Raw genomic sequence first — 72,089 nt, 5'->3', positions numbered from 1 at the left:
GTGAGGCACAAATCAATCGACTACAGCAGATTAATGAATTGGACGAAATAAGGCTCTCTGCATTACAGAATACAGCACTTATTCAACAGCAGCGAGCTAAATGTCATGATGCACTTATCAAGAACAAAGTCTTTCATGAAGGGGACTGGGCTCTGTTATATGACTCTTGGTTTCAGGATTTCCTGGGGAAACTGCAGACTCGATGGCTGGGGCCATATGAAATCCAGAAAGTACATGATAATGGGACCCTTACTCTCATTACAATCGATGGTTCTGGATATGCATTCAAGGTAAATGGACATCGAGTTCATCTCTATCACAGGCCACTCACTCGGGAATCCTTCTGTGATCAGCTACGTCAAGATACTGACATGAAAATTTTAGGAGAGGAAGTAAAATCTTCCTCACCTACAATTCAGTAAGGAACTCATTCTTTTGACTTGTACATAAGTTCTTGTATATACGTTTTTTAATATTTCTTTGATCTCTCTTTCTTAAGATTGCTCTTTACAGTCAGTGTGTTTTTGCTGTTCCTTTTTTTTCAAACGGAACAACATTTTTGAGTTTTTGCTGTTCCTTTTCCAGAAGGAACAGCAGTGGTTTGTTTTTGTGTCTTTGTTGTTCCTTTTTTCCAAAAAGAACAGCAGGTGTGAATTTTTGCTGTTCCTTTTCAGAAGGAACAACATTTTTGGATTTTTTCTGTTCCTTTTCAAAAGGAACAGCAGTTGCGAAGTCTTGTCGTTCCTTTTTCAAAAGGAACAACAGTTGCTTGTTTTCGTGTTTTTGGCATTGTTGTGTTTTTGCTGTTCCTTTTTCAAAAGGAACAGCACTTCGTGTTTTTGCTGTTCCTTTTTCAAAAGGAACAACACTTCGTGTTTTTGCTGTTCCTTTTTCAAAAGGAACAGCAGTTCGTGTTTTTGTTGTTCCTTTTTCAAAAGGAACAGCAGTTCGTGTTTTTGCTGTTCCTTTTTCAAAAGGAACAGCAGTTCGTGTTTTCGCTGTTCCTTTTCAAAAGGAACAACATTTTGGGTTTGTTGTTTTGAGTTTTTCTGTTCCTTTTTAAAGGAACAACGTTTTGAGTTTTGCTGTTCCTTTTTAAAGGAACAACGTTTTGAGTTTTGCTGTTCCTTTTCAAAGGAACAGCAGTGGTGAGTTTTTGCTGTTCCTTTTCAAAAAGGGACAGCATTTGCGAGTTTTTGCTGTTCCTTTCCAAAAGGAACAGCAGTTGACAATTTTTTTAGACAGCACTCATGATCTTAGGAGAACGGTATCCCAACTATTTGCTTGCATGGATCCTTCTCTTTCAAAAGGAACACCATAGTCATATCTTTGTCTCAGTGATGATTCATAATTGAGGATGCTTTTTCACCCATTGTCTCTCCAGTCTTTAAGATACAGCTATACACTTATGCAATGAACATCAATTACAACATGCCGAAGTCAGGATATCATAAAATCGCTATCTTTATAGAGCCTAGTATTGATAAGAGGACAAGAGGGGGGACATACTTACTTCTCATCCCCGTTGTCATTGACTTATTCCCATTGCCCTGGTTGGTTATCTTTATCATGGCGATTTCCTTAAAAAAAAAAATTGATTATTACATAAGAATAAGAACAGAGGATTTATATTTTCCTGTTGGGAGGATAAGAATTCTTCTGCCATTCCCACTCTTAAGGAGTGCTGAACCACCCTTATGTGTAAATATATAAGAAAAAGTACTGAAAAAAACAAAAGGAAAAAAAGAAAAAGAAAAATGATGACGAATGTGATTTATTGTCAAATGCAGGATAGGGGGTCTCATCAAGAGCCAGCCTACCATGATCATCAGGTTGGAAGCGAAGTGGCATTCCCAGCATGGCCACCATACTAGGGATATGGTCCAAAGGTACACTAACTAAGCATACCTTGGAACAGGGGGTCTCATCATGAGCCGGCCTGCCCACGTTTCGCGCCTTCCTGGTGAATGGCATTATGGCTACCTGGTTACCAAGCCAGCATAATGACCTGTATTTTGACTAGATATTTTTATACACATACAGGATCATGGTTCCGGGGGCGAAATAAACAACTCTGCCAAGGTTATGGACACCTGTTGGCAGCAGAGCTCTGTTAATGGTATCGAAGTCATAAATGGTTACACCAACAGGGATAATATTAATACCTATTTATTTCTTCTATTCTATGAATAATTCATATTTTATTCCCCGATTAACATATCGCATGAATACTCATTACTACCAATCATGGCAAAGGAACTGACAATGACCCCTCGGGACTTCGTACGAGTGATAGACGTCCCATCCCCCGGCCTCGCATCATATTATGAAAGCTCTTATGTAAAACGTGATCCACCTTTTTGCCTCGATTTCGGTATTTAGTTGTCTATCCAAAACATGGCGTAATTTTATATGTTGTTCTTTATGACTGGTAACACGATGGCTGCTGCTCCTCTATTTGACGGCTGGGGCAGCCTATCACATCGTGGGGGGGGAAGGTGATCTCATTACTCCATGGGGTACGTGTCACCACACCATTCGGGGTAGATAGTGTACGAAGGAATGGCATGGTTTAACGGTATGATAGTTCTATTTTACGCAAAGCTGCCATCCGCAATCCATTTTTGCTGCATGCTCTATTTTTTCGCGACGATCACCTTCTCTGCATCCCAAAACAGCTCAGACAGTTGCTGTTCCATTAAAAATTCTTAGTAGAACCATGGGAGGTAAGGCAGTCTGAAGCGAGCCCCAGGAATTGACAGCCTCTGCTGCTCCTCGGGAGATCCTGGAAAATGCTGGATGGCTGAATTATTTCAACCGCCTACAAGAACCAAACGAGACAGTGGCGTTGGAATTTCTGCAAAACCTGCAGGAAGACTACTCCACAGTAAGAGAAAGATGGATACTGGTCACTGACGATGTAATTGCGGAAGTTTTAGGCCTACCAGCCACCGGAGCTGTATGGACACTGAAGAAAGAAAGACTGCAGAAGATTATAGATATTTTTCAGGATGAAGGCCAAAGCTTGACAGTGAAAGGGAAGGGAGTTCTGCCAGCTACGTTAGGAGAACCCTGGACCGAACTAGCAAAGGTAGTATAGAGCTACATTACTTGCGAAGGAAGGAAGGACGTGGTAAGACCTCGCCATCTTAAACTCTTAGCTGTTTTAAAAGAAAAATGTTCTGTAAATATGCCTGCACTTTTAAATTCGCTATTGCATGATGTAGCCCGAAGCCTGAAAATGGCCCAGCACGTAGACGCAGTTGTTAGCCACCATGGAATTATTCAATTGATAGTGAGCCATAGTCTCACTCAACAGCAGAGCAGCTGGGAGGAGCTCATTGCAGTGATTGAGGGGGGATTGGTTGCACCACCCCCAAAAACTAAAACTTCCTCCAGCACGCCAGAAAAATCAGAGAAATGCAGAGAAGTGGCAGCTGGAAAACGTGTCGCTCCGAAACGACAGAATTCTTCAGATACACCGGAGCGACCAGAAAAACACAGAGAAGTGATAGCAGAAAAACTTGTTGCCTGTACACCTGAACAGCCAGAAAAACCAAGGAAATCAATTCGGCTAGCTCGAATACGAGGGAGGCTGGAAAAGATTCGGAACACCAGCCAACCAATTGAGATTACAAACGAACCTCTAGAACCCGAAGAAATACCTTCTGATGAAAATGCTGGACAATCTGGGGACGAGGCTGAACAAGCTGGAGAAGGAGGAAAGGAAGGAGAAATGCACTCTGAAGCTGAACACTCCAAGGCAGTCACTAAACAAGACAATCGGGAGGAGGAAGTAATACAGCCAGAAAGCAGCCCGCTACGAGACCCTATGGGCGAAGAAGAATTGGCCGCAATTCTGGCCAGTTTGGGGGAATATGGCCAACCCTCTAGCCTAGCAGGTCCTCCCGATGGACCGCCAAAGGAAGAGATACCCGAGAATTCACATGCAGAGAACCAAGGAGAAGAAAATCCACCCGTTCATGAGGAAGAAATAAGGGATACCAGCCGGGAACAATCTGTTCCTGAAGCACCAGAAGAAATGCTGGACATAGGGGCAGATTTAAGGGTCAGGCCCAAACCCTCTGTCGAGACAAGGGAAATCAGGAAATTGAAGACTAAACATGAGAGGCTATTGAGTACTATAGCCCGACTCCGACATAAAATTCGCATTCTGAAAGCTAGTCTGAGGATACAAAGGACCACACAGAAGAGGAAGAGGACCGCTACAGCAGAATCCCGTCGAACAAGAAGTCGAGGGACCTACACTCGCACTGTTGGTCGAAACCCGATTAGAAGACCTGCAGCTGTTCCAAATGACGCTGAGGAACAAACTGTTGTTCCAATGGCCACTGAGGGACAAACTGCTATTCCAATTGCTACTGAAGAACAGACTGCCATTCCATTAGCAGAGGAGCCACAACAACCTTTTGTTCATGTCAAGAAAGAAAAGGAGAATAAGGAGATCCAAACAGAGGCACCGCCCTCAGGGGTGATCCGGGTTCTGAATTCTAAGCAGCATAACAAAAAGGTTCAGGTAAAACTCCCGGCCTCTACGGCCTTATGGAAAAAGGATCCAAAAACAAGAACCTTGCATCAAATGATGAAGGAAGCTCAACAGGAAACTGAAAGATTGAAGGAACAAACAGTCCCCCGGGAGAGATATGAAGAGTTGCAGCAGCAACTTCGGAATATTAGTCAGTCCGAGAGCCAAGCCTTCGAAGGCTGGCAAAAAGAGCAAGAAAAGGTTGCAAAGGTAACTCTTCGATTAGATATTGTTGTTAGGCAGATGGACACTGTGTGTTCCTTGTATAATGACATTCTAGCCTGTAGGGCCCCTGCTAAAAACTATGCTTTATTTTTGCTTGAACGATATTTACGATTAAAGATAAAAGTTGTCAGGGCAGGTGCCCCTATACAAATCAATACCCTTAATGATTTCATAGATTGTTGCAAGCATTATGGAATTAACGTCCAAAGATTATTATGTGAATTTTACTTGCATAACCTCGTGCTAGACCAGGAAACTGATTTAAATCCTGGCCCTTTCGTTGGGGACATACAATTGCAAGCCTTTGTTTCCTTCGGGGTTAATCAGCTAAAATGGCTCAGGGCTTATACCACTTTCCAGAGACAGGAAAATAGCCTAGACTTGTGGGTGAGAGCCGAGCCTAGAGACCAGTACGGTTATGGAGAGCACATAGGAACCTTATGAGAACCCTGGGTGTTATGGAGACATTAGGACCCATGCATGAGGATTTAATCAGACAAAATTTGGAATATTTTCTGACTATTAAAGACCTTGCTACCGATGCTGTAAAATTTCGATATCAGATTTCGAACCCAAACATCCAGCTCAGGGAACCATTCAGATATAAAAATTTTGAGCTGGCAGCCAGCCGTTTGAACCTTTATGGTGAGCGTATTTTGCAAGCAGGGCCATCCTGGTTAGGGTATCGATTTCGTAGTCCAATCATTTGGCACCCTGCACCCGGATACCAGGCCTTGTATGAAATGCCTGAAGATCAAACAAATTAGTTTTTTGATGATCTGGTTGCTCATCACGGTTGTAGGTCTCCACACGAGATTCCCTCTCCGGCCTACTCTCTTACTGCTTTGCATATACTCTATAATGTTTTCATGAGGGCATGAAACAGGGTAAGCAGGGGGGTGTGTGGAGCTCTGGAAAGGTATGTTTTTGACAAACAGTTTAGTGACTTTTCGGTAGCAATTGTAACCCTTTCTGCATAATGAACTTAAAGAGATAAAGCATTTTTAGTAGAATATGTGAGAATTAGTATGAAAACGTAATCACTGATAATTGTTATCTTTTCATGCAGAAAAGGGTGGAAACGAAGGATTACTGTTTAAGAGGAAAAGACAAAGGAAGAGTAACTGATGTCCCTTTGGGAGGGAACCGGATGCGAACGAGATCAAGCGGATCGAAGCAGAATGACCCGGGAAAGAAAGAAGAATTATCGATTCGGCGAAGCAGGGAAAGGAAAATCAAGGAGTAATGGTTTGGCGAATCCCTCAGGATCTTTGATCCTAAGGGATCGCTGTCTTGCTTATTTTTGCTACCTAAAAACCTCCGCCATTTCTCTTATAAAAAGGGGCAGCAGTGTTAAGCTCGAGAGACCTTTTTTCATATATGTAAATTTAAGTCTCAGTTTGAACTTTGATCATCGAGTCTCGTTAAGACTTGTTTTTGCTGTACTTTTGTTGATGCATTAATACTAAAGACCTGGTGCTTTATTTCATCTCTGCGTCTGGAGTAATCTAAGGCAGTGTATCCTTGGAAGCTAAGGGCCCGGCTCCGAAGGACACTTGCTTTTGTATCATTATAATTTGGTTTCTGTGTGGATGGTTTATATAGTTTGGTAATCTGACGTGTTTATCATATGCTGTTCCATGCTCTGTTACAACTAATTCATGAATGGTTTTATTCGGGAGATTTATGTAAGTAACTCTGTATCGTGTAAATGAATCTCTTCAGAGTTGATTGCATGTTCACTATTTAAGCCAACTGTTTCTGTTACAGAGCTTTCATATTAAATATTGCTATTGGATTCATTTGAACTCTTATTCGTGGGAACCCGAAAGTAATATTATTCTATCCGGAAGCAGAGTCATATTCTCTGGAAACATCAGATTGCTATAATAAGTGTGTTGTGTATATATGATAAATGTTGTTCCATAATTCATTTGTGAATATCGCCTCATAAAGTAAGGTTCATTGGAATTTCTTTTGACGATTGTTATTTGATTGCGGAATGAGAGTTCAGTTCTAACTCGCGAGATCTAGTTTATTGAGTTGTTGTTCCATTTATTGCCGTTCCATTTACTGCTGTTCCATTTTCCGTTTGCTGTTCCATTTTACTTTCTTCTGTTCCATTTCCTTGCATTTACTGTTTTGGTGTGAGAGGAGGTCTAAAGCTGTAGTGAGTCAGCAAGTCACTGCTTAGCTCCCAGATCTTTGGTCCATACTCTATTTTCCTTCCATCAGTTTCTAGAGGGATGGGTTATTGCTTCCGCACCCTTGACTGATAAATTGCCTGGTGTGATTCCTTTCTTTTAAAAGCAAATTAGTTATAGTTTAGCATCCATTTACTCTTGTATTTTCTAGACACTGTACTACGAAGCATTACTCTGACGAATAGCCTCGGATTGAGCTACTCTTTGCAATAACAAATCGTTCCCGGATTGACTTATTAATGTAGCATAACTAGAGGTGAAAGAGACCCTTGTTACAGCTCTACAACCGATAACATCAATAAGATAGTGATGTTGGTGGAGCAAGTTTCAGCTCCTTCCTCATCAGGTCACTGAAAAAGAAAAAATAGAATAAGGATTTAGCTGAAAACCTCCATGAGGCACCTAAGTCCCATATTTGGGTTGAAAACCTCCATGAGGTGGCCCAAGGATGAGAAAAATGGAAAGAAAAAGAAGATCCCTGGGTGAAGAACTTCCTTCAGGTGCCTAGGGCAGATACCTAGGGTGAAAACCTCTCCGAGGTAGCCTAGGTGTTTTTCAAAAAATATAATAATAAAAGAAAAAGAAAAAAGCATAATTGTTGTTTGCAGGAGGATGAGAAATACAATAAAGGATTAAGGAGAAGATCCAAAGGGGGTCCTGGCTCACATATGTTCATCTCCCCCACTCCTTACCATGCATCTCTCCATAAATTCCATTGTTTTTTTTCACTTCACTACTTCAATTCAGGAGAATATTATGTTTTATGCAACATCACCTTATCCATTACCATCATCCCTACCTTCACACACACTCCTACTCCATCTGTACAATATACAACAAAAGAGGCAGAAAGATGACCATACAGTAGCAGTAGCAGTATCTGATCTACAGTAAAGAAACCATGAGCACATAGCAGAGGAGAAATAAAAATGACTGACAACAACACCTCTAATCTTTGACACTTGCACTGTGGCATTAACGGCACAGGTAAGTATCCTACTCACTCACTCATCTGCATCATTTGATCAAAAGTTGTAAAGGTTAAGAGGTAGTTTGTTTGTGAGTAAAAAGGTGGCCAGTTTCCTCCAAAAAGTCTATGCCCTCCAAAACCTCAGGATCCCTATAACATGGATAGTCATCAATGACTTACCAACAGAGGATGACTTCAAAACCTTCATCTATGATGTTAGTCCTTCTATCAGTAAGGAGGATACAAAACAAGAAAAATAAGATACAGTGCTAGATGGGGAGGAGATGGATACAAAAGAAACTAATACAGAGGGACATGATGAAGGAGAACACAAAGAAACATGATGTTGAAACATAAGAGAAAGAAGGAATTGAAACAAAAAAAAAGAAAGAGTAGAAAGGAACAAAAGAGCTAAGTGGCCTCAAGGATATAGAAGCAAGTGAACAATCAAACCCCATGGCCCTAATCAGCATCTAATTGCAACTAATCCTCAACTAACACTTAAATATCTTGTTGTCCAAGGGCAAGAGAGTACACACTATGAGGATCTGTTTAGGCTACTAAAGAAATGATAATATACATGCCTTCCAAAACAAATAACACACTGCCACATAGCTTGAAGATCAAAGAATATCTACGGGGAGAAGGAGAAAGGAAAGAAGACTACTATAAACAAGAAGAAAATACCACAATAGAAGCATGAGATGTCAAAGAGGACCAGAGCTACTAATTTTCTTAGAGGATGAGAAACACTTTCAATGGGGGGGTGATGATTAGTCTCATCAATGAGTAATCATAAGGGCCTTAATTGGCCTTAATTCACCTCCTAGCTTAGTCAAATCAACTATTCTCACAAACTATTGCATACTTTTGATTATATTTTTCTTATGATATGAGTTAGAGTTGGATATTTTTCTTTGTGGTTTAATGTGCATGTAATGCATGAATAAAAGATAAAAGCAAAGGTAATGTAGGAATAAAGGATCAAAGAAAAGGAAATGAAATGATAAAAGGTAAAAGAAAGGAACCATGGTAAAAGACCTTGGTAAAAACCCGGATGAGACAAGGGAGAGGAATTATAGGAGGTAAATCCTCCCCATTTACTACCCATCCATTCGAATATCCCTCCATCAGCTAAAATTACACACAACCAAATGAAGTACTAAAAGACAACCAAGAAAGTGGAAGTACAAGTAGCCTCCCTACTAGAAGGAAACCGAGCTAGTGAAAGTGAAAGGACAATTTACCATTAAGTTGGGAGTTGTACCACCCTAATTTTGAGGGAATTCATTGAGATTTCAGATGTATAAATAGAGAGGCTTACGACCATAGTTTTTTTTAGGCAGTTAACCAAAATTCAGTCAGCCAGTTAGCAAGTATTCATATCTTTTGACTTGTAACAGTTTGATGTAATACAATGTTCTTTGGTAATGAAGATGAGTTTTTATTTGAGCCAGCACTGACTTAACTCAGAGGGTTGAAGCTCTTGGGTTAGGGCCTGAACCTAGCAACCAAAGCTCCTCTTTCTTGTATTGTATGTTAGCATAGCTTCCTGCTTTCTGTTCATTTGCTTAATCAAATGCATTCTCATTACAATAGAAGTATAGATTCATGATTTTTGTTCATTCACTTCAGCAGTTCATTTCCGTTACAGCACTATCATAGATGCATGGTTTGATTATTCATTTGGTTAAATAGATGCATTTTCATTATATTGGTTCAGCATAGACTTTTGGTTTCCTACTCATTGACTTAAGTAGTTTCTTGTTTCTTGTTCATTTGCTTGAATAGTTGTAGTCCATTAGAGCAAGGTAGAACAGAGTAGTTGTGTTTCAGTTTGTTCCAGTTATGCTTTTATTTAATGAGTAGGTTAGCAAAGAAAAGATCGATCAGGATGCTGACAGTTGTCTCGGCCTCACCTCCTCCCTCTGGGGCCATGATGTGAGGAGGAAACCCTACAGCAACCCCAAAAACACAGGTTTTGGTTTTCATAGGGTTTGTCATTTGATGCAATCATGTGGTTCATCATATCATTCCTTGGTTCGATTCATGATCATTCACTCATTTCCTGGTCATCTGTCCCTTCACCCTCTGCCTAAGGCCTCACTGATGTTGTCATTCGCCTTTGGCCCGAAATGCTTGTGCAGGAGCTGATAATTCATGTTTAAACAGTTTTACCGGTAAAACGCCTTTCACTAGCCAAATTGTCCAATCACTGCTCAAATCCACTCTTCGCATTTGACTTTTTTGCCCTTTAAATCCCCACCATCGATCTTCCTTGTCAGCTCCGACGGTTATCACAACCGCTCACCAACCTGCTCGGTCAGATCTCCACTGTAGATCTGCTTTACTAGATTTGATAGCCTTCACACCATATTGCGTGGATTTCTATCCAATCATTATCCGCTTGAGGGCACGTGAGATGTGTGGTTTCCCCGTGTTATGTGTCAGATGGGGAGGCTAATCGCATGAATTTTCAAAATACAACTTATGGTTTTGAGGGTATGTGAGATATATCTTACCGCCCTCCAAACTCGCTCGTCGTTTCCACATGTTTCTTTTCACACTCCAATCTCCATCATTGTTCTGTCTCTTGATTGTCGCTTCACCCGATTGCCAACTGGCTTGGCTGATCTCCATCGTTCGTCTGTCAATCACCTCCGTGATATAATCCCAACCATTCATCCTATTAGTCCCCCATGTCTGCCCATTTGACTACGTACCCTCCTACTGTCTGATCTCAACCATTCATTTACCCTTCACCCACCTGATCCAATGATCTGTATACATTGTTGTTCATTACGTCCTCTTTTCACCATTTTTACCTCTGACCATTTCTTCCGCTTATACACAGACTCAACCTCGTTCCATTTCTGACCCCCTTAGTCTAGTTTTGCTGCTTTACCCCTGAAACTTAGATAGTTATCATTAGATTAGTGTTGCTTAGCAATTCTGCTTAGTCTAGTTGTTTTCGTGATTAATTAGGATATGGTGATTTAGGTTTGCATGTTGTTTTCTTCATTTCTACAGTAGACTAGCTCTCCCCTAGACTAGGTTTGCTCTCCTTCCATCAAAATCAAGCTCCTTATGACCTTATAGATGTCTGTCTTGGAACCCCTGGGGTCTCTTGCTAGATGAGAAGTGACAATAGGAAATACCTTCACTTCTACTTGTGTATATAACACAGTCACCTCTAAGTGTGCACGAACCCCGGGTTGATAAGTAAAGTTGGTGACCCTGGGAGTTGCAACATTTTTTATGTAATACCCGAGCTCATCATACATGACATTCATTGATGACTTTTCTTGGAAGACATGAATATATCTCTTGAAATCAAAAATAGGTATTCAACAAGTTTTAGGAATTCAATGATGAACTGGAAAACTTCACAAGTAAAAATATCAAGATATTGAAATCTGATAATGGAGGAGAATACAAATCAAAGGAGCTTATTTATTTCTGCAAGAAGGTTGGGAATAAGAGGGAGCTAATTTCTCCCTATAATACACAACATAATGGTGATGAGCCTCATTATTGCAACAAGAGTGCTTCAATTCCCAAGGCTACTAACTTTAATTATCAACTCGGGGTTCGTATAAACTTAAGAGTTATCGGCACTATATGTGTAGCATACATTGTGTCCTTCCTTTGCTATCATGATGTAATGAAGTGCATGTACTGAAATCAAACACTAAACTAATTGCACAAAATGAACTGGAATGAGAACCCTAACCTATTGTAAGAAATAAAGTACAAGGAAAGAAAAATATTCTAATTGCATAAAGATCATGAACTAAATGTAAAATAAACCTAACTTAACCCTATCTATAATATGTGATGTTTTAACTAATCTAAGAAGGAAACCTAATCTAGAGAGTACTAACTACTGCGTGCATGTGTAAACATAAAAGAACTCATTTTTTAATATTTTTTCTTTATAAATGCAAATTCTAATCTTTCATTGACCTTTGATAGGGGAGACATGTGTGGAGGAAAAGGGTTAAAATCGTCTTGACGGCATGGAGGTCAAGTAGAGGCCTAATCCCAACTTCAATGATGATTTTCTCAATTCATGCTCAAAACAAGCCGCTACAAGTTATCCTACAGGATGTCCTAGTCTTCCTACAGGATCCCCTAGTTCTCCTACAGGATCCCCTGATTTACTACAAGATGTTACAGATTTACTATACGAAATTATAATTCATCGAATGGTGAAGAAAATCAAATCCAAATTGGATGGCACAATTTTTTTTATTAACTAGGATGTCTTAGGTCCCTATTGCAAGTGGAATCACTCAAAAAGACTTGTGTTAACCCATCCTAAAAAATAACAGAAAATTACTAGTCGAAAATCTAAAAATTCGAGAACTAGGTTGCTAGTAAATCTATAAAATGCCTAACCTAATCAAGTGGAAATTAAATGGAGTCATTTTTGTTATGAAATAGAATGTTTTTTTGATTTAATGCAAGTGGAACCAACTCAATTGAAGCTAGTTATCATGCTATAAAAAATAGCAGAAATTTATTTTTCTTTGCCACAAAGCAATTCCAGAAATATAGATTTGGGAATAAGAAAGCTAGTCCAAGTAGCTCAATGATTACTATGAACTTCCAAATATTTTCCACTGATGAAATGATGCTTTTGATCCTGAAAAAGAACTCACATTAACTATTTAACTCAATCCTACAACAAGAAATCATTAATACTAAGGCAGAAGTAGAAACAAATAAAACAAAAGAGATGCATGTGAATAAGAAGTGAAAACAAGGAAAGAAAATGATACAAAAGGGCTCTAAGGCTCCTGGGATGGCCAAGCCCAATGAAAATCAGAGACCTATGGAGGGGAACAAGATTTATAAGCTGAACATGACACCAATCTTCATTATTTTCATCAATACAATTACATCCCTACAAGAAAATACAACGGAGCTGCAGAAATATGAGTTCTCTCCACAAGAACACAAATTGAAAAACTCCCCCTAGAGGAAAATTCAACTTGGTACTTATAAAAAATGATTAGGAATCATTCACCATGAAAGGAGGAAGCTTTCCACACTAAAATTCCTTAATTAGTGGATCTGGTTCCCAATACTAGGAATCTGCATTAAATGGTAGGGAATACATTCATAGGTTTTCTCAATCATTGGAGTTCCACAATCTGTGCTATAATTCCATAATATCTTATTTATTTATTATTTAATAGTGATCCTGCTGTAGTAGGGAGCAAGTCCCTAAATTATCTCCTCCTCCAAATATTCATAATCTGGCCAATATTCTCATAATATTCCATAAAAATAAATAATATTAGGCATAAATATGCAATTATTCATAAACCTTCCTAATGAATATATTAAAGTTAAAAATACATTATATAATGCAAAAAGAGAGGTTTAATATGATGAAGGATGGTTAGATGAGCCTTAATTTATGCTTAATTTAGAGGCATGGACCTTAATTTATCTCTAATATAGAGGCCCATCAAAAGGCGCAGCATAAAAAAAGAACAGATCCATTGAAGAATATGTCATTTCCATGATGCATGATTTGGAATTTTCATTGTTCTTATTGGGGAAAAATCATAGAAAATTATATACATTCAATATAGACGTCCTTATAGATTTTTGGGAGGTATGACTCCTGAAGAAGCGTTTTCCAAAAGGAAGCCAGATGTAGGCTACATGAGAATATTTAGTTGTCATGTATATATTCATGTTCTTAAGAAGAAGGAAAATAAGGTTGAGCCTTCAGGAAAGAAAGGAATATTTGTTGGATACAATGAATCTTCAAAAGCCTATAGAATATACATTCTATAGAAATGTCAAATTGAGGTCAGTCGAGATGTCACCTTTGACGAGAAAGTGGAATTGAAATTTTAAGGAAGTCTTTATAGATTCCTTGGAAGAAGTAAAATAGGAAGCCACAAGGGAGGACACTCAATTTGTACAAAATGTATTAGAAGCCTAGAAGAGCCTCAATACCTAGCAAAGCTAGTTATAGTTCTAGAGATCAAGAAGACACCTGCATGGCTTAGATCCACATTGGAAGGACATGTAGCTCCTGATGGAACATATAGAGAAGTGAAGAAACTTAAGAGGTTCCCTAGCTATGTAGCTCTCATGACAAGACTCATTGATGAAGAACCTTCCACATATGAAGAAGTAGTTGTGGAAGGGAGAAATGAATGAAGAGTATCAATCAATCATGAAGAATGATGTTTGGAAAAGCATGCCAAGGCCTAAAGGGAAGTTAGTGGTGACTTCTAAGTGGATATACAAGTTAAATCATGTTGTAGATGGTAGTATTGAAAAATACAAGGCATGGTTCATGGCCAGGAGATTCTCCCAGAAAGAGGGATAAGACTATGGTGAGATGTTTTCTCTAGTCACCAAATACACCTCCATTAGATCCATAATTTTACTTATTTCTTCCATGGGATGGGAACTACACCGAATGGATGTGAAGACTACTTTCCTCAATAAATTAAGTGAGGAAGAGGTGTACATAGAGCAACCCCAACGATTTGAGTTACGTGGAAAGGAGTCTCATGTTTGCATATTGATGAAGGGATTGTATGGACTCAAGTAAGCTCCAAGAGCTTGGTATTCTCATATCAACAATTATCTGATAAGACTAGGATTTACCAAAAGTGAAGTTGATCTAAACCTTAACCTTAAGGTTGTGAATAATGCACCTGCGATCTTATTATTGTATGTTTATGACTTGTTTTTGATAGGTACCGAGCCTCGTATCATTCAGTGTAAGAAGTATTTTGCTTCTGAGTTCGATATGGATCTTGGGTTGATGCACTATTACTATGGATTAGAAGTATGACAGAAACCTGGTGAAGTCTTCCTCGATCAAGGAAAGTATGTAATAGAGATTCTTCATAGTTTTTGGTATGATGGATTGCAAATCCATGGTGACTCCTATGGTGATTAACTTGAAGAAGTTAAGAGGCTTTTATTCCATATTAGTACATTCATCTATGTATTAGTAGTTGATTGGTATGTTAATGTATTTAGTTAACACTAGTCCAGAAATTTTCTTTGTTGCGAACACCTTGAGCTAGTTTCAGGTAGAACCCAGGCACAAGTATTAGAATGCAACAAAGCACATCTTTAGATATTTGTGTGGTGCAATGAACTATGGATCGAAGTATGTTGCAAAAAAGGATGTACAACTGTAGGGATATATGGATGCTAATTGGGAAAGAAGTGATCAAGAAGGGAAAATTACCTTGAGATTATGTTTCATTTTGGGATCTGCTATGATATCATGGATGAGCATTACGTAGAGGTCGATTGAAGTTAGCACTATTGAAATAGAGTACATCATAGTCAATGAGGCATGTAGCGAAGTAGTATGGCTTCAGAAGTTGTTTGTAGGATTTTGTGGCCAAAAGTTAGAGCTGATGGTGATACACTGTGATAATCAAGGTTGTGTGAAGCTTTCAGAGAATCTCGTGTTCCATAACAAGTCAAAGAATATTTATATCAAGTATCACTACATCCATGACATAGTGCAGAGGAGAGAAATAAAGCTCGAGTGCATCTCTACTGATGAGTAGATAGCTGATGTTATGACAAAGGCATTTCCAAGGGACAAGTTTGTGTACTTCAGAGACAAGTTGGGGCTCATGGAGATCAACCCTCTGATTGAAAGGGAGTGATGATTTATCTTCATCATGGACGGGCATTCTCGTGAAGGGGAGAATGGATCCAAGAGACCCAAAGGGCGTAATGAATAGTGTTGAGTGAGTGTCTCTTAGATGAGGACCCTGATCACACACCAAAAATGGTGGAGTGAGGGCCTGGACCCTGATTACACACTAGGTATGGTGAAGTGAGGTCCTTCAGCATCTACACCCTGATCACAAATCAGAAGGTGGAGCGAGATCATGGACCTTGATCAGACACTGAGTAGGTTGGAGTGATTCCTGGTTCAACATCTAGTCCGAATCACCAACAAGGAAGGGGTTGAACGAGGTATTGGAATACAGTGCTTAGCAAGAAGGTTAAGTGACTGCTTACTAGTTGAGAGGAATCATTTGTGGCTTAAGTGATGAATATGGCCTGCAACGACTAATGACTTTAGAAGAGTGACTCTTGATATGTTGATGACATTGTCATGGGTTTGGTACCACCCTAGATGGTCTGAACTTAAACAGGAACACAAAAAATTACAAATATAATCATAAATATAAATATTTAGTAGAAATAACACTTCATTTAATTTGTATGAAATACTGAAATATGCTTACAAACATAATGGAAATAAGACTATCTCAGGTGTTGGTAGCTTATCTTTGAGAAGAGATGTGGTGGCTACATGCCTCTAAACTATGTTACAATGAGGTTGAAGGTCCTACTTATTTTTTAAAAACAAGGGAAAACCATAAACAACCAAAACTGTAACCCCAAGAGATGGAATGCCAAGAGTTTGTGGGCCCCATTGGGGTTCGTTGGGCAACCAACTTCCCAGGGACATAACTTGGTCATATTATCTCTATTTGGCACATACAATACCTTGTTGGAAATATCTCTTCGAGTATTACATGATTTGTGGTAGGCCGCTACCTATGTCTATTGGCCTACCATGGATCTCACAAAAACATCGTTTACGGGGTCAAAACTACTATGGAATTTCAGGACTTGAAAAACTGCTAAAAATAGTAAATGCTAAAATAAACAACGAAACAAATGAAACCATCTAGAGCTCTAAGTGGAATAAGTGGGTGGCCACCAATATCCACCTGGATTAGTTAACCCTCATTAGAAGGAAATGGTCCCCATTATGTGTAGAGAATCCATGAGGTGAGGAAATTTTTGTGGCACTTGGGCCCTAGTGAACCACTTTCCCTGGTGAAGGAGTTAGCCTACTTTGAAAAATCTATATAGCTGCATCCTCTGTTGGCAAGTGTTCTTGGTTTGTGTGTCCATGATTTTATCCATTATGGAATTTTCCATGCATTCTAGGTTTAACTCTATTGGTTGTTGAGAATGCAACAAGATGATGGAGCTTAGTGGAAAGAAGTTGCCTTCACTAAGTGGGCCCACAGGCTATTTTTGGCGCAAAGTCTATTTTTAGACTATGTTTATTTTTAGACATATGGATCATGGTCTATGAGTTGCAGGATGCTATTTGTGGATGATTGGTCATGTTGGTAAAAATAGATGGACTTCTATTTTTAGACATATGGGCGGTTTCTATTTTTAGACTATCAGGCTAAAAATAGAAAAGTCGAATATTATTAGCTCACAATAATATTTGGACTATAAACATTATATTATCCTCTTGGTGCACTTCAGCTTGAGCTACAGATGTGGAACATGCAGCTGTCAGAAGGAAATACACTTTCCTTGTGGGTCAGTTGAGCTATTGCATGCAAGACTTCAGTTAGAACTCATGTGGTTGAGTTTGGTGGAGTTGATTGAGGAGTTGACGGAGTTGTGTTCAGTTTGACTTGGTTAAACTAGTTGTATTTTAGTCTAACTAAAGAATACACTAGTGATGAGTTGTGTGAGTTAATTATTAATTAATTCACTAATTATTAACTCATAAAGCAACTAAAGAATACATCAGTTAACTCAGTGCATGTACAGTTCAGTGGAGACAAGTGTTAGAGGTTGAGATTGCTATCAATTGTGACTATAGTTGTGCATGAGATTTTCACATGCATGGATGGAGATTTCCCATGAGGCCTGCATAGTATAACCAAAGGAATTCGAATTCACATAGTGATTGATTCTCTTGCAGGATTGCACAGTGGAGGCAGGCAAACAGTGGAGGAGATTTGAGGCATTAGATCTGAGCTAGTTTGTGTGTAACAGGTGGAGATAGTACTGAGTACTTGCGAGGAGTATTGTACTATGTATTGTTACATGTTCTCTATCATTATAATATAAAAATATTGTGGGGTTTTCAGCTGTATGCTTTCCCCAAGTTACATACTGTGTTAATGTGTGCACGCGATTAATGTTTCATTGTTTTTAATGCTGCTAAATTGATGATCAATGTAGAGGAGGTTATGTATTGTGCATGTATTCCATAATAGTGCATAATCAGGATAATCTCTGTCAATAAGTGTTTAATTATTCAAAATTTATACATGGTATCAGATCAGTTGATCATTAGATCTACTATTTAGAAAGTGTTTACATTCTATTTCTTCAGGCAGAGTCTGTAATTGGGCCAGGTAGCCTATGGATTCATCCTTCCTTTGGAAGGTCAAATATTCGGTAAAAGCCCATACAATCAATCTCTGTATGAGAAATACTTTGTTCTCACAAATTTTAGATCAGAGGCAGTTGAGTTTTGAGCTGGTGGAATTCAAATTTGCAGCAGTGTTTTCTTGGTATCAACGTGGCAATGTCTTTCAACGGATTGTGATTGGAGTATGCTCTTGAGGGTAGCTCGAACTATATTGCATGGAAGGACAGGATGGAGACGGTGTTAGAAGATAATGGACTGAAGGATTTCATAGAGGCTAAGGTCCCAAAGCCTACTGATACTGCGCAAGTTGATGCTTGGCAAAAGAAGACAGCAAAGTGTCGAAGGATTCTATTGGAGGGTGTGAAGGATCACATTGTGTCCAGCCTGCATGGAAAGGCTTCTCCATACTTGATGTGGAAAGTGTTGACAGATCTATTACAAAGCAAGAGTGATCAAAGGAAGCTGGCGCTCAAGGATAAACTCAGAAACATTCAATGCGAGAAGGGAGATAGTATGCCCAAGTATCTCACGAAGTTCACTCAATGGAGGGATGAGCTGGGAACTGTGGGGGTGACTATCGATGATGAGGATGTAGAAATTTTGAATAATATGAAACTTATTCACATATATCATCCTGATTATACACTATTGTAGAATACATGCATAATACATAACCTCCTCTACGTTGATCATCAATTTAGCAACATCAAAAACAATGAAACATCAATCACATGTGCACATTGACATAGTATGTAACCCGGGGAAAGCTTATAGCTGAAAACCCCACACTATCTGTATATTAATGATTGATAACATGTAACATTACATAGTACAATACACCTCACAAGTATCTAGCACTATCTCCACCTGTTACACACAATACAGTTCAGATCTGATCTCCAAATCTCCTTCGTTGCTTGCCTGCCTCCACTGCACAATCCTGCAAGAGAATGAATAAAATCCAAACTCGTTCCAAGTTCTATTTACCTTGGAGAATCACTCACAGTGGAAATCACGTGACCACAGTCTATATCACTGGGCATATGCAATTCTCATGGGCATACTCAATCCTTTGATTGTGCAAAGTCTCATGCACAACTATAGTCACAACTGATATCAATCTCAACCTCTAACACCTGTCTCCACTGAACTGTACATGCACTGAGTTAACTGATGTATTCTTCAGTTGCATTATGAGTTAACAATTAGTGAATTAATTAATAACTAATTCACACAACTCATCACTTAGTCTATTGGCCAGTTAGACTAAATACAACTAGTTCAATTAAGTCAAATTGAACACAACTCCATTAACTTCTCATCCAACTCCACGGATCTCAACCACATGAGTTCTAACTGATGTCCTGCATGTAATAGCTCAACTGACTCATAAAGAAAACGTATTTCCTTCTGACAGCTGCATGTGCAACATCTGTAGCTCAAACTGAAGTGCTCCAAGAGGATAAGATAAAGTTTATAGTCTAAATATTATTATGAGACAATAATATTTGATTTTTTATTTTTGACTAGTAGTCTAAAAATAGACTCTGATCACTCCTGCTGTGATCCAAAAATAGAAGTCCATCTATTTTTCCCAACGTGACCAATCATCCATAAACAACATCCTACAACTCATAGACCATGATCCATATTTCTAAAAATAGACATAGTCTAAAAATAGACTTTGCGCGAAAACTTTCCTGCGGTACCACTTAATGAAGGTGACTCCTTTCCATTAAGCTCCATCATCTTTTTGCATCCTCAACAAGCATTTCTTGTTGCACACTTTTCAACACTCCCTCTCAACAAGAAAGGCTTCCTCTCAAACTCGATCCTGTAACTCTGGAATGTTCTGCATGCAGCACATCTGCCTGGTCCACTTGCTCCAACAACACTTGGAACAAAAACACTCCCAACTGGCCACTCTGTTGAGCTAGGAACATACTCTGATGATGAAGCTCTACCTGTTGCTGACAAGTGCTCCCTCTCTAGCATCTATGCTACTGCAACATCTCCATGCATCTTGCACCATTTCACATCTCTCTGTGCCACCTAGCACTGTGCAAAACACTTGTCCCTCTTGCATTGTTGCAGCCTGCATGTTATGCACTATCCTGGAATTCCCTACATAGTTGCTCTCTCTGCCGCTCCATCCACATCTGTCTCTACCCAATCAGTCAGTTCCTGCTACTCCACATCGGGGCTCCTGTAGCAAGGTCTCATCCAAGAGGTTGGGTACCTCAAGGATCCTGCCCCTCCTCCTTGGAACAATCACTCTATATCAACCCACCTACTACCTGGAGGTATGGATGCATGTGATCCCTCAGCCCACCTGGCTCGATGTTTCCTCCTACTGGAGGTCTCTACATGAGTAGATGTCTCTACTTGATCTCCACTCAGCTTCACTTGTTGTGGCTGCTCCACAACCTCCTGAAGCTCCTGCACCAATTCTGGCTCCTCCACAATCGTCTGAGACTTCTTCTAGCTCTACATGTTGAGAGGTAATATACACTCCCTCTCAACCACCAAGTCTCCATCAGTTTCCTTGCTACTCAAGGCTTTGCATGCATCTTGAACCTCAAGAGCATACAGGTTCTTGACCCGTGAACCAATCTGCTTCACCTATCTAGTGATGATGTGTCTAAGGAAAACCTTTCCCTTACTGAAGACTACATCATAGCCTTTGTCTTCCAGCATCGCGATTGACACCAAGTTTCTCTTCAGTCATGGTACATACTTGACATCAGTCAAGGTAAGGCGAGCTCTATGCTCCCTCTAAAAAATAATCGTGCCTACACCTTAGACACTATACTTCTCATCATTACCCATCCCTATGAGTATATGGAGATCTGTCTCCTCCAAAGTACTGAACAAACTTTTGTCACCGGTCATGTGGAAAGAAGCTCGACTGTCAAGAAACCAACCACTTCCCATCATGGATGAAACCATGCATTTGAAGAGTGTGAAATCCAACTCAAATTGTGAAGCATGTACCTCACCTTCAGATCCTTCCTCGGATCCCTTCTTGGACTTCTTCTTTGGGCAATTAGTAGCATAATGGCCCAACTCATGACAACGAAAGCATCGCACCTTCGACTTGTCAAACTTCTTCCCATCATTGGAAGAAGTGGATTCAGAAAGAGAAACCTTCCCCTTCCCCTTTTCACCTTACTTGCTAAGGCATAGTTCTCCTCATCATGCATAGATGAAGAACTGTCTCTAATGCGCCATCTAATCTCCTCTTGCACAAGATCCGACCAAAGTCTCTCCCATCCTAGCAATTTCTCCCTTCCATTCACCGAGTCCTGGTAGCTATGCCAACTCTTAGGAAGGCCAAGGAGTGCTAGACTCACCATATCCTCATCCTCAACAGTTACCCCCACACTTCCCAGCTCATCCTGGCATTGGGTGAACTTCGTGAGATATTGGGGCATACTGTCTCCATTCTCACACCTAATGTTTCTGAGTTTATCCTTGAGCACCAAATTCCTCTGGTCGCTCTTGCTTTGGAATAATTTTGTCAACGTTTTCCTCATCAAATATGGACAAGCCTTTCCATGAAGGCTAGACACAATGTGATCCCTCATGCCCTGCAATAGAATCCTTCGACACTTTGCTGTCTTCCTTTGCCAATCCCCGACTTGAACAACATCAATAGGTTTTGGGACATCTGCATCTACGAACTCCTTCAACCCATTATCATCTAACACTGCCTCCACCCTTTCCTTCCATGAAATATAGTTCGAGCTGCCCTCAAGGGCATACTCCAATCACAATCCGTTGAAACACATTTCAACTTCGACCCCAAGAAAACACTGCTGCAAATTCGAATTCCACCAGCTCAAAAAGCTCAACCGCTTCTAATCTAAAATTCGTGAGAACAAAGTATTTCTCGTACAAAGATTGACTGCATGGGTATTCACCAGATATCTCACCTTCCAAAAGAAGGATGAATCCAGAGGCTACCTAGCCCTATCACAGAAACGTAAACACTTTCTGAATAATAGATCTGATGATCAATCCTCGCTTTGATATCCTGTAGAACTTTTTCTACAAATCAACCAGCTCTGATACCATGTAGAAATTTTGAATAACATGAAACTTATTCCCAGAGATTATCCTGATTATACAATATTGTGGAATACATGCATAATACATAACCTCCTCTACGTTGATCATCAATTTAGCAGCATCAAAAACAATGAAACATCAATCACATGCGCACATTAACACAGTATGTAGCCCGGGGAAAGCTTACAACTAAAAACCCCACACTATCTGTATATTAATGATTGATAACATGTAACATTACATAGTACAATACTCCTCATAAGTATCCAGCACTATCTCCCCCTGTTACACACAATACAGCTTAGATCTGATCTCCAAATCTCCTCCACTACTTGCCTGCCTCCACTGCACAATCCTGCAAGAGAATGAATAAAATCCAAACTCGTTCCAAGTTCTATTTACCTTGGAGAATCACTCACACTAGAAATCACGTGAGCATAGGCTATATCACTGGGCATATGCAATTCTCATGGGCATACTTAATCCTTTGATTGTGCAAAGTATCATGCACAACTATAGTCACAACTGCTAGCAATCTCAACCTCTAACACCTGTCTCCACTGAACTATACATGCACTGAGTTAACTGATGTATTCTTCAGTTGCATTATGAGTTAATAATTAGTGAATTAATTAATAACTAATTCACACAACTCATCACTTAGTCTATTGGCCAGTTAGACTAAAGCCAACTAGTTCAACTAAGTCAAACTGAACACAACTCCATTAACTGCTCATCCAACTCCACAGAACTCAACCACATGAGTTCTAACTGATTTCCTACATGAAATAGCTCAAATGGCTCATAAATAAAACATATTTCCTTCTGAAAACTGCATGTGCCACATCTGTAGCTCAAACTGAAGTGCTCCAAGAGGATAAGATAAAGTTTATAGTCTAAATATTATTATGGGACAATAATATTTGACTTTTCTATTTTTGACTAGTAGTCTAAAAATAGACTCTGATCACTCCTACTATGATCCAAAAATAGAATTCCATCTATTTTTCCCAACATGACCAATCATCCATAAATAGCATCCTGCAACTCATAGACCATTATCCATATGTCTAAAAATAGACATAGTCTAAAAATAGACTTTGTGCCAAAACTTGCCTACGGTACCACTTAATGAAGGTGACTCCTTTCCATTAAGCTCCATCATCTTGTTGCATTCTCAACAAGCATTGCTTGTTGCACACTTTTCAACACTCCCTCTCAACAATAAAGGCTTCCTCTCAAACTCGATCCTGTAACTCTGGAATATTCTGCATGCAACACATCTGCCCGGTCCACTTGCTCCAACAACACTTGGAACAAAAACACTCACAACTGACCACTTTGTTGGGCTAGGAACATACTCTGATGCTGAAGCTCTACCTGTTGCTAACAAGTGCTCCCTCTCTGACATCTGTGCTACTGCAACATCTCCATGCATATCGCACCATTTCACACCTCTCTTTGCCACCTAGCATTGTGCAAAACACTTGTGCCTCTCACACCGCTGTAGCCTGCATGCTATGCACTGTCCTGGGATTCCCTAAACTATCGCTCTCTCTGCCACCCCATAAACATTTGTCTCTACCCAATCAGTCAATTCCTGCTACTCCACATCGGGGCTCCCATAGCAAGGTCTCATCCAAGAGGTCGGGTACCTCAAGGATCCTGCCCCTCCTCCTTGGAACGATCACTCTATATCGCCCCACCTCCTACCTGGAGGTATGGATTCATGTGATCCCTCAGTCCACCTAGCTCGAAGTTTCCCCCTACTGGAGGTCTCTACATGAGTAGATGTCTCTACTCGATCTCCACTCAGCTTCACTTGTTGTGGCTGCTCCACAACCTCCTGAAGCTACTGCACCAATTGTGGCTCCTCCACAATCGTCTGAGACTTCTTCTAGCTCTACATGTTGAGAGGTAATATACGCTCCCTCTCAACCACCAAGTCTCCATCAGTTGCCTTGCTGCTCAAGGCTTTGCGTGCATCTTGAACCTCAAGAGCATACAGGTTCTTGACCCATGAACCAATCTACTTCACCTGTCTAGTGATGATGTGTCTAAGGAAAACATTTCCCTTATTGAAGACTACATCATAGCCTCTGTCTTCCAGCATCACAATTGACACCAAGTTTCTCTTCAGTCCTGGTACATACTTAACATCGGTCAAGGTAAGGCGAGCTCCATGATCCCTCTAAAAAATAATTGTGCCTACACCTGAGACACTATACTTCTCATCATTACCCATCCCTATGAGTATCTGGAGATCTTTCTCCTCCAAAGTACTGAACAAACTTTTGTCACCGGTCATGTGGAAAGAAGCTCCACTGTCAAGAAACCAACCACTTCCCTTCATGGATGAAACCATGCATGCGAAGAGTGTGAAATCAAACTCAAATTGTGAAGCAAGTGCCTCACCTTCAGATCCTTCCTCGGATCCCTTCTTGGACTTCTTCTTTGGGCAATTAGTAGCATAATGGCCCAACTCATGACAACGAAAGCATCACACCTTCGACTTGTCAACCTTCTTCCCATCATTGGAAGAACTGGATTCAGAAAGAGAAACCTTCACCTTCCCCTTCTTCTCCTTACTTGCTAAGGCATAGGTCTCCTCATCATGCATAGATGAAGAACTATCTCTGGTGCGTCGTCTAATCTCCTCTTGCACAAGATCCAACCAAAGTCTCTCCCATCTTGCCAATTTCTCCCTTCCATTCACCGAGTCCTGGTAGCTATGCAAACTCTTAGGAAGGCCAAGGAGTGCTAGACTCACCATATCCTCATCCTTAGCAATTACCCCCACACTTCCCAGCTCATCCTGCCATTGGGTGAACTTTGTGAGATATTGGGGCATACTGTCTCCATTCTCACACCTAATGTTTGTGAGTTTATCCTTGAGTGCCAACTTCCTCTGGTCGCTCTTGCTTTGGAATAATTATGTCAACATTTTCCACATCAAATATGGAGAAGCCTTTCCATGAAGGCTAGACACAATGTGATCCCTCACGCCCTCCAACAGAATCCTTCGACACTTTGCTGTCTTCTTTTGCCAATCCCCGACTTGAGCAGCATCAATAGGTTTTGGGACATCCGCATCTATGAACTCCTTCAACCCATTATCATCTAACACCACCTCCATCCTGTCCTTCCATGCAATATAGCTTGAGTTTTCCTCAAGGGCATACTCTAATCGCAATCCGTTGAAAGAAATTTCAACTTTGACACCAAGAAAACACTACTGCAAATTCGAATTCCACCTGCTCAAAAAACTCAACCACTTCTGATCTAAAATTCGTGAGAACAAAGTATTTCTCGTACAGAGATTGACTATATGGGTACTCACAGGATATCTCACCTTCCAAAAGAAGGATGAATCCAGAGGCTACCTAGCCCTATCACAGACTCTGCCTGCAGAAATAAAATGTAAACACTTTCTGAATAATAGATCTGATGATCAATCCTCGCTTTGATATCCTGTAGAACTTTTTCTACAAATCAACCAGCTTTGACACCATGTAGAAATTTTGAATAATATGAAACTTATTCCCAGAGATTATCCCAATTATACACTGTTGCGGAATACATCCATAATACATAACCTCCTCTACGTTGATCATCAATTTAGCAGCATCAAAAACAATGAAGCATCAATCGCATGCGCACATTAACACAGTATGTAACCCGGGGAAATCTTATAGCTAAAAACCCCACACTATCTGTATATTAATGATTGAGAACATGTGACATTACATAGTACAATACTCCTCACAAGTATCCAACACTATATCCACCTGTTACACACAATACAACTCAGATCTGATCTCCAAATCTCCTCCACTACTTGCCTGCCTCCACTGCACAATCCTGCAAGAGAATGAATAAAATCCAAACTCGTTCCAAGTTATATTTACCTTGGAGAATCACTCACACTGGAAATCATGTGAGCACAGGCTATATCACTGGGCATATGGAATTCTCATGGGCATACTCAATCCTTTGATTGTGCAAAGTCTCATGCACAACTATAGGCACAACTGATAGCAATCTCAACCTCTAACACCTGTCTCCACTGAACTGTACATGCACTGAGTTAACTGATGTATTCTTCAGTTGCTTTATGAGTTAATAATTAGTGAATTAATTAATAACTAATTCACACAACTCATCACTTAATCTATTGGCCAGTTAGACTAAATAAAACTAGTTCAACTAAGTCAGACTGAACACAACTCCATTAACTGCTCATCCAACTCCACAGAACTCAACCACATGAGTTCTAACTGATGCCCTGCATGCAATAACTCAACTGACTCATAAAGAAAATGTATTTCCTTTTGACAGCTGCATGTGCCACATCTGTAGCTCAAACTGAAGTGCTCCAAGAGGATAATATAAATTTTATAGTCTAAATATTATTATGAGACAATAATATTTTACTTTTCTATTTTTGACTAGCAGCCTAAAAATAGACTCTGATCACTCCTGCTGTGATCCAAAAATAGAAGTCCATCTATTTTTCCCAACATGACCAATAATCCATAAACAACATCCTGTAACTCATACCCCATTATCCATATGTATAAAAATAGACTTTCTGCCAAAACTTGCCTGCGGTACCACTTAATGAAGGTGACTCCTTTCCATTAAGCTCCATCATCTTGTTGCATTCTCAAAAAGCATTTCTTGTTGCACACTTTTCAACACTCCCTCTCAACAAGAAAGGATTCCTCTCAAACCCGATCCTGTAACTCTGGAATGTTCTGCATGCAACACATCTGCCTGGTCCACTTGCTCCAACAACTCTTGGAACAAAAACACTCCCAACTGACCACTCTGTTCGGCTAGGAACAGACTCTGATGCTGAAGCTCTACCTGCTGCTGACAAGTGCTCCCTCTCTGACATCTGTGCTACTGAAACATCTCCATGCATCTCACACCATTGCACACCTCTCTGTGCCACCTAGCACTGTGCAAAACACTTGTGCCTCTCGCATTGTTGTAGCCTGCATGCTATGCACTCTCCTGGGATTCCCTACACTTTTGCTCTCTCTGCCGCTCCATCCACATCTGTCTCTACCCAATTAGTCAGTTCCTGCAACTCCACATCGGGGCTCCCATAGCAAGGTCTCATCCAAGATGTTGGGTACCTCAAGGATCCTGCCGCTCCTCCTTGGAACGATCACTCTATATCGCCCCACCTCCTACTTGGAGGTATGGATGCATGTGATCCCTCAGCCCACCTAGCTCAAAGTTTCCCCCTACTGGAGGTCTCTACATGAGTAGATGTCTCTACTCGATCTCCACTCAGCTTCACTTGTTGTGGCTTCTCCACAACCTCCTAAAGTTGTTGCACCAATTGTGGCTCCTCCACAATCGTCTGAGACTTCTTCTAGCTCTACATGTTGAGAGGTAATATGCGCTCGCTCTCAACCACCAAGTCTCCATCAGTTGCGTTGCTACTCAAGGCTTTGCATGCATCTTGAACCTCAAAAGCAAACAGGTTCTTGACCCGTGAACCAATCTGCTTCACCTATCTAGTGATGATGTGTCTAAGGAAAACCTTTCCCTTAAAAAATACTACATCATAGACTCTATCTTCCAGCATCGCGATCGACACCAAGTTTCTCTTCCGTCCTGGTACATACTTGACATCGGTCAAGGTAAGACGAGCTCCATGCTCCCTCTAAAAAATAACCGTGCCTACACCTAAGACACTATAATTCTCATCATTACCCATCCCTATGAGTATCTGGAGATCTTTCTCCTCCAAAGTACTGAACAAACTTTTATCACCGGTCATGTGGAAAGAAGCTCCACTGTCAAGAAACCAACCACTTCCCATCATGGATGAAACCATGCATTCGAAGAGTGTGAAATCCAATTCAAATTGTGAAGCAAGTGCCTCACCTTCAGATCCTTCCTCGGATCCCTTCTTGGACTTCTTCTTTGGGCAATTAGTAGCATAATGGCCCAACTCATGACAACGAAAGCATCGCACCTTCGACTTGTCAAACTTCTTCCCATCATTGGAAGAACTAGATTAAGAAAGAGAAACCTTCCCCTTCCCCTTCCCCTTCTTCACCTTACTTGCTAAGGCATAGCTATCCTCATCATGCATAGATGAAGAATTGTCTCTGGTGCGCCGTCTAATCTCCTCTTGCACAAGATTCGACCAAAGTCTCTCCCATCCTGGAAATTTCTCCCTTCCATTCACCGAGTCCTGGTAGCTATGCCAACTCTTAGGAAGGCCAAGGAGTGCTAGACTCACCATATCCTCATCCTCAACAGTTACCCCCACACTTCCCAGCTCATCCCGGCATTGGGTGAACCTCGTGAGGTATTGGGGCATACTGTCTCCATTCTCACACCTAATGTTACTGGGTTTATCCTTGAGCACCAACTTCCTCTGGTCGCTCTTTCTTTGGAATAATTATGTCAACGTTTTACACATCAAATATGGAGAAGCCTTTCCATGAAGGCTAGACACAATGTGATCCCTCACGCCCTCCAACAGGATCCTTCGACACTTTGCTGTCTTGTTTTGCCAATCCCCGACTTCAGCAGCATCAATAGGTTTTGGGACATCCACATCTATGAACTCCTTCAACCCATTATCATCTAACGCTGCTTCCATCCTATCCTTCCATGCAATATAGTTCGAGCTGCCCTCAAGGGTATACTCCAATCACAATCCATTGAAAGACATTTCAACTTTGACACCAAGAAAACACTGCTGCAAATTCGAATTCCACCAGCACAAAAAACTCAACCGCTTCTGATCTAAAATTCGTGAGAACAAAGTATTTCTCGTACAGAGATTGACTGTATGGGTGTTCACCTGATATCTCACCTTCTAAAAGAAGGATGAATCTAGAGGCTACCAAAGCCCGATCACAGACTCTGCCTACAGAAATAAAATGTAAACACTTTCTGAATAATAGATCTGATGATCAATCCTCGTTTTGATATCCTGTAGAACTTTTTTTACAAATCAACCAGCTCTAATACCATGTAGAAATTTTGAATAATATGAAACTTATTCCCAGAGATTATCCCGATTATACACTATTTCGGAATACATGCATAATACATAACCTCCTCTACGTTGATCATCAATTTAGCAGCATAAAAAACAATGAAACATCAATTGCATACACACATTAACACAGTATGTAACCCGGGGAAAGCTTACAGCTGAAAACCCCACACTATCTGTATACAAGTGATTGAGAACATGTAATATTACATAGTACAATACTCCTCATAAGTATCCAGCACTATCTCCACCTGTTACACATAATATAGCTCAAATCTGATCTCCAAATCTCCTCCGCTGCTTGCCTGCCTGCACTGCACAATCCTGCAAGAGAATGAATAAAATCCAAACTCGTTCCAAGTTCTATTTACCTTGGAGAATCACTCACACTGGAAATCACATAAGCACGGGATATATCACTGGTCATATGCATTCTCATGGGCATACTCAATCCTTTGATTGTGCAAAGTCTCATGCACAACTATAGTCGCAACTGATAGCAATCTCAACCTCTAACACCTGTCTCCACTGAACTGTACATGCACTGAGTTAACTGATGTATTCTTCAGTTTCATTATGAGTTAATAATTAGTGAATTAATTAATAACTAATTCACACAACTCATCACTTAATCTATTGGCCAGTTATACTAAATACAACTAGTTCAACTAAGTCAAACTGAACACAACTCCCTTAATTGCTCATCCAACTCCATAGAACTCAACCACATGAGTTCTAACTGATGTCCTGCATGCAATAGCTCAACTGAATCATCAAGAAAACATATTTCCTTCTGACAGCTGCGTGTGCCACATCTGTAGCTCAAACTGAAGTGCTCCAAGAGGATATGATAAAGTTTATGGTCTAAATATTACTATGAGACAATAATATTTAACTTTTCTATTTTGACTAGTAGTCTAAAAATAAACTCTGATCACTCCTGCTGTGATCCAAAAATAGAAGTCCATCTATTTTTCCCAACATGACCAATCATCCATAAACAACATCCTGCAACTCATAGACCATGATCCATATGTCTAAAAATAGACTTTGCGCCAAAACTTGCCTGCGGGACCACTTAGTGAAGGTGACTCCTTTCCACTAAGCTCTGTCATCTTGTTTCATTCTCAACAATAATTTCTTGTTGCACACTTTTCAATAGAGGACTTGGTGAGCTTGGCTCTCCTTGGACTTCCGAAGAGTTGGCATTCCTATCAGGACTCTGTCAATGGTTGGGAGAAATTTCCAGGATGGGAGAGACTTTGCTCAGATCTTATGCAGGAGGAGATCAGGCGGAATACCAGGGATGGATCTTCATCAAAGGGATCTAATGAAGAAAATTGCGCTTTGGCTGCCAAAGCAAAGAAGGGAAAGAACAAGAAAGCTTCTCATTCCGGTGCGAAAGGTAAGAAACAGGACATGTCCAAGGTGAAGTGCTTTCACTGTCACCAACACGGACACTATGCCACTAATTGTCTGCAGAAGAAGAAAAACAAGCAAGCTGCTGGATCTACAGTGGGAGAGGCCTTAGCCTCGCGGTTTGAGCTTGATTTTTCATTGATCGCATGCTTGGTTTCAAGTGTGATGGGATCAGTATGGTTCTTGGATAGTGGTGCATCTTTTCACATGACAAGAGATCAAGATTTGTTTTCTAATCTGGAGGAGAAAGATCTTGGAGTGCACATCGAGATGGGCGATGATGGTAGATACAGTGCAACCGATATCGGTACCATTTCCTTTAAGAGGGAGTCTGGTAAACCCTTTGTATTGAAGGAAGTGATGCATGTTCTAGGATTGAAGAAGAATATTATCTCCATGGCGATGTTAGAAGACAAGGGATATGATGTTGTTTTCAATGAGGGAAAGGCTTTGCTTTGCAGTAAGACAACTGGAGAAACCCGGAAGATAGGGGTTCGAGTGAGGAACCTTTATCAGTTTCATGTAGATGGCTGCACAACAATGGCATGCAAAGCAGAAGGATTGGTGAGTTGGGATGATGGCGAGCTGTGGCATAGGAAATTGGGTCACCTTCACCATGGAGCCTTGAAGATACTGCATCAGATCACTACTGGGCTTCCTAAAGGAATTCTTGCACAGTCAAATCAGTGCAAGGGGTGTACTTTGGGAAAGTTTGTGAAAGCCACCTTTCACGAGAAGGATAGTCGCACCACGACGATCCTTGAGAGAATTCACACAGACGTGTGTGGACCTTTCTCAGTAGCTTTGACAACAAAGCACAAATATTATGTGATATTTGTTGATGATTTCTCTCGAAAGTGTTGGATCTTCTTCATGCAGAAGAAGAGCGAGACATACTCAAATTTCTGTGAGTTCAAAGCACTAGTCGAGAAGGAGTCAAGGAAGAAGGTGAAGGCTCTTTGGAGCAACAATGGTGGTGAATACATCTATGGCGAGTTCAAGGATTTTTGCAGTGCAGAAGGGATTTGAAGAGAGCTCATAGCTCCATATAACCCACAGCAGAACGAGGTTTTTGAGCAAAAGAACAGAACGATCGTGGGTGCTGCATGGGTGATGTTGCATGATCAGGGGCTACCCCTTCATTTGTGGGTGGAAGCATGCAATACTGCAGTATATGTGCAGAACCGTTGTCCTCACAGGATACATGGCATCAGTACACGAGGAGGCTTATTCTAGTAAGAAGCCTGATCTTTCTCATTTGAGGATTTTTGGTGCTAATGTTTACATGCATGTGACAAAGGATGCTAGGAAGATGCTGGAGCCAACCGCAGAGGTTGGGATATTTGTGGGGTACACTGATACGCCCCACAACTATCGTGTGTATTTGCCAGACAATGGCAAGACTGTTGTGCGACGGGATATAAAATTTCAGGAGGAGAAAGCCATGAAGTGTTCGCAAGAGAGAGAGCCACACTTGCATGCAGATGAGAAGCTATTAGTTCCTAAGGATGAGCTTCAGGACATGGATCAGCCACAGGACGAAGTTCATGGAGTGGAAGAGACCACTCATGCAATGCCAACCATTAGAGGGCAAAAGTGCTTGATAGAAGCTGAGCGACTGGCTCAAGATGCAGAGAAGGTTGTAGGACCACCTACAGCTCAACGTAGACAGAGACAGTCACCTGATCGGTACACTGGATACATGGCTCTTGTGAGCAAATGTGTTGTGACTGAGCCATCCTCTTTCAAGGAAGCTGTGGAGGATCCCGCATGGGTAGATGCCATGGTGGACGAGTATGATTTGATTGTCAGAAACAGTGCATGGGAGATTGTCCCAAGACTAGAAGGGAAATCAGTGGTGGGTTCGAGATGGATCTACAAAGTTAAGCAGGCAGCTAACGAGAGTGTGGAGAAGTACAAGGAAAGAATTTTTGCACGAGGGTTTTCACAGATAGAGGGGATCGATTATGAGGATACCTTTGCACATGTCGCAAGGTATTCTTCCATACGGACGATTCTTTCTCTCTCAGCGCAGATGGGATGGCACATTCATCAGATGGATGTGAAGACTACCTTCCTCAATGGAGTCATTGAGGAGGAGGCGTACATAGAACAGCCCGAAGGTTTTGAGATCTTTAGCAACGAGTCGCATGTCTGCAGGCTCAAGAGAGCATTGTATGGGTTGAAACAAGCACCACGTGCTTGGTACACATGGATAGACAATTATTTCACCGGACTTGGATTCTCCAAGAGTGAGGCGAATCCTAACCTATACCAGATTGTGGTGGAGGGTAAGTTGCTTATCATTGTACTTTATGTAGATGATTTGATTCTAACAGGTGATGAGCTGTTGATACTTTCATGCAAGGATGATCTTGCTAAGGAGTTTGAGATGAAGGACTTGGGCCTCCTTCATTATTTCCTGGGATTGGAAATTTGGCAGCGCAGTGATGGACTATTTGTTTCTTAGGGTAAGTATGCTCGGGAGATACTGAAGAAGTTCAACATGCATGGCTACAAACCTATTGATACTCTTCCTAGAGGTTTGAGGAAGGAGGATGCTACTTCAGCAGAAGTAGTGGATGCCACTGTTTATCGATAGTTCGTGGGGTCACTTATGTATCTAGTCAATACACGACCCAATATATTCTATGCTATTAACCAGCTTTCACAAGTTATGGTTAAGCCAACCAAGCTCTTCTGGAAGGTAGGAAAGCATGTATTGCGCTATCTCAGAGGCACATCAGGATATGGTTTGTGGTATAGACAGGAGGATGAGGTGAAGTTATGTGGCTTCATGGATGCAGATTGGGCAGGGAGCCCAATGGATAGAAAGAGCACATCTGGAGGGGTCTTCAGTATCGGGTCGATAGCAGTTTCTTCGTACAATAGGAAGCAGAGATCCATGGCACTCAGTTCAGCAGAGGCCAAGTATATGGCAGCAAGTTTGGCTGCATGCAAGGCTATATGGATGAGGAAGATCCTGGTTGGGTTGTTCGGTTCATACTTGGAGCCTACTGTGATTTACTGTGATAACCAGAGTTGCATTAAACTCTCGGCTAATCCATTATTTCATGATAGATCTAAGCACATTGACATTAGGTACCATCATATCAGAGATTGTGTGCAGCAGAGAATCATGTTACTTTCATACATTCCAACGGAGGATCAGGATGCTGATATCTTAACGAAGGCGCTCACCAGGAGCAAATTTGAATACCACCGAGGCAGGGTAGGGGTTGCTAATAGTCCATATCTTGTTGAGAGGGAGTGTTGAGAATGCAACAAGATGATGGAGCTTAGTGGAAAGAAGTCGCCTTCACTAAGTGGGCTCGCAGGCTATTTTTGGCGCAAAGTCTATTTTTAGACTATGTCTATTTTTAGACTATGTCTATTTTTAGACATATGGATCATGGTCTATGAGTTGCAGGATTCTATTCGTGGATGATTGGTCATGTTGGTAAAAATATATGGACTTCTATTTTTAGAGATATGGGCGGTTTCTATTTATAGACTGCCAGGTTAAAAATAGAACAGTCGAATATTATTAGCTCATAATAATATTTTGACTATAAACATTATCTTATCCTCTTGGAGCACTTCAATTTGAGCTACAGATGTGGCACATGCAGCTGTTAGAAGGAAATACGCTTTCCTTGTGGGTCAGTTGAGCTATTGCATGCAGGACTTCAGTTAGAACTCATGTGGTTGAGTTTGGTGGAGTTGATTGTGGAGTTGATGGAGTTGTGTTGAGTTTGACTTGGTTAAACTAGTTGTATTTTAGTCTAACTAAAGAATACACTAGTGATGAGTTGTGTGAATTAATTATTAATGAAATAAATAATTATTAACTCATAAAGCAACTAAAGAATACATCAGTTAACTCAGTGCATGTATAGTTCAATGGAGACAAGTGTTAGAGGTTGAGATTGCTATCAGTTATGACTATAGTTGTGCATGAGATTTTCACATGCATGGATGGAGATTGCCCATGAAGCTTGCATAGTATAACCAAAGGAATTCGAATTCACATAGTGATTGATTCTCTTGTAGGATTGCGCAGTGGAGGCAGGCAAACAGTGGAGGAGATTTGAGGCATCAGATCTGAGCTAGTTTGTGTGTAATAGGTGGAGATAGTATTGAGTACTTATGGGGATTATTGTACTATGTATTGTTACATGTTCTCTATCATTATAATATACAGATAGTGTGGGGTTTTCAGCTGTATGCTTTCCCCGGGTTACATACTGTGTTAATGTGTGCATGCGATTGATGTTTCATTATTTTTAATGCTGCTAAACTGATGATCAATGTAGAGGAGGTTATGTATTGTGCATGTATTCTGCAATAGTGAATAATTGGGATAATATCTGTGAATAAATGTTTAATTATTCAAAATTTCTACATTGGTGTGATTTTTTGTGCAATGTCGGATGTGTCCAATAATGGTGGAAAGTATGGCCAAAGGTGGTCTACATTGAACACTGGGTGCAGGCCAAGGAATGATAGAATGATGAGATCGAAGGAATTATCCCCTACAACCTTGTTGATGGTGTATGTACCATATCATAGTGAGAAACGCTTGTAGTGGGGTACAATGAGGTGCTCCTTTTGCAAATGTATCCAAACTTTTTTTCCAACCTAGAGCTTGTGCGGAAATACCAAGGGTTGTTGCATGTTGAGCAATGGAGAGCTCTATTGTATCAATGCTGGACATAGGGGAGGCTTTCATCCCATGTTATTGGATGCTTTGTTTTGTACATACACAGAATTTTCATGATCATCATGTTGAAAACCTCTATTTGTCCATCAGTTTGGGGCTTGAAAGTTGTGGACTTAGTAGTTTTGGTATCCAACATCGACCAGAGACTTGACCAAAATGCACTTCGGAATCTGCTATCCTGATCTAAAATAATTTACTGTGGGATCCGAAAGTGTACCCACACTCACCAAAAGAAGATCTTAGCAGTGGCCTTTGCTGTGATACTCTTCTTGTAGGCCGCCATAATGGTCTTATAGAATCTGTCAATGACCGTGAAAACACAGTCATTGCCATGCTTAGTAGAAGGAAGGCCTGGCATGTAATCCATGGAGATGGATTCCCAAGGTCGACTAGTAGTAGGCAGAGGAGTATATAGGCCTTGCTTCTTGATGGTTGGTTTGGCAATGGCGTAGACAATTTAGGATCGAATGTACTTCCCAACATATTGATGAAGGTTCGGCCAATAAAAATACTTTTGTAGTATTTCCAATGTTTTCTCTACTCTGAAATGTCAGCAACCCAGCTATAGTGCGCCTACCAAATCATATTGGCATGCTCACTTGAAGGAACATAAATATGGCCTAGGTGGCATAACATTGCATCTTGGAGGTGAAAATTTGGAACTCTCTTACCCTCCAGGAGTGTCTAGTATGTGCTACCAAACTCTGGATCACTCTTGTAAAGATACGGCCACACTCAATGTTATAGACATTTTTGTGCCTTACAGCTTTGAGCATGAAATGTCCATAATCCAAGGGATCCAAAGTCCCTAAAAATGTTGTTCCTACCCCTAAAGGAACAAGGTCAACCAATGACAGCTTCTCCCAGAAGTTCTCCACCAAAAACCACTCAGAGCTAGTCAAATCAGGATCAATTCAGAAGCTCCACTAGATGCCTGCGTTGCAAAGCACCCAAATACACTGGATAGGTGCGTTGCAACGCACTTGAATGCACTACCCAGGTGCGTTGAGTGGGAAATGACAAGTGGCAGAGTCATTCAACGAGGTGGAAAGACCATGGAAGCTTCCAGAATCTTCTCCAATGACACTTGCCTCACTGAATTCGACCAAGTGATGAGTAAGAGGCTCTCAGTCTCCAAGTGGAAGCAAGAACTGACAGAGAGAAGCCACAAGTCAAAACATAAGCTGACTCATCCTCTCTGCTTACATCTATATATGGATCCCTCATCCCAGAGATCCGGAGGCTGGAATTTTGTACTTTGCAGAGAATTGTTGTTGGTTTGAGATTGAGATTAGTACATTGGGTGATTTATGCTTTGTTGGAGGAGAGGAAGGGATTCCTTTGCTGGGAGGTAGATGCTGGATCGGGACTCACTTGGTTGTATCTCCTCTTGGACTTTCTTATCATATCAATAAAATTATTTGAGTTTCTCCTACATGCTGTGTATCAATGATGTTTTGTTATATTGGCATGTTTAGCTTAATCTGATCTTGAGCTTTTTATGAATGTATATCTATATATTCGTATAGTTTCTCTCTCTTGTGATCTTGCAGGAATTCAGTGAAGTTGGGCTGGTAAGGGATCAGGAAGCTGGGAGCTATTGAAGAGAGGAGCGATTGGATCAACAAACTAGCGAAAGACACATGTTAGTTACATCCTTTCTCCTCATTTACATCTCATAAAGAAGAATACTCAAGTAGTTTTCCTTGTTTGTTGCTAAGACACTATCACACCTTAGAGTGGGATAGGGGCGTTCTGAATAGATACTTTTCCCAACAAAAAATTGGCGACTCCACTGGGGATCGTATCTAGTTAGTTTATTTGTGTTTTTATTGTTGTTCTTCTCATAAACTTAGGAGTGGAGAATCGAACTGCATTTGCCATTTACAAATGCAAAGTAGAGATCTGCCACTCTAGTCCACTCACTGGGCCTGTTTATGATCTGAAAAAGCTGATCCACAAATTCTCTAACTGCCCTTTGTGATAGCTCTTAGTCCTCCTTTAAATCATCCTTCTAATTGTACCTTATTGATAGCTTTTATCCGGCCAAAATCCATAGATTAAACTGCAAACCGTGACCCAGAACCCGGAGACAATTCTCATTTCTGCTTCAGCGCAGGCTCTGTGAAGAGACTCTGCATTTCAACGCAGCTCCTGAGAGGGCTACCTGCGCTGCAATTCAGTTTCTCTGTGCAATAGGTGTGCTGATCAGCCTTTGCCCTGTGCAGCTGTGGTTCTTTGCATCCTTGTGTTCAGTTTTATCTCTGTTTTTTGCAGCCTGTTATCAGTGTGTGTACCTATCTGAAAACCCGTTTTCTCTGCCTTAATTCTGCCTCAGTTGTATAAAAGAAACTGTATTTGTTTTTGTGTATTTGTTACATCATTTGCAGTTTCCCATTACAAAAGTAAACTAGTCATACTGTCGCCTTTAGATCTAGACCTGTCGTAAGTGTCGTTTTGATCATAGGAGTAAAATTGTTTGATATTGACAGTTGATTGCGCTTTTACTTTTGTCTTTTGGTTTGAATTTATGAATTTCTAGTGTCAAAAAAAGTGTTTACTTCAAAATCATAAAGTGTCGTAATCGTCTTTTTGATTTCAAAAAGAAACTTGTTTGTGTTTTCACTTGAAATCGAATTCAAATTTGTACAACAACTTTCTTTTTAGGCATCAATATTAAGAAAGTGAAAACAAATACATGCATTTGTGCATTTGCATTTTGATTGTTTGATTTAGGAAAAGTTCATTTACAGTGTGCTCTTTGCTCTTTGAGAAAAGATTGTGTCTTTATTTTCCCCTTGTAGCTAGGATTTTCATTGTTGAAAAGAGATAAAAGCTTGCTTATCATCTTTAGACTGCATTTAGGAATTGTATCTACATCTCGTGGTGATCCAAAAAGGAAAACTTCTAAAAAAGATCAACTTAAAATAAATTGAATGAACTTAACAACGCTTTGTAACTTAACGCACAACATAGAGGTCTAGGCTAGAGACGTGTTCCGGCGTCGTAAAACCTGGTGACTGTCGGCCTCACTGATGGTTGGCTGATTCCTCCTAAGAGACGACAAGTGCCAGTACGGATTGTGCTCCCACGTACCATCGAGTATATATTGGGAGACCCCTATAGGCATAAAACCTTTATCCATAAGAAGCCGTGTCAGCCGCCCTACTGATCGCAATGCACTGAACACAGCATTTGGGAAGATTGACCGCCCGTACCTTAAAAAGTATTCTGCGGTTTTGCAATTGGTTTGGCACACCCTCTACCTAGAACTCCAGAGCAGTCCCTTTCGTTCCTTTTCAGACTCCTTAACGGAAAAGGTCCATCTGAGCACTTTTCACTTCAGGCTCATTAAAAATCGAAGGAGACTAGAGTCATCTTTTGCTTTTTCTCGACTCTTTAAAATTGAAAAAGCAAGTTGTGTCCAAGCGTCGTTAAAATTTATTTTAAACAGAATATTCACACCCTTTTTCCTACGTTGATCTTTAGGTTGAGAAAATGGAGCCTACCAACCAAGGAATTCCCCTTGGTGGAAATCCTAGTCCCTTCTCCTCTTGGGGAGATGTTGGTGCGCCCCATATGGCCACATTGTCGCTTCCATGACTGACAATTGGCTTGCCGGTCTGGCTCTTCTCAACCAATGTCATTCAGAACACCACTATTCCTGAACAGTCGAATTAGCAGTTAGACCAGTCCAGAGTTACCCACCAGCCTTCTACTTCCTCTAATTCTTCCTCTCCTCCTTCCTCTTCACTTGACGGAACTGGTAAAGCTAAAAACCAAGTTCCTAAGGAGAAGAAGGAAAAGAAGAAGAAAGAGAAGAAGAAGAAGGAGCCAAAGGCGACTAGGGGAAAACGAGTGTCGTCTAACGAAAATCCACACACTGCATTGACCAGGCCTAAATCGCCATGTGTCATTTGCAAGGGAGACCACTTTCACAGAGATTGTCCCTGCATCCCTCGGATACTAAGGGACTGGTCTCCCCGTTTGCACAATCCGGTGGCGTCAACCTCTGATAGCCATGTTGAAAGCACACCGTCAACTAGCGAAAGTGAAGTCCCAGGACAAAAAGGGAGAGCTAGATCTCCCTGTAGACTGTGCGAAGGCAACCATGCCATCCACCGTTGTCCCTTCTTAGACGAAGCAAAAAGAGTTTTGGATGATCGTCCAGTTTCACCGTTACGACTTCCTCCTGGATATAAAAAACTCTTGCCGAGTCCTTCGTTAGTTGAGAATCCAGCTGGCCCGCTCAAGTGGTCAGCTGAAGCGCCAGTCATTGAAGATGAACCAGCTGAATCCATACCCGACGAAAGTCAAAAGGTCGAGGCGGCAGTTGACCCGGTCTTGCCTTTAGAGGTTTTATCTTCGAATGATACAGTCACTGAAGAGGATAAAGATGAAACCATCCAAATTCTCTTCATCAACACAGACTCTGACGAGCACAGGGGCAATCCACCCATTCCTTTATCGCAGGAAGGAAGTTCGTCAAAGCGATACCCGGCCGTCTACTCGGTCCCACCACCAGGCAACCTAGTTGTCTCCTTCGACTAGAACCAGCTAGGCAGACCCCGTTTGCCAGCAAGCATACCATTCAGAATTATCGTCCAAATATACAGAATGGTCATGGTTGGCACCATCATTGATGAGGGGGCATCTGTGAGTATCCTTTCCTCTACTACTTGGAAATCGCTTGGTTCGCCATCGCTTTTGCCTGAAATGAGAAATCTGACAGGCTTCGATAAAGGAACCAGTCGACCTTTAGGGATCCTCCCCAATGTGCCCATAACATTGAAAGGGAAGACCGTTCAAATGAACATGATGGTCGTTCAAGGACCCTTGGATTATAACCTACTCCTTGGACAAGACTATATATATTGCATGGGAGCCATCGTCTCCTCGCTCTTTAGAGTAATGTGTTTTCCGCACGAAGGAAGAGTGGTCAAGCTTGTGGACCAGCTTTCATTTCCCGGATCATGCATCACAAATAGTCATATACCATCCCTAAATGGTCTCTTCACGCAAGAAATGTCTCAACCCACGGTCCGTCCTCCCGATGAGCGCGAGTAATTCGGAGGGATATGACTGGAACCCAGGGGGCATGCGTCCTGGTCTTCTTCCGCAGGAAAACTTTGGGTATAGGGTAGGTTTCCACGGGAGAATATGACTAGTCCGTACCCCGTCCGTGATTGGAAGAGGGGTTGTTCTAGAATAAGATTCTTTTGTCAAAGTTATGTGAGTTGGCGGGCATCGTCACTCACCTTTGTTTATCTCGGTAGACATCGCCGAAGAAGTTTTTTTTTTGAAAGATTAATAGAACAATCTTTGGGTGACCTGAAAGAGGTAGACCTCTCTCGGTAAAACAATTGTTTTGGCGAAAGTGAAGTAGAGGTAACCTTGAAACTCTGTTTTATACCTGGGGGCATGCAAACCTTTTGGAGTGCAAGAAAGGGGCGGCTATTTATTTTTTAAATTTTTAGGTGCCCCCTTTAAACCCGTAGGTCTAACCCTTAAACTCGTAGGACTAGTCGTTTCCGAACTTGCATAACAAAAGGATGCAGGGCATAGCTTTGTAAGGCGCAAGCTCCATAAAAAATGGAATCTTACATGAGACATTCTTATCATATGACTAGATTAATCGAGCAGTTTTAGCACATAGTTCATGCTCGTTAAAAAATAAACATAAGACCGAGCAAGTGTTTCAACCCGCGTTTAAGCTCGTTAAAAAATGAACTATCCTCCGATAAATAACCACCGTGAATGTAACATTATCAGCGATTAAAGCCTTGGTCGTGTTTGCACCGTCACCTCCAATTTTCCATTGGCCGATCATTCACCTCCATTTGATTGTTTACCCATTTTGAGGAACAGCTGCGAAGAGTGATTTGACTAGCCATCCTTGTGACACTGCCGTGCTTGGAAAATTCCAACCCTTACCTGGAATCAGCTGCTACCCATTTTATCACTCGTTCCTCAAAAGACGAGTCTTCTTTAAGCTCTTTTCATTTGACTCATAAAATGTGAAAAGATTGCCGAGTTTTGGCCTTCCAGCTCGTTAAAGCGACCGGAAGAGCTATCCCTCCTCTAGATTTTAATCTTTTTGGACCTGAGGGATTATTGCACGAAAAGATCGAGCGCTTGTTTTGTTCGGCTCGTTAAAACTATCGAAATTTCATCCCTTCTGTATGGTTTTATACCTTTTCGGACTTAAGGGGTTAAATGACGAAAAAGGACTTTCGGAGTTAACTTTACGTACCTTTTCAGACTCTCTAAAAATGAAAAGGACCGAGTTATCTTTGTCGTTAGACTCGTTAAAAAGATTAATAGCGACAAACTTGTCTTTAGAAGAGAACGAGTTTCACTATCGCTAGGCTTGTTAAAACATAGCGATGGGTTTGCCCGAAGGGAAAATTATAGAACAAGCATATGTTATCCTCCTCAAGCTTGAAAAAAATAAAGAGGTACTGGTCAGCAATGACTGGGGAAAAATTGGGAAGAAAATCAAAGAACCTTTATTGGTAGCAAGTCACTCTTGAACATGACACTTCCACTCCATGCCTGAGTCGGGTTGGGTTGTTTCATTCACCGGTCACATCACCATGGTCTCGCCATACCATCCACCTTTGGGGTAAATGCTACCAATCCATCATATAAGTGTCGCCGATATGTTCAAGAGAAGTCATCCAGAGAAGTCAACCGTGTCCCATCCACTACCATACATTATGCTTCATTCTTTCATGACCGCCACCCTGAACCATATATCTTCAGATCGTTTTCACCTCCATCAAAATCATTTGCTCCGTTCCGTGTCATTGATGTGGGATTCATTAAGGCCCTCCTTTGACGGATCGCTTCTTGTCGACATCAGCTCATTATCCAAGAAGTTGATCTAGGAACACCCCCTTCAGTACTTTGAAGCTTGCATGCCTCAATGGCAAGTTTCTCACTTCCGGCGACAGGTATACATCAATGACCTTCGACCGAAAGATTTTGCGTGGTGTTCGACGCCAAGTCCTTTATTCACACCACGTGAATTGTACTGCAGTACCTTGAGGGTCATTATCATTATCGGTGATTCCTCTCGCGCTTGTTAACAGTTTACATCATTGACTGGTAATCAAGCGATGTCTTTCCATGTTCGACTTCAAAACATTTCTCACATGGATCGACTTGTACTTAGAGTGAAGAACGAACGAGATTGAAGACCCCGGATCTAGTTTCATCCATCCGGGCTGCGATATATATTCAGGAAAAATAAAGACATTGACATGTACAACACTGCATAACAGACAATCATCCTACCAAAAGGATGATGATTTCATCAGAATCATCAGTCTACCATCAGACGATTGTCTATCCTATGTACATAAAATGAATTTATGAAGCTGAGCATGGGAATGCCTGCCTCAGCTAGATCATTAAAACAGTATGAAAAATAATGTATTGTATTGTATCTTATTACAGGTCTCCTCCCAGCATTGAAAGAACTTCGGATCCTCCTAATAAAGCATTTCACCCAATAAACGGCCTCATACTTTAGGGGGCAACTGTTATAGACATTTTTGTGGCTTACAGCTTTGAGCATGAAATGTCCATAATCCAAGGGATCCAAAGTCCCTAAAAGTGTTGTTCCTACCCCTAAAGGAACAAGGTCAGCCAACGACAGCTTCTCCCAGAAGTTCTCCACCAAAAACCACTCAGAACTAGTCAAATCAGGATCAATTCAGAAGCTCCACTAGCTGCCTGCATTGCAAAACACCCAAATACACTGGCTAGGTGCGTTGCAACGCACTTGAATGCACTACCCAGGTGCGTTGAGCGGGAAATGACAAGTGGCAAAGTCATTCAACGAGGTGGAAAGACCATGGAAGCTTCCAGAATCTTCTCCAATGACACTTGCCTCACTGAATTCGACCAAGTGATGAGTAAGAGGCTCTCAGTCTCCAAGTGGAAGCAAGAACTGACAGAGAGAAGCCACAAGTCAAAACATAAGCCAACTCATCCTCTCTGCTTACATCTATATATGGATCCCTCATCCCAGAGATCCGGAGGCTGGAATTTTGTACTTTGCAGAGAATTGCTGTTGGTTTGAGATTGAGATTAGTACATTCGGTGATTTATGCTTTGTTGGAGGAGAGGAAGGGATTCCTTTGCTGGGAGGTAGATGCTGCATCGGGACTCACTTGGTTGTATCTCCTCTTGGACTTTCTTATCATATCAACAAAATTATTTGAGTTTCTCCTACATGTTGTGTATCAATGATGTTTTTCTATATTGGCATGTTTAGCTTAATCTGATCCTGAGCTTTTTATGAATGTATATCTATATCTTCGTATAGTTTCTCTCTCTTGTGATCTTGCAGGAATTCGGTGAAGCTCGGCCGGTAAGGGAGCAGGGAGCTGGGAGCTATTGAAAAGAGGAGCGATTGGATCAACAAACTAGCGAAAGACACAGGTTAGTTACATCCTTTCTCCTCATTTACATCTCATAAAGAAGAATACTCAAGTAGTTTTCCTTGTTTGATGCTAAGGCACTATCACACCTTAGAGTGGGATAGGGGTGTTCTGAATAGATACTTTTCCCGACAACACCCAAAGTCTCATGCCCACATGAGTCGAGCAAGGTTATTAGCGCTATGACTGGAGTTCGGCAGAGCCAATCCACAACATTATTGGTGATGTCCTTCTTGTACATAATGTTCAAATGGAACTCGTTGCAGGTATGTGGACCATTTCTGATCACGATCGTTCTGCAACTTCCCTTGTGTCTATATGAACTAAAAGGGTCAGTGATCTGTGTGGATGATGTTTTCTTCCCCATAATGTAATGCTTCCATTGATAGTAGGCCTACACAATCGAATACGTTTCTTTGTCATAGGTGGGATACTTTCAAACTATGTCTGAAAGTGTATCACTCTAGTAAGCCACTGGATGCCCCTACTGAGTAAGAATTGCAACAATAGCATAGTTGGAGGCACCTATCTCAAACTCAAATGGTTGTTGTGGGTCTAGTAATGTGAGCACTGGTGTAGAGAAGAGGCGATGCTTCAACTTGGTAAACGCCTTCTATTTGGTTTTGGACCAAAATAAATTTATTTTTTTTTCTCCACCTTGGTGACCTAACTTAAAGGCCAAGTGATATGAGAGAACTCCAACATGAACCTGTGGTAGAAATTGGCAAGACCAAGAAAGTTGCAGATATTTGTTAGAATGATTAGGGATGGCCAATATCGAATGAATTGTATCTTGGCAAAGTCCACATGCACACTATTCTCATCAATGATGTACCCTAGATATTGAACTTGGTTCATTCAAAAAGTGAATTTCTCCAAATTAGCACATAGCTTGTGTTGCCGCAGGGTTAGGACGACCTGTCAAATATGGTGGATGTGCTCTTCCCAACTCTGGATGAAGATCAAGATGTCATCTAAATACACCACCATGAATGCATTGGTGAAGAGTCGCAAGATGTCGTCGATCAATGTCATCAAGGTTGTGGGGGAATTCATCAACCCAAACAGCATGACCAACCATTTGAAAAGGACCTTCTTGGATTTAAAGGCATTCTTCCACACATCATAGGGTTCGATAGGCACCGGGGGATAACTAGACTTCAAATCAATCATGTTGAAATATTTGGCCCACTTGCGATGGTCCATGAGGTTATTAATCCATGGAATTGGGTACCTATTCCATAAATTTATCTTGTTCAGTGCCTAACATTGAATAAAAAGACTCCAGGTCCCATATTTATTTTGTACTAATACAATCGAGCTCACATAGAGTGATGAACTTGGATTGATGTGCCCTTTCTACAAAAACTCCTAAATCTACCTCTTGATCTCATCATTCTCCAGAATAGAGTGTCGATAGATCGGTCCATTGGGAAGCGACACACCTGAGGTCAGATCAATGGAGTGCTTGACCTAATAGTGCAGAGGCACCCCCTTAGGTGAGGAGAAAATGTCCCTGTACAACTCCATGACCTTGTCCATCTGTTGTTTTTGGGCAAAGGAGTCCTGTCTAGAAGCCATGGCCACAATATTATTCTTTCCCTGAGGGCGGATCATATGGAAAACAAATTTCCTAGTCTTTGAAATTATCTTATTGCTTTTCTTTATAGTGATCAAAGAGATGGTGGTAGGCAGGGATACCTTCAATGCCTGCACAACTTATTTCCCAAAGTAATAATCACAGAGCAAGGTCTAGACTCATATACAACATGTCACTTCCACAAGTATGATTTTCCTAATAATACATCAAAAATTTCAAGAGGGGAAACAACACACAGTACCTCATTCGTGAAGGGCTTGATGTTATAGGGAAGACAACACTACTTCCTGACGTGGAGATCTCATCCTTTGTGAAGCCACACGATGGTGTATGGCTACAAATGTGTTGAAGTTGATAGGTCGAGATGCTTCACGACGTCTACTAAAATTAGGTTCTTTTGGCTCCCATTGTGATCAATGAACTGCAATGGAGAACCTTTCACCCACATCTATGAGTGGAAGATTCGTTCCCCCTCCTCTATATCTTGCTCACTCTTCTGGACCTTGGTGGTGGCCATGGTGGCACTGAGATGCGCATTAATGATATGCTTCTCTTTGTTATTATCCTTGTCGTGTTCTGACTCAGAGTTGGAACATGTGTCTGATTCGGAAGCCTTCAGCTCAACCACCAATGATTGCTTGGCCTGATACTCACTTGTGTTGTGAGTGGAGCTCTTATGGAACTCACACAATTTTCCCATGTCCTTCTTTGTTTTTGTGGTGTTTCTTTGCTTACGGCTTTGGTGGGTTTTCCTAGGTCACCCCGCTTAGGATTTGCCTTTGCTCTATGGTTTGGGGGCACCTTTTCCTTGCTTCAAATTCATAGATCTAAAGTGTTGTTTATTCTATTCAAACTTCTACTCAATCGTAATAGCATATCGGTGCACCATGTCAAGTGAGGAGATGTCTAAGAACTCCATATCATCCTAGATGTACCTATGTAGGCAGTCACAGTACTTGAGTACAAAATTACACTCAAAATCCTTGACACCCAACTTTGGAAATGCTATGGAAAACATTAGTAAAATTTGGCACGTCTTGGTCCTTTCCCTATCGCAGTGTGGTCCACTTTATGTATTTATCCTCATAGCTCCCAACACGGTAGTACTACTCCTTGATGGTGTCCTAGAATGAATTCCAAGAGGGTGCAACTAAAAATAGTGAATGTGTACTTTTGTCCTTCTTCTCACAGTAGGTATCCCACTAGTTCTTGACGTGGAGGGTGGCTTTGAGAAGTGCAAAAGTAATCTTTTCTCGTATGGAAAAATCATGAACAGGAAATTATCCTTCTAGTAGATTCAACCATTTATCTACAATGTCCACATATATTTCACCTTCAAATATGGGGATGTCAAAGTTAACTTGTACCTTAAAGGGTGTGACGCTTCCAAAGTAGTTGTTCAAAGAAGATGCGTCACCCTTGGGTAGTCACTGAAGGATTTGGGTAAAGTTGTCCATCATCACGTTCCTTTTTTGCTCAAGGGCTTCTTCGAGAATGATTTTGAAAGGATCTCCTGCCTGCTTTTCTTTCTTCTCTTCTGCCATGGGAGGTTGTCAGGATTTTTGAGGTTGGTCTTGCAAATGTTCGACTAGTTCGAGCCCTAACTCCTTATATCCCGACCTCGTTGGGGACATGCAAAGAGGAAAAGAGAAAAAGAAGACCTCTATGATACCACTAGTCTAAAATTAAACATGAACAAAAAAAATTACAGATATAACCATAAATACAAATATGAAGAAGAAATAACACTTCATTTAATTAATATCAAATACTAAAATATGCTTACAAACATGGAAATAAGACTAGCTTAGGCGATGGTAGCTTCTCTTTGAGAAGATATGTAGTGGCTACATGTCTTTGAACTATGTTACAATGAATCTTAAGGGCCTATTTATTATCAAAGAACAAGCGAAAACCCTAAACAACCAAAACCCTAACACTAGGAGATGGGACGCCAAGAGTTTCTGGGCCCACTTTTGGTTATTTGGGCGGCCAACTGCCCAGGGTCATAACTTGGTCATATTATATTTGTTTGGTGCGTACGATACCTCGTTGGAAAGATATCTCTATGTAATACAATATTTGTGATGAGCCCTTTCCTATAGCGATGGGCCTACTACGGATCTCATAAAAATGTCGTTTAGGGGTCAAAACTGCTCCTGAAGTTCACGACTCGCAAAATTGCTAAAAATAATAAATGATGCAATAAACAAGGAAACAAATGAAACCAACTAGAGTTCTAGGTGGAATAGGCAAGTGGCCACTAGTATCCACCTAGATCACTAGATATGGTCAATAGCGGATGATGACGAGAGATGATGATGCTGGTAATAATGGATAACCTTTTATTTAGAGAAATTTGATCAATTTGAGAACATTTATGACAATTATTATGAATACCTCCCTAGTTAAGAGGGAGTGTTGAATTATTAACTATGGTCAATCTTTGTAACGTACTTGTGGTAACTTCATGTAATGGTATTTATCATTGTAAATAATATTTATAAATGTTTGAGTCAAAGGAAAATTATTTTGAGTCAAATTCCCATTGTGACTTTTAAAATATGTACATTTGAATTTTTAAAAATGAAATTTTTGGCTCCAAAAGTGACAGGTCGGCTTCCCTCCAAGTCAAGTTGGCCCTGGCCAAGGGACATGTCCATTCACCCTATACAAACTACTATAAAAAGGCAACTATCTCTCCTAATTTGGGAAATTTGCATTCCTCTCACAAGACAATTTATGGGCAAGTAAGCAAAGGAAAAGAAGGAAAAAGAAGAACGAAGAAGAAGGTCAAATTTTATCTCTCCTATCCCTCTCTAGAAACTTGCACGTGTGAAGGAATATCTCTCTCTGTGATTCACAATTTATGGGGAAACTATTGCAGTGGGATGAAAATTTTTGGGCTACTGGGGCAGCTGCTGCAAGGCCAAAATTATGCAGCAATTGATATTGCAGGGGGGCTGAAATTATGGAAGTGTAGGATCAAGAGAAAAGCGTGCGATCTTATTTGAGTGACTTGAATTGGAGGAGAAGACTGGGTTTTACCATAGGTCTAGGTGAGTCTCTCATTGAACAAGAAAAAATTCTCTATTAAAAAGGTTGTTGGGTTTTTCCCTATAGTGGGTTTTCCAAGGGTAAATATTGTATCTCTTTTGTGAATTGTGATATCTACTATTCTAGTATTCTTTATTGTTTAATTTTTGAAGTATAATTTTTGAATGATATATTGGAACAAGTTAAAACAAGATCTACATCAAAAGTAGTTATCATAATTTTAGAAATATTGTGTTAACCTTAATTGGACTAGAAAATTAACACTTACAAGGCTACCTATAGGAGTCTTTCTAAATTATTCCTCATAAATTCTTATTAGTTAGCATAAAGGACTTATTATTTCCTTAATACATAAGAGTAAACATGACAATTGACATAATTAGAGAAGCATTGTACCTTGGTAAAAAATGAATTCGTGTGAGTCAAACAGGTTAGAAGATGGTATGGAGATGGGAAAAGATATCAAAATGATGGTAAATGGGTGTTTAAAGGATGCTAACTTGGGTTCCCATCAATTACCATATCACCTTATTATTTGTATGTCATTTTAGAAGAAAGAGTTTGCAAAAAGAATGATGAATAATAACATATAAAATACAAAGTTGTTACTAATAACATAATAGACTAATCATTTCCTACTTTTCTTGAGTTTCTCTCATCATGGATACATTATCAAGTCATACAAAGAAGGAAGCTAAAATATAGAGTCACTCCTAGATTGAAATATAAGGTGATCATAGAAAAATATAAGGGATTTTCCCTCCTCAAATTGAAATTAGTGTCACGAAAGGAATTTTTTGAGTTATCAATATATTTCATTGACTAAATCTAGTGAGATGAAGAAAATTGGTATGACAGACATCAAAATCATTTTATATAATAAGAATATCAAAATTATTACAACTTTATAATATGCATATAAACATGCATTAAGTATTCATAAGTATGACATTGCTGAGGATTAGATGGGTCAAGTCTTTGAAAGTGCAACATCATGCTACAGTAAAATATATCTTTCTTTTTCAAAAGAATATGGAATGTGATATTAGCTATGTCATGGAATGATCCAGTGGAAAATGCGGCTATCCACCATTTCCATTGAATCAACATAGTTAATTTTTTATTTTTACTAGATTTCACAATTATGATATCCCTTGCCTAATGGTCAACCCTTGTAATCTAATTTGAGTGGAAATTGGTGGCTACCCATTTTTTCCAGTGAATCAATATGCTTAATATTGTACTATTATTCATGCATGGATTACAAGCCCATGGGTTTGAAAAAACATGGTATTCACAATGGTAATTCCCCATAGTATTCGCCTATGTTGTTCACCACATTATTTACCCATGGTATTTAATAGTAAAACAAATAATTAAAGTACATTACTCCTAAGTGAAAAGGGTTCTGTAAATAATATAAATGCATGCCTTCACCTTTGTAAGAGCCACAAAGTTTCTCATGATGTAGTCTTACAATATTTTTAACATTAAGTAGAAATAATTAAGCTTTTTCCATATTATTAGTTCATCAACATTATTATATATGCACTTGTGAGTAATTCTATTATCTATATTACCTCTACATAATTTTATATACACTTGCAACATATTATATTATTGATATTTTGCCTCATTCCTCTGATATCCAAGATCAATGGTATCAAAGCGATCTACTCCTTGTCATTTCTCGACACATTTCCTTGATGAGGTCATGATATAGAGAGTTGAACATCAAACTAGTTTCTAGTGAGGACAACCACTTTCACCAACCCAAGACACTTTCCATGGAAGGCAAAAAGAGAAATAATATAGTAAGAACTCCTATCAAGTTTTTGATCGAGGAAGCACTCATGCAACATAGGAATGAGATGATGAAAAATTTGGGCCTAGATCCTTCAATGACTATTGAAAATGGTGAAGAAACACTCACTAAGGAGAAATTACATAGGTGTGGCACACTTTAAGGTTAAAATTAACTTTGATATACCCTTATTTAAAGGCTATATAAATTTAAGTGTCCTAGATAAATGGTTAAAAATTCTCAAGGGTTATTAATCCATCCAAAAAAATTGTGATAGTGAAAATATCAGTTTTTCACTCCTTAAACCCTTCCCCATGTCAAATATTGGTGGGAATGATACTTAGATGGTCACATAGTGGATGATTCTATGTGATTCAAGAAAGAACCAACTTGTATGGAATTTTTGAATGCTCTCACAATGCAAGTCTACCCTATGGGGTAATATAATGACTAATACATAATATGGATCATTCTATAATAGGAGAGAGACAAATCAATTCAAAATTGCACCAATAGTTTCCATGCCTTAAACTAAAAGTTGGTATCAAAAAATTTGAGAAGAGCTTGGCTCTAATGTACTATAGTGTATTACACAAGTACATCCAAATAGACATGGATTTCTTATACATCTCCTTATTAGGAGCCTATTATCGATACACTATCAAAATTGAGAAAATTTTGAAGTAGAGGAATAAGGAGGAGTTTAGGTCTAAAAATCATCTACACCAAAATCTTGGAAAATGTGGCCCTACCTTGTAGAAGGAGGGATGGATCATGTAGATCCAATTCCAAGAGAACCAACCCAAGATGCTAAAAATGAATGACACTATAAAGTGGTGTGAGTTCTGTTAGAGTCGGTATTTCCATCCCTCCGTCAGAGATCAAATCCTCTTGTTGCATTTCATATTAGGTGTCTCGCCCAGTCATTCGCATTCCATTAGGCGCATAGATCATCTGACGATAGTGGCATTCCTACAGTTTCCCTCATGTTATCTACCTACTCGCTCATGTTTGTTCACTTAAAAACATATACAGTCTCCCTTTTATCTCGAAAATTTCAAAAGTTGTCTTTATGGTTTCATGGTCGATTAGGTCTAGGGTTTCATTAGGGTTTCATCAAAAAATGTGTTAAAGTGTCCAATAATTACCAGCAGGCCATGAGGAGGTTGTAACATCAATAAATTTCATCACCAAGTGATCGAAAATGTGTTTTTCCTCAAAACTCTGTTTTGAGGAAAAAACGGAGTATTTAGCTTTTATTGTAAAAAATCATGAAAATTGTGTTTCCCTCATTGTAAATTTCTTCATCTACACCATGGTTTCTTTCCTTAGTCCAAAAGCTTCAACACCTGCAAGACAAGCAAAGCAGAGGTTATTTTGTTCATCACAAAGCCCAAATGCAGTGAAAAAGTCCAAAAAACAGAGTTCAAAATAAAGTCATTTTAAAAACATTGTAAAAGTGGGTTTGATGAGCCAAAAATTTAAAAGCTCTTTGTTTATAAGCCATTTTATCATTTGAAGAGTTCATTTGCAAAGGAGAAGTAAGGCAAAGTGATTTAGTTGAGTAAGAGAGAAAATTGGGTGAAAATCGCTGCTAGTGACCAGCGCGGTGCACTTGGCAGGAGGCGTGGCGCATACATCCGGCGCGGTGCACTGGGCCTCAAACTTCATTTCAAATTTTCACAGGCATGACACATATACTGGAAGCAGGCATTGGGTATGCTGCGCGGCGCACACAAATAGGAAGCCCAAAAATTGCCAAATTCGCTCCAAAATCACCCAAAACGCATGCATTGCCATCGATACAAGTAGGTTGAACTTCTCTCATGGTTTTTCATCCGAGATTGATGGTTGTTGATGGTGTTTGATGAATGGTGAAGTGTGTTAAAGAAAGAAAACCCTATCCCTTCAAAGTTGTCAAAGTAGATTGCTACTAGGGTTTTGAGTTGGTCATTTTACTACCAAGTATCCCCCCCACCTCATCACTCGCTAGTTCCATACTCCCCTTGCTTCTCTTATTTCCCAAGTTTACATACCCCTTAATTCACTAATCATATACCCCTATTCCTATTTTCTAAAACCCAAATACAAACCACAAAATTCCCTAAACCCTAATTGTTTTCCCAAAATCTAAATATCATTCCCTAAAACCCCCTCATTCCCTCAAAAGCCCTACAAACAATCTACCCAACCTCTCATACACAGTTCTTCCACATTCCCTCCACAACCCCTCATACAAACATAACTTTGGCCGCAAAAACCTAATCACCATAAATCTCATCAAGAAACCTCACACATTAGCAAGCATCGGGAGTCTTGACTTGAAAGAGCCAACATCCACATAGAGAGGCTTCCGGACAAGGCCGACAAGGACAAGGCATTGCTAAGACACATGGCTTTCATTACATGGAAAGGAATAAAGTTTGCAAGGCAAGAATAAGAAGTTTAAAGGCAAAATTAAGGAAGGCATCAAAGAGGCAAAAGGCGCAAAAGGCACGATAGGCTCTGAATCTGGGCTGAAGCTTCTTTGGCTGAGCATGATACTTGATGATGGACCTTCAGTCAAAATTTCAGCAAATTTGGAGAAAATTTTGTCAATTTTGAATTTTTTGGCTTCAAAACAGATTTCCTTCCCAACGTGTAGCGCCACTTGGCGCGGGCTTACAACTGGGAGATCCTCTGGAGGAAAACTTTGCATTTTGGGATTTTTTATGGAAATTTATGCATGCTAATGAATTACCTAAGGATTTAATCAAGTTCTGGGTTGCCTAAAGGGTCAAAAATACACAAACAATGACCTTTTTTCCACCTTTTGCACCCACCGGAAGCAATGTTGGGAGATTGGATTTTTGGAGGGGCAAATGGACACCAAATCTAGAAATTCCACTTGGGTTGGAAAGTAGACAGGCAGGGATTTTCAACGAGCTATCATGAGCACAATTTGACTTCTAGGAGGCCCTCAAAATTAGCCTCAAAGTTGTGCTACGAATATAGGTTTTAGGCGCGACACATAGGGAAATTTGGCCTATTTTTCACTCAGCAGCTCATAATTTCACCTAGTTTTGACTAGTTTCACTTTTTCATGTAACTCTTGATTTATCTTGATGTAAATTCATGACTTTGATGTAATTTTGGAACATTTTTACTCATCCATGTAGATTCGTTCACTAAAAATTAAAGATATAGTGAATGAATCAGTTTCCTTTTATATAGAGGCAAGTTGTTTCATTGCCTATTTTTTAGTTACTTGTTTAGATATGGTTGAAACAGCTCCTAGAATGATGAGCTCGACCCATAGAGGCATGGGAAGGAGTTAGGCTTGTCTATATCATGTAATTTATCAATCATTTTCATGGTGGGACACTTGGGATTGCTTGGCACTCCATTGTACATTTGATTTTTGCATTTTTGGCAAAGGAAAGACCAAGGTTTGCAGCACTTTTTGGGATCTATGTGGCTCTGTGTTTTGATGGTGTTCTTCTCTATGTAATTTGTAAGTTCAATAATATTTGTATGTACCATTTCCTTTCTCTTTTGCTTCTGAAATTAAACAAATGAGCGACAAAGGTAGAGTTGTTACACTAAAAAATGTCACCTTGACTACTTACAGTTAGTATGGCTCCAATCAACAAGTCATGCTACCCTCTTAGGCAAGTCTCATGCCTCTGTTATCCATCTCAAACTCAAAGAAGAGAGAAAGTCTTGTAAAAATCATGTTTATCTCTGGGGTCGCAGGTTCTCTCTAGCCTTACCTGCGGGGACGCTGACCATGTTCACAAAATATGCGTCCATGGACGCTCTGTATGTTAAGGGACAGGTGCGTCCCTCTGTAAAAGGCAAAATGCGCGAGTTTTATCTTGAAAAAGTTACTTGTGGTTACTTCTAGAACATTCTAGAGGTCGGTTTGATGAAATGGATGCGCCTCCAGTTGGTTCATGTATCTCTATTAAGGGGGAACCTATCCCATCAATAAGGGAGCTATCCCACCCATAGAGGGGGATGATCCCATTGATAGTGGACCTGAATAACCTCTTTACAGCACTATAAATGAAGGCATTGAGCCAGAAGGAGAGGAGGTTGGAGCTATACATTTTCTTTGGGTAAATGCTGCAGGATTTAGGTCTTCCATTAGAGCCTTTGTGAGGAGAGATTGTCTTCACTTGATTCTACTTGGGAGAGGGTGAGCTTTGTCAAAGTAGAGGAAAACCCTTGATGGACCCTGGGAGGAACTTGCACAACACCAAGGCCAGGTTGTAAGAGTTTCTTTGTTTCGTTATTAATACAAACTGGTTTATTTTTCTCAATAGCTTGTGTTAATGAGTTATTTCATGTGTTCCTTGGTCTGCATGTTGAATATATGTTTTATTATATGAAATGCAAGTGCTTGGTAATTGTTTGATTGTTTGTGGTTGCAGGAATTGACTTGAAGGAGGAGCTCATCCGGATCGTCAAGAACGGACTTCAACAACAGCGTTTTGGAATAAGGTAAGCCTAAACACTTGTAGTTTTCATGTTGTAAAAGGTGTATTTAGAGAAAGATCACTCCATTTTGTCTTGTTTGTCATTAGAATGTCTTAGACTTCTAGGAAGGTCAGTCGTGTCCGCACCCTTGACAGATTCCGTGTGACAAATTGGCGACTCCACTGGGGAATCCATTAATGAGAGAGTCTTTTCCTTTATATGAACTTTGCTTTGAGAAAATCATTTTTATTTTCTGGTTTTTGACTGTGAGAATTAGTATTTGGGTGGCTTAGCTGTAGCTTTAGTTGGCTTTAGTTTTTCTTCCTTTTTCCAGAAAGACGCAGTCTCTGTGTGCTGCACAGTGCGTCCTTGGACGCGCTGTTGTTGACTGCACAGTGCGGGGCCGCACCTGTGAAAACGGCTGGCCTGCGTCTTCCTGTAAAAGTTAAGAAAATTCCATTTTTGCCTTAAATTACTTTTAGATTTTGTTTTTTCTTAGTGTTTTCTGCCCAGATCCTTTAGTACCCTGTCAAGAATTCTTACCTGAACTGGTTTTGTGAGCTTTGAGTGTTTTAGTGGTTTTCAACGAAGTTTAGACCTAGGGTTTGATTTTTGGAAAGGCTTTGTAGTAACTTTGAGCTTAGAAAGTTGTTCCAGCCTTAGATATCTCTGGTTAGTCAACCTTCTTAGAAGTTGAGCCTTCCGTAAAGTCTCCTTGTTTGAGCAACTTGTCATTTGAGTTGTTTTGGGTCAAATTTCGAATTGCTTGTTTTTAAAGTATTGATTTCCATTTTCAAAAAGGACAAAAAGATTAGAATTTTGTTTTGACTAGTTTTTGGTTCTGCAATAAGCTAGTCCTTGATTTGATTGTGATCAAGTAAAACACCTTAGAAATAATCATTGTTAGTTTTGGCCTCGTTAAGATTGCTTAGAGTAAATTTGCCTTTAGTTTGCTTATGAGTGCATTTTCATAGATTTTAAGAGTTGTTAAGATTGATTTTTGGTTATATTAGATTTATTTGCTTTATTAAAAGAAAAATACAAAAACATCTTCTTAAAAGTCTTGTTTCAAGTAGCTTTTTGTTTTCAAAAGAAGAAAAGAGTTTTTTTCGTGCATGTAAAGAGAAGTTATGTTTTTATGCTTGGAAAAGAAAAACGAATTGTTTCTTTGATTGTCTTCAATTAAGAAGTTGCTTTTATAAGGATTGCATTCTCTCAACTTTTTAGTTAAGCAATTCATCGAAAAAGTAAAGTAGTGGATAAATCATTTTAGGTGCATTTTGTAGTGGTTTCGAGTCGAGTCAACACACCACTAGTTTCACTTCCATCACCTTTTGACTTAAGAAACAACCTTAAAAGTAACGCTTAAATTAAAATCAATCTAGTAATCTTTATTTTTCTAGGGCTCTGAAGCACCAACATAGCTTAGGCTAGGGTCTTGGAGTAGGTGAGTACTTAACTCTCCAAGACTACAAAACCAAACAGATAGTCTATCTTGAGTAGAACAAATCCAATTGTTTCAGTTACATTCTGGGAAAGCTCCTCTTAAAGGAGAAACACGAGCTCGTGTCCGAACCAGTGAGGGGATCATTCCTCCCTCGTTGGGAACGACGCCAGGCAGTACGTATTACAAACGGTAAACCTCGGATTAACCATTGTCGAGGAGCCAGGGGTCACTTATCGGTAAACCTTGGATTGTTGTCAAGGAGCCGGTAAGGGGATTGGAGCTTGCTACTCTGCCCTTGCGTGCTGTCGGAGTTTAGACTGTTCCCCCAGGTGTAATTGTTGTGATTGGTAACCTTAGTGGCCATAATATCTAGGATTCTACCCAAGGTGACGGTGGAGGGAAGGTCCCACTGTACCTGGAGCAGACGTCGGTTATACTCACTTGGATTTTCTGGGGGGTTCGCTTCACTTCGAGACGGTTAAAGTGGAGGAACTTGGTCCAGTCTATTCATTAAGCAGGTTGCCGGGGTAACTGTTCCACCCACTATTTCTGTACTGAATCCTGCGAGGTTGGGCCTAATCACCAACTAGCGCTTTTGGTCCGGAAGACTACTGTTTGTGTGTGGTTTGACGCTCTAGATTATTTAGGCGTGTGCTTCAAATTTGATTGGTTCTTTAGAAGACTTTAGATGGTTTGATTTGAAATTTTTTACTTTGTTTTCGTGTGTTGTAGTTAAAATCTTTAATTGTGGCGGAATTACCGAGAAGGTCCCGTCATATTGCGGGCCAGTCTCCTGAAGTTGTATCTGTGGCCGAATTGTTGAGAAGATCCCGTGAACTTAGGGGTTCACCTCCTCGAGACGACCCCAGTTATTTAGAGGGTTTAAAGGTCCTTGTAACTCCTAGTGGCAGTAAGTAGGTTCACCTGAAGAAGGAGAATCTTCTTTGGTAGTCCATCCAGATTACCAAAGATTAGAAACAGGTTACAATCCCGAAGCTGTTACAGTTTCCGAGCTTGCTGGTAGTTTTTCATCTGCCAGTGAAACAGGCGAAGAACCTGAAATTTCAGAACCTGTTACTCCAACTCCTAGTGTTCCTGATTCACCAAGAATAGAAAGAATTATCACCGAAAATCTTCCTGTTGGATTAATTGCTATAGAAGAACTTGTTCCAGAGGAAGAAATAGGCGTTTCTGATTCTGAAGATCTAATTACCCTTGATCTAAGGGAGCGTGAATCCATCTTTTACAGTCCTCCTAGAAGTGAGTCTTGGTACCTTGCATTAACCAATTTTTTAGACAACTCAGTAGGTTTTTCTACACCTCGTACTCCGGTTCCACCTAGAGGAATTCATTCTCCTGTAAATATGTCTGGTCAGTCGTCTGTGTTTTCGCAAAGTCCTGAATCATTTTTACATGGCGGTCCTTCTGTTCCTACTGGGTATCAGTCACTTTCTGGTACCTTTGCGGGAGCATCTCCTCAACCTGTTGATCATGGGTTATTAGTTGGAAACAGTGGTAATGTACCATTGAGTATAGGTGAAGTTTATATGATGTCAGGTTCAACTCCCATTAACCAACCTCAAGGTGGCCAATTACCGCCTGGGGGGCAACCTTCGTTAATGCCTGGGGGGCAACCTCAAGGTACTTCATTTGTGACTGGGGGGCAACCTCAAGGGTATCAACCCCAAGGGTATCAACCCCAGCCTCAATATGTACCCCAAAGTCAACCTCAGTATCAGTATCAACCTCAAGGATGGCAACCTCAAGGATGGCAACCCCAAGGGTATCAACCCCAAGGGTATCAACCTCAAGGATACCAACCTCAAGGTCAAGGTCAACCCCAGTATTCGTATTTACCTCAAGGTTATCAACCTACGGGTCAATACCCTGGTCAAGGTTATCAACCACCTCAAGGGCAATCATATGGGACTACACCTTACAGTTATCAACCCTATCCTCAATACGGCTATGGATCTCAGTATCCTCAACCTGTTACGAGTCAATACCCTGGAATGTTAACATGGGATCCGTCACAGGGTCAACAGATGTCGCAACCAAGTATACAGTCGGTACCTCAAGCAGGACAACCTGCAGTTCCTGGTCCACCCCAGCAACCGCAACTTGTCCAGTCAAGTGTTCAGACCCCTGTAACTTCTGTAGTTACTCAGCCGCCAATTGCACCGAGTACTCCACCTCACACGGCTGCAGCAACTACCGCTTCATCTACCATGCTTACATCTGGAGTATCGGCAGCTCCGGTTTCTACTGTCCCTGTAACCGTTCCTCAGACATCTGTACCGTTGTCTGGACCCACGGTTCAAACCACAGTCCAGATGCCTGCAGGTCAACCTGGTACAAGTACGGTTGTTACTACTCAACCTCAATTTGTTCAACCTCCGTACCAGGGACAGTATCAACCTGGGTCAAGCTGCCCAACAACCGGTTTACCAGTATCAACCGTATCCTGGGTACAATTATCAACCACCTCAACAACCCCAGTACGGTCCGGTTAATCCTGGTTTTCCAGGAGGATATAATATCCCCAATGCGAATCCTGTTCCTAGTTATCCTGGATATCCTCCTCCTGGGGCTGGTATTGTGACTCAGAGTTTCCGAGATCCTAACCGGCAGTTACCATTTATTGCGACTTTAGATTTACCCGACTTGACGCGCCTAACGAACGATCCAATTCAATATCTTCCGTTCTGGCCGCCAATGCCAAATAAGTTGCCCAGCGATATACCCAAGTTCGAAGGTAAGTCTGGAGAGGATCCGTCTAATCACGTGATGACTTACCACCTCTGGTGTGCATCAAATTCCATCTCAGATGATTCTATCCGCTTACGTCTTTTCCAGCGTACACTCATTGGTCTCGCAGCCAAGTGGTACATTGAGTTGCCACGGGCTTCTTTTTACAACTTTAGCCAGTTAGCTACTTCATTCTTAACTCATTTTCAGTTACCAGTCAGATACGATAATGGTACAGAATTATTAACTTCGCTAAAACAATCGACATCCACGTACATTTCTGATCACATCCATGAGTGGAGACGTCGAAGGAGATTAGTGAAAGTTTTTATCCCGGACCAAATTTTAGCTGAATGGTTTGTAAAATCATTATTACCAAGAATTACTGAAGATGTAGCTAAGGCCGGCGTAGTTACTGAGGAGCAAGTCATTGCTCAGGCACAATACCTTGACTTAGTTTACACTCAGTCGGGTACGTTACACGAGAAAATTCCGGATCTTCCAAAGTCAAACCAAATCGCTGCTGCTCCTTCGGGATCTCATGCCGCTGATGGTATGATCGGTATCGTGACTACGAAGAGTAAGAAGAAGTCTTCCAAGACCTCCAATACTCCAATTATCACTTTGCCTGATTCTCCGACAGGAGAGTCTTCTCCTCCTGAACTTACCGCCGACATTCACGCTGTAGAGTCATCTACGGCCAAATCAAAAAACGGTGGAAAGAAGAAAGGAAAGAAGAAGGCTAAAGCAGACAAGGCTCCAAAGGAGAAAACGGAAAAGTCGGAAACTAATGACGAAAAGCGCAAACCTCGTTATCCTTGTCTCATTTGTGAAGAAGATCATTTTACGAGAGACTGCCCTCATCGGGCCGAGGTAGTGAAAATAGTTAAAGGTTCTCCGACTCCTGCTGTGTTAAAGAATCCATTTCCCGAGCAGGAAAATAAGATGATAGGTTCTTCTTCGAATGCCAGTGAAGAACCCATTTTGATGATGTCTCATGTCAGGATTGCGACTCGATCGCAAGATTATGGTAGTAAGGCTCCTGTTGATGGTAAAGAAGCAGAATCTTCTAACTCTAACCCATCAACCTCAGCTCCTGGTTCCGATCCACTACAGATCGAAAAACCTAACCCAGACTTAGTGATTAAGCCGCCCGCCAAGGGTGTACTTCGAAGGTCTGCTTTCAATCCACATGCGAGAGCAGCCCAGAATTACAACATTGTTGAAGACTTAGCTGTTTCACCTTCAGCAATGTCGGCACTCGAAGTGCTGCAATCATGTCCAGCGCAACGAAAATTGCTTTTGTCGGCTATTGGAGCTGTCGATGTTCAGGACCCGAACCTAATGATCTTTGATCTAGAAAGTAGTACACCGCGTCTCCCCCATCAAATGGCTTTCCAAATTCCAGTGATAGTCAAAAACAGGCCTATTCATCGGACTGTGATTGATGAGGGAGCTTCTACGTGTATTATGTCGATTCAATGTTGGAGATCGCTTGGTTCTCCTTCGTTGAACCAATCCCCCACCATCCTTAAGGCCTTTGATGGCCGTGGGTTCCGTCCGTTTGGTATTCTACAAGAATTGCCTATAGGGGTCGAAGGTAAAACCGTTAGTCTGGATGTGGAAGTGGTTGATGCCCCTCTAGACTACAACCTTCTTTTGGGTCGAAGTTGGTCATATGCTATGACAGCGGTCGTTTCATCGGTCTTCAGAGTCATTAAGTTTCCACATAACGGTAAGATCGTGACTATTGATCAGCTGACATACTTTTCATCCGACCCAACCTCTTTAGAAACTATCCAGCATGTTGGTAAAACGACAATCCCTTATAGGGACATTGGTGTAGGTTTAGTTAAGGATTCCGGTTTACTGGGAACTTTTCCTCTCCCTCCACTCAATGCAGACCCTTCGTTCGCAACAATTCATATGATCACGTCAGAAAACATTATTTATGATGATCCTTGGTATGTTCCCTCTGACTCTGAGCTAGACTCACTCGGTGATGTTATGCCGTTGAGTCCGTATGAGATTGCTTATGAAGCTCTTATGTCTTTTACCGACTTTCATTCAACCGACCAAATGAATGTGGTCAGTGAAGAGTCACTTTTCACCTCACCCTTAGAACGGATAACGTTTCCCGAAGAAGTGTCATCTGACGAACAACTTCGCGAAATCCTAAGTGTAGATGATCTACCATGGGACGATCTCCATCACAGATCTTCGTTTTTACCTAAGGATGATGCTTTGAAAATGATTTTTCATCTATCTTTACCGCTGAATATGTCAAAGACGCTCAGGATCCAACGAAACATTCTGATTCAGAGCTGAATTTAGGGAATATTTCTCGTACTATTCCCATTGATATTTCAGTGAAGCCCGGAATCAAGGAGAACATTCATATAGGTGCCGCATGTACTGACGAAGAAATTGAAACTTACAAGGCCCTATTCCAAGAATTCCGCGACGTGTTTGCCTGGTCCTACGAAGAAATGCCAGGAATCGATCCTGCCATTGTTGTTCATGAAATCAAAACCTACCCGGATGCTAAACCCATTCGGCAACGGTTGCGTCAGATTCACCCTCGAAAAGCAGCTGCAATCAAAGCCGAAGTCGAAAAGCTGTTGAAAGCAGGTTTCATTTATCCGATCCCGTTAACGGATTGGGTATCGAATATTGTTCCCGTCAATAAAAAACAAGGAACAATAAGAATCTGTATCGATTATAGGGATATCAATCGAGCTTGTCCAAAAGACAACTATCCTACGCCTTATATCGATCAAATTATTGATGATTGTGCCGGAAGTGAGATGTTTTCCTTCATGGATGGTTTCTCAGGTTATAATCAAATCAATATTCTACCTGCCGATCAACCAAAAACGGCATTCATTTGTCCATGGGGGACATTTGCTTATTGCAAATTACCTTTTGGCCTTAAGAATGCCGGTGCTACTTTTCAACGGGCCATGTCTTATGCATTTCATGACATCAAGCACATTGTGCAACCCTATCTCGATGATTTGCCTGCTCATTCTTTACACCGAGCTGATCACCTTGTCCACCTACGAGCAATCTTTATGAGGTGTAGGCATTATCGAATTCGGTTGAATCCCCACAAGTGTGTTTTCTGTATAGAAACAGGTCGATTGCTGGGATTTGTTGTTTCCAAAACCGGCATTCGCGTCGATCCCTCGAAAGTCGAGGCTATCATCCAATTGCCTCCTCCTTCGAGTTTGCGCCAACTCCAAAGCTTGCAAGGGAAAGCAAACTTTTTACGCCGATTCATCCCTAACTACGCCGAGGTCACTAAAGGTTTTACACGGTTGTTGAAACAGAACGTACAATTCTTTTGGGACGAGATTGCTCAACAATCTTTTGATGCACTGAAACACGCGTTGACCCATGCACCGTTATTGCATCCTCCCAACTACAACCAGGACTACTTCTTATACCTCGCAGCTTCGCATTCCACCATTGGAATGGTGTTAGTTCAAGAAGATGAATTCAAGGCAGAGCATGTGATATATTACCTTAGCAGAACCTTAAATCCAACTGAGTTAAAATATTCGCATGTGGAGAAATTGGCCCTGGCAGCCGTTCAAGCTGTCCAGCGTTTTCGTCACTACATTCTTCTCCGCAAAACTACTGTTATTTCGGATTGCAACCCTATGATTTATATCTTGACAAAACAACTGCTAGGGGGCAAGTACTCTAAATGGATCGTCATCCTGCAAGAGTTCGACTTGGAGTTTGAGAAGTCCAAGTCTAAGAAATCTTTAGTCTTCGCGGAATTGATGTGTGATTTCCCGAGTGCTGACACAGAGACTGTGGCAGAGGAGTCCATTGCGGACGAATCTTTGTTTCTTATTAGCACTGTAGATCCGTGGTATGGGGATATAATCATCTATCTCCAAACCCAAACCTTTCGGCCTGAAACTTCCAAGGAAAACCGTCGAAAAATTCGGTTTCAATCCCAGCAATACAGAATTATTGGAGATACACTTTATCGCCTGGGGGCAGACTTAGTTTTTCGACGTTGTTTAACTCACGATGAGGCTGAGAGAGTTTTGAATGATTGTCACTCTGGAGCATGTGGCGGTCATATGTCTGGGTATGCCACAGCTCAGAAGGTGTTGCGCGCTGGCTATTTCTGGCCGTCTATGTTTAAAGATTGTATCCTTGCCGTCAGAAAATGCCACAACTGTCAAGTGTTTGATCGCAAGATGCGCGCTCCACCTGCTCCTCTCCACCCTATAATTGCCGCTGGTCCATTCGCCAAATGGGGCATTGACTTTATTACTTGTAACCCTCACTCGGCCGGGGGGCATGCGTATATCATCCTTGCGGTTGATTATTTTACTAAGTGGGCCGAGGCGATGCCTACATTCGACGCAAGCGGCAAGACAGCTGCACTTTTCGTATTCAATCATATCATAACTAGGTTTGGTGTCCCACAAGCAATCATTACGGACCATGGAAGCCATTTTCGAAATGTCATGATGACTGAACTTACAAGCCAGCTTGGTTTGCGCCACGATAGCTCTACACCTTATTATCCGCAAGCCAACGGTTTGGTTGAGTCAATCAACAAAGTTCTAGTCGTCATGATTCGACGGATCATTGGTATCCATCGAACGAATTGGCATAACATGTTATTTTCGGCACTATGGGCATATCGAACTTCAGTGAAAAATTCAACAGGTTTCACCCCTTTTCAGCTAGTTTATGGCTTAGAAGCTGTGTTACCTATTGAGTGCGAAATCCCATCACTTCAAATGGCTGTCGAATTACTTCCAGCTACTTCCGAAGAGGAGAAACGGTTGTTATACTTAGCTAAATTAGATGAGACTCGACGTGACGCTACTTTAGCTATCGAGACTCACGCGAAACGAATGAAAGCTCAGTACGATAAAAATGTAACCCCTCGAAGTTTTTCGGAAGGAGACCTAGTACTATTATATGATCAAGCAAACGATAAGCTAGGTGCTGGAAAATTCGTTCCCATGTGGCATGGGCCCTACATTGTAAAGCGAAAGCTAGCAAAAGGGGCTTATGAGTTAGTTGATTTTGATGGGGACTCTTTGGGCAAACCCAGAAATGGACTTTACCTAAAGAGGTATTATGCTTAAAATGGTGGATGGAGAAATTTTTAGATAGGTTAGATTTCCTTTCTAGCTAGCAAGTGTGTTAGTTTAGTCAGTGTGCTTAGCTTAGCAAGTGTGGTTTTTCGTCATTATTTTGGCTCATCTTGGTTTTACTCTTGATATTGTAGATGTCGACGCCTCTCCAAACATACATTGGATTTGCTGATGGTGCTTGTCGTAGTACACGGAATATCTCTTCCGCAGCTTGGGTTATCTATTCGCCCTCTGACGAGTTAGTTTCTATGCATGGGGTAAGCCTCGGTCAAACAACGAATAACATTGCAGAATACAGTGCAGTGGTTGAATTATTATCCGAATCTATTTCATTTGGAATTCGACGTTTGATAGTGAGGTTAGATTCTGAACTTGTTGTATTACAGCTTAATAGAGTTTATGCCATTAGAAATCCTGTGTTATTAAGGTTGTTTTTGAGAGTGCGTCTCTTGGAACGTGAATTTGATTACATTGAATATCAACATATTCCAAGGTCTTTGAATACATTAGCAGATGCAATTGCTTCTCAAGTGTTGGACAGACATTTATAATAATCATGCAAGTAAATTTAAAGACATTTCATCATACATGTTAAACAAGATAAGCCGATAATAGTGATATATAGATATAGATAGAAGTGTGTCCAAAAATATATACATCGTCTTCGATCATAGGTTTAACACACCTTATGATCGGCAAAATGATAGTGCAAAAAGTCAAAAATGTCACATGTGACTACAAAAGTGACTAGTCAATCACTGGTGGTGCTCTCTGTACGACACCACTGCGCGGGCTATCTTGCGCAGAAATCTCCTAAACGGTCCAGGGACTGCAACCACGAAGCGCTGAAGCCTCATTGGAATGTCATCCATAGTAGTCTCAGGTATATCTGCCGTGAGACGCTCTAGATCATGCTCCAAATCGGCTAGTACTTCTGCTGTCGCATCCTGTAAGGCCGGTGCCGGTGCAGCTGGATGTCGTCTGTCGTAAGGCCGGAGATTGGCTGGACGCTGTGGTCCAACATCTGCATTTTTAAAATTTTACTGTTACGTTGAGACGATATATATGAAAAATAAAAAATACATAATTAGAAAACTTGTGAAAATGAAAGTACCTCTGTCATCCCATTGTTCTCCCTGTGGAAGAACCATGTCCGGATCACCTCTGAAATCCATTCCGGCATATGGAAAGTCTTGTATCACAAAAAGCTGGCCCTCTAGCCAGTCGAAGTAACTGTCAGAGAATCGAACCACTGCAGCACCCTCGTCAGGATGCCGGGCCATCACCGCAACCCATCGAACAAGCTTTGGCTCCCGAGGACCCAAGTCATCAACAGTGAGTTGCTGAGGGATCAGCATAGGAACTCTCTCCAAGGCAAAGCTCACGACTAGAGGCCCATATCCAAAAGTCTTTAGTCGTCCGTTCTTTGCCTTGGTTAGTTGGCTCTTCATATGAGCCGACACAGCTTCGCACCAGTTGAAGATGGTGCCTTGGTAACAGTCAACTGCCATCCGCATTTGGGATCCGGAAGCAATGTGCAAGGCGGCCGCGCCACAAATCCTAGTGACCGTAAATGCAATAACTCTAAGTTCCGCCAGAGCGATGTGCTTTATCTCCACGCCCTTTTTATGGCGAGTCCCTGGTCTGCACCACTCCTCGCGGAGATCATCAAGGGATTGGCCACCCGGCCTGGTCCCCGCAAGGTTGAGTTGCTCACCTCTGTTTGGCAAGCCAGTGAGAAAGTATACATCCGAGGGCTCTATCTCGAGCTGGTGCCCTCCAATGTAAAAGCATTGATCTTGAACGTTCCATCGCTCAACTAGCCATTCCAAAAATCTTACCTGGCCCCTCATGCCCGGTATGGTCCAATATTTGTACAATCCACATGTTCTTAAGGCATCCAGAGAGGGTTGGTGGTTAATCGCAGCTTCATCGTCTTCTACGTGCTCTCTCTCTCTCCAGTCTAACATGTTTTGCCCCTGCACATCAAAAGAGTCAATTAGAAATTAATTTGAGAAAATTTGGTGGTTTTTTGAGAGAGTTAGGGTTTTGAAATGCGCCCTTTGCGGAAGACGCACCCCGGCTTTTTAGCACAGGGCGTCCGGACGCAGCTCGCCTGAAGGCGGACTGCGTCCCCAGACCTTTTTCCCGTGTGAGAAAAAGTCGGGGGACGCGGCTCACCCGAAGGGCACCTGCGTCCGCCGAGGGGCGCATTTTGAACCCAAAACCCCCCCAAAAAATGAAACAGAGACCAAAAACAAAAAACTAAACGGATAAAAATGAAGAGTGGGATGTGTAAAATACCTCGGTGAAGCGGCGTTCGATTCCGACGGTCAGATTTTCCGCAGCAACCACGGGAAGTTTCTTGTCAAAAGCTCCTTTTTCAACCTCAACAGTGAAACGGTAAAAATGACATGGTAAAAGGTCTTTTTATAGGTTTTTTGGATGAATTAGTTCATTTTTTACCATGAAAAGATGTTTTCAAATGTATTTTTGCCTATTTTAAACAGGTATGAGTAATGTGTCGCTTTTGTGCAGGACGAAGGGATTTCAAGGGGAATTATAATTTTTCACAAACAAAATTTCAGAGTCATCTTTTAAGCCCTTTTCTGACTCCTAAAACATGAAAAGATCGCCGAGTGTTTCTTTTTCACTCGTTAAAACGGAATTAAAAGACGGTCCCCTTTTAGCTCTTTTCTGACCGTAAAATCAGGAAAAGATTGCCGGGTTTTTGTCGTTTCAAACTCGATAAGGAAATAAAACGACGTGTCTTTGATCGCTTTTTACTTTTCAGGTCAACGATACTATTATGAAAGTACTCCTTGGTCGAAAGATCAAGCGGTTCCCCCAGGTATTATTTTATACTTTTTCGGGCTTGAGGGACACAAATATACGAAAAAGTTCAACGTGGAGTTTCCTTAAGTTTTTCAGACTCTCTAAAATTGAAAAACGCCGAGTTTCTCCTATACTGGGCTCGTTAAACTTTTACAGTAAAGGACCTGTTCAATTACAAACAGGAACGAACCACTCCTTCCTAGGGTTCGCATTTAAACTAGGTTGGACTCGTCCGAAGGATGAGCTTATAATCAAGCATATGTTATCCTCCTCAAGCTTGTTAAAAATAAAGAGGTACTTGCCAGAAATGGTGGGGAAAAAAAGAGAAGAATGAACCTATTTGTCACCTTTTGCCTCAGAAGAAACTTTATTACCGCTCTTGAACACGACACTTTTCATTCACCTGGGTTGGGAAATCTTTTACCTCACAGTTGACTAAATCACTTTGAAAATCTTTAACCGGGTTCAGGGATCAACTTTGAGTTATTCGTCACCAAACCATCTGTTGTGTCGTTATGTGTTCAAGAGGTCTGCAAGCAAAACTTTCATCTGCAAAATACTTGTCATCCATTGACCATCCCTGAGTCAGTCCTTACAGCAACATTTCTTCAACTTGAACAATGATTTCGTGTTGCAGGCTTGCCTGCAACGGGTCGCTTTCTATCGACATCGACACATTATCTAGAAAGATGACTTAGGAATCGACAGTACCTTGAAGTCTGCATGCATCAATGGCAGGTTTCTCGCCTTTGACGTCAGTTTACATCATTGACTTTCGATCAGAGGATTCCGTGAAGTGTTCGACATCAAAACATCTATTCACATTTCACGGGTTGTGCTTGGTACTTTGAGAACCATTGACATTACTGGTGGTTTCTCTCACGCTTGTTAACAGTTTACATCATTGACTGGTAATCAAGTGGTTTCTACCATGTTCGACATCGAATCATTTAATCACATGGCTAGAATCGTACCAATTCGGGAAGTAGAAGTGAAGACCCTGGATCTAGTTTCTACCATCCAGGCTGCGAGGAGTTTTGTATTCATTATCTATGTAGACTAATCATAAACAGATGGCTGCGTCCATACTGTGTCTACAAAAGTCTATAAAAATGATGTACTGCAAGATCATTCCTATATCAGAATAGTTAGTCCATTAGTTAAAGTTTTGAATCTGAGTATGGGAATGCCTACCTCAGTGATGATATAATCTTATCCATGTATTTTGTGTTGAAAATTGCAGGTTCCAACCAGGCCATCCACAAGGCAATCCTTGAAATGATAAAGCGCTTCACCCTTCCTAGAATTACAAAACCCTATTCTATTCCAGGCTTCGCACTTTAGGGGGCAATCTGTTACACTAAAAAATGTCACCTTGACTACTTACAGTTAGTATGGCTCCAATCAACAAGTCATGCTACCCTCTTAGGCAAGTCTCATGCCTCTGTTATCCATCTCAAACTCAAAGAAGAGAGAAAGTCTTGTAAAAATCATGTTTATCTCTGGGGTCGCAGGTTCTCTCTAGCCTTACCTGCGGGGACGCTGACCATGTTCACAAAATATGCGTCCATGGACGCTCTGTATGTTAAGGGACAGGTGCGTCCCTCTGTAAAAGGCAAAATGCGCGAGTTTTATCTTGAAAAAGTTACTTGTGGTTACTTCTAGAACATTCTAGAGGTCGGTTTGATGAAATGGATGCGCCTCCAGTTGGTTCATGTATCTCTATTAAGGGGGAACCTATCCCATCAATAAGGGAGCTATCCCACCCATAGAGGGGGATGATCCCATTGATAGTGGACCTGAATAACCTCTTTACAGCACTATAAATGAAGGCATTGAGCCAGAAGGAGAGGAGGTTGGAGCTATACATTTTCTTTGGGTAAATGCTGCAGGATTTAGGTCTTCCATTAGAGCCTTTGTGAGGAGAGATTGTCTTCACTTGATTCTACTTGGGAGAGGGTGAGCTTTGTCAAAGTAGAGGAAAACCCTTGATGGACCCTGGGAGGAACTTGCACAACACCAAGGCCAGGTTGTAAGAGTTTCTTTGTTTCGTTATTAATACAAACTGGTTTATTTTTCTCAATAGCTTGTGTTAATGAGTTATTTCATGTGTTCCTTGGTCTGCATGTTGAATATATGTTTTATTATATGAAATGCAAGTGCTTGGTAATTGTTTGATTGTTTGTGGTTGCAGGAATTGACTTGAAGGAGGAGCTCATCCGGATCGTCAAGAACGGACTTCAACAACAGCGTTTTGGAATAAGGTAAGCCTAAACACTTGTAGTTTTCATGTTGTAAAAGGTGTATTTAGAGAAAGATCATTCCATTTTGTCTTGTTTGTCATTAGAATGTCTTAGACTTCTAGGAAGGTCAGTCGTGTCCGCACCCTTGACAGATTCCGTGTGACAAGAGTTCATTAGTTTGTTGTGCTCTGCCTTTTAGTTTTGTTTAATTTTCAATGTTTTCTTCAGTTTGAAGAGGATTCTTGATACCCTCTTGCCCTCTTCAGCTTCTCACCAGTCTTAACCCTCCATCTTTACAAATCAAAGCATCAAAACGATTGCCTTTCTTGCCCCAATCAGAACTCTGCAAAATTGGCCTTCATTCCCAGACCCAAATTTGCCTTTCCCTTGATTCCAACAAAACACCCAAAAAATCAAATCAAATCCTTGCACTTCATACCTAGCCTAAAATTAGAAGATATTTTAGTCATCTCAAGCCCCATAGATTATCATTTGCGGAGATTGACCCGGAGAGAGCCCTCACCTGACCTGGTAGGGCTAGCTACCAGGTTGAGCGTGGTTTGATGTTGGCCCTGGATCCTACCTTTTCAGCCTGAGGTAAATCTAGGCACTAACATAGTGGCGACCATACTGGGGAAGAAATTGTTGGTTTGTTAGTGTTCTTTGTTTTATAAACTATAGATGGAGTCTGAAGATTAGCCAGGTAGCCTTCGAAACGCTTTTTCTTTCCATTACCGCAAGTAGATAAATGCTACTTTAGTCAATCTCCAGTCTAGTTTATAAACTAAACATATAACTTGAAAATTACCCCAGTACATGTATCAAGTTAGATTTTATTGATGATGGTGGACAACGATCAGACACATCAAGGTTGAAATCATTCACCCGGCAATTCCAAATCAGTTTTGAGATCAGATCCAAGGCTCCACTGGAGGATGAACCTAACCAACAAAAACATGAAAGGACGATATGGAAAGATCAGGTACTCAAGTTGGAATTTTATCCAAGAAATTTTGTTCTTTGTCATAAATTATTTCTTCTCTTTTCCTGAGAATGTCAAGAAGGCTTTGCAAAGTATACTATGCTTGAGAAAAGATCCCAGGCCTGCAGTTGATTCTTTCCCTTTGAATATTATGAATACCAAAGATTTTCATGCCTTTGAGCTTGATCAAGACCTTTCTTCTGAATCTTGTGATGACCGTCTTCAAATTGATGAGCCCCAAGAGGCCAAGATTGATTCTATACCTTTTGTACACACCCCTATACCTTGTAAAAATCCAGATCGATACAAGCCTATTATTTTACCTCCTATATCCCATGCTTTCCCTAAAAATCATGATCTATATCTACCAAGATTTGATGGTGAATGTGACAACATCACTGCTGAGAGACATGTTTTGAATTTTGAGTCCTTTCTTGACCTTTTTGAAGTTGATGAAGAGGATGTCAGTATTAGGATTTTTGCTCTTTCTTTGCAAGGCAAAGTCAAGAGTTGGTTCAAAACCCTGCCTAATGCGAGCATCTCAGATTTCCAGCAGTTCTTCAAAGTTTTCCTCGACATGTGGGTGGTAAGTCAAAACCCTTTCTTGATTATAGAAGAGTATAATCAGCTGAAAATATTGCCAGGGGAGACAATACAACAGTTTTCTGCCAGATTTAACCAAGTTTATTTTTCGATGCCGGTTAATATAAGACCTCCTCTTGGATCCGCTCTCTTGCACTACCTGGGTGCCTTTGATACTGAAATGGAGTTTCAACTGAGAGAAAGGAATCTTTCAACACTTGAAGAGATGAAAAACAGGGCAGTAGATGTAGAGGCACATTTGCTGATCCAAAGGGAAAAGTTGAAGGAAGAAGAGATGAAAAACATAGATCAAGAGGAATCGACATCTCTAGAGGTAAATCTTGACATTTTGATAAGTGCAGTAGAAGAGATGATGCAAAAGATCACCACAAGGAATCATTATGATGTTCACGATCATGGCTCGCTGATTGAAAAGGAGCAAGCTGTTGATCCAAAACATCTTCTTTCTCACCCTAGTTGTCATAGATCTGATAATGATTGTTTTATTCATCATATTGGAGAAGAGAGATCTATTGATATGACATGTATGATTGATGATGTCTTTTATACTAAAGATTCGACTCAGTTTGATCAGTATGATGATGATTATGTTCTCCAAATAGAAGCTAATCTTGCAGACAAATTAGCAGCTAATTAATGGGAGGAAGAAGTTCACTTTCAGCAACTCGAATACGATGTTCAACCAATGCATATCAGCTATGACAGTGACGAGGAAAGTGCAACAAATTTTGAAGTCAGTGAAGGATATTTGCCTTTTTGTTTTGCTTCGTTTCAGTTCATCAGAGACAACATTCATGCAATTAGAAATCAATTGTTGACAAGTTTTGATCTGGATCATCTTGAGGATAGTGAAAACCTTGTTCAAGACTTCTCATATCCAGATTTGCAGCCCTCGAATGCCATTAATTTTCGAGTTGCAGATGAAGACTTGGAAGCTGGCACATATGATCAGATGATGCAAGATGATTCCGTACCTTTCTGTTTTGAATTATTTTAGTTTTTGAAGGGAAAATTGCATAGTATATCTTCAAATGAGCAGCTTGTAGAGAATCATGTAATCTCATTGGAAACAATAGAAAATGGGTTGCAACAGTCTTTTCAAGTTTTTCATGATCCAATAGCTGATGTGTTGGATAATGTCTGTAGTCAAAGTCCTTCTCCTATCTGTGAGCTTGACAAAAGTATTGATACAAGCTTGATCCAGCATCCGATTTCTTTGTCATTTTCAGCAGGAGTCTCGTCACAAAACTCAGATCAAAGTTTGCATTCATGATATGAAGAGAAGAGAAGTAATCCATTCGATGAGCTAAGTCCCAGTGT

Source organism: Pinus tabuliformis, chromosome 9 (assembly GCF_031772625.1).
Source record: "Pinus tabuliformis cultivar Carrire ecotype Pingquan chromosome 9, CPIR1, whole genome shotgun sequence".
Taxonomy (NCBI): domain Eukaryota; kingdom Viridiplantae; phylum Streptophyta; class Pinopsida; order Pinales; family Pinaceae; genus Pinus; species Pinus tabuliformis.
Note: the sequence above shows the minus strand (reverse complement) of the source record.